The following is a 70,897-nucleotide window of genomic DNA, read 5'->3' as shown; positions in this document are numbered from 1 at the left end:
CCCAGCTCGGGGTCACAGCCAGGTCCAAGAGGAGCATGAGAGGCGCCCAGAAGAAGACTGGTGCATCCCGAGACTCCAGACCTTCTTAGCTGGGAGACCAGGTGCTCACGGGGCAGTTGCCACGGGGCCTGCAGTCCAGATATTGTGCACGGCTGGGACGCTGCAGCCACCAGGTGGCACACCAGGCAAAGTTGTCACTCTCTGCGTGTTGGAGGTGTTGGAGGACCACGGGGCCCTGGTGGACGGAGACGACGCGGGGATCACATGGGAATGCCATTGCTGGCGGGAGACTTCATAGAGGATGTGAAGGTTGTGGCAGATGAGGAGTAGGAAGTGTGGTTCTGCCAGGAGTTGGTGGAGCCGACAGTGGAGGAGCATGGCCTGAAATGACTCGGAAGCCAAAATGAGTGGCTGGTGCTAGATGAGCTACAGGCACTGGCCACCCTGCAGGTGGAACTGAGTTCCCGGCATGAGGTTAAGTGCCGTGCCTCCGTTTGGTTCATGTGCATGAACCATTTGAGCAGGAAGCGTCACTTAGCTCGGAGAAGCGCCATTATCCAGGGCATCTGTGGTTTCTGTGCCAAAGATGTATTCTACTTGCCACTCCTCAGTGTCTGCCTCTTAGGAGGCGGAGGTGGAGGAGGAGGAGCAACCAGTGGGGCAGAATCAGGAGGATGTGGAGGGGACCATGGTGGCATCACAGGAAGGGCACCGGAGGCCCCTGAGGGAAGTGTGGTCCAGGCCAGAGGCATGTTCCAAAGGCACAGCCGAGTAGAATCTAGGCAGAACCATGCCTGTAAGTGTCACAGCCATGACTCTGGGTTTGTCCTTCAGGCCTGCGTCTGTGAAGGGCCAGTAGCCGAGGCCTCTAGGTCAGAAATGACCAGAGAAAGTACACTACAGCAGCTAGTGCAGACATTTAATGTGGTAAATGTGGATGATCCCCGGAAATAGCTGAGACTTGGGAGTCTCGCACACACGCAGACAGCCACACACAGAGATTCACACACATTCAGACACACATAGAAACACACACACACCCCGGTGTCTTTCAGATACGGTGGTCACAAGGACTGCAACTCCTAAGCATGTTACCAGGGACATACCACTAGCCAGCAAACACGGGACAGTAGGCGGGCAGCAGAAGTCAGAAATAGCCCCTGGTTGTGAGATGCAGATCACCTGAGCTGCAGAACAGCCTAAGGAACCCAGAGCCACGAGCGTGTCTGATGGTATTGCAGGGCCTGAAGACGTCAGTGGCGACCGGGCAAGTGGGAGTGCCCGGCATCCTGGCAGATGCCTGTTCCACTGTCCTTCTCCAGGCCAGATGAGGGCTGTTGGTCCTGGCTCTTCTTGGCCCGGCCTGTGCCCTTAATGGCTCCATGACATAAATCAGATTATGAACCGCCCTCCCGTGTCCGTCATAATCAGCAGCCAGGATGAAGATTTTCTTAGCTACATGATGGACTACAAAGTCAGTGAGGGAGGCTGAAGATGGGGGAATGTGTTATGCATGGGCCTCTTCTGTGAGAATTTGGAGAGGCATTAAAGAGGCTGTTAATGCCTGCCTGGGAGACAAGCTGAGGCCCCTAGAAGTTTGCAACTTTTGTCTCCTCCCTGTGCTGGCAGGTTTAGGTGCAGAGCCATCCACAGTTCCGCGGCAAGCTGATCTTCTCCTTTCAGGACAACCCGTACTTCTGGAGCATGGTGATTCTTATGGAATATTACCTTGAAATCACTGTAAACGTGGCCCCAGGGTGGTCAGTGTGGTTATGCAAGGTGACCAGGTTGGGGGTCGATCCTTCAGCTGTGGCATCATGTCCTGTCTCAGATGTCTCTCTTCAGGGTATAGGGCACGTCATTCCACAACAGTCCACTGGTTCAGGGACTTTGAACGGGGATCACCCAGTCGCACCCTGGACACCAGTAGCCAGAAATTTCTCAATTGGCTGTCAGGCCACAACTGCCCAAAATCAAACAGGATTGGTGAGGTGGGTTTGTTAGGACCCACACAGAGTTGGAGATTGATGTTGGAGCTCTTGCCTTCTCATTGGAGGTTTAGGGGCCTGGTCATCCCCGTCCTGACCTTGCTCATATTGCCATCATATCATTGGCCAGGACCTGTGGAATGATGCCCTGAAGTACTATCTCAGTGAGGAAATTTGTGCCTTAAGAGGTAGCTGACAGAAACACAGGTGGTGAGGTGGTCTTCACGGGAGCCCTAAGGGAACCGCCATGAAGAGGCTTGGGTGTCTTCCTTTCCCAGATGGAGATCCTCAATTTCATCCAAGTTGGCTGCGGAGTCTGGGTTTGGGTCATGCATGTGGCAGGTGACATGCTGAGACTGGAGCCTTGGGGACTTGTTGTTGCCATGAGTGAAGAAACTCTTCCTTGAAACAGCTGTGATTTCAGTGCCAGAGTCATTGGTGATTCTGCACGAGGCAGGGTGAATGACGTCTGTTTGTCAGAATCATCTTTCTTTCAATCCTGCCATCCCCTGCCCCCTGCTGCTCAGAGAGTTTTCGATTGTCTGTGTCCTCCCCTCCCGCCCCTGCTCCCTGGATAGCCAATGACTGGAAGGCCACCCTCCCTGGGCTGTCAGTACACCTGAGTGCTGTTTGGGATCTTATTGAATTTACACATCCACCACTCGCTGCCTCACCACAACCACGCAGGCCGCCCTGGTTCCAGCTTCAGGCCGGCTTGGGAAAATACAGAAGAGCTGCAGGAAGAGGTGGACAGGGCACCCCAAAGCAGAGACATGGTGCCTTCTGATGCCATTTCCCACATTGCTGGGCACGGGCATCTTCAGCTACTGAGAGAACTATGTTCCCTGTTTGTGTTTGTGTCCCCATGCCGAGCATGTGTGTGTATATACACACATGGGCTTCGTCACCTGTGTTAATGTGTGTGTGTGTGTGTGTGTGTGTGTGTTTCTGGCCCAGGGCAGACGCACAGATGAATTTGTCAGGTGAAGAACTGCCAAGCGATGAGAAGAGGAGGCACAAGGCCTCCTCAGACTGAAGGTCGTTGGTCGACCTGTCTCAGCAGTGATCCTGTCCAGGGTGGGAAAGAGGAACGGATGGCCAGTGATAATTCAGAGCATGGCTCCCATGTGTGCAACTAGACCAAAAAAGAAAACACGTTCACATTTTCTACAGTGTTATTTTGTGTATTTGGACCAGGTGGAGGGTTGTGTGGTCGGAGGATTTGCCCAGGGCAAATCAGGTTGGGTGGGGCTTTGAAACCACTGCCTGTGGACCCCTCAGTCTGTGGAAAATTTGGCCAGCTTATGGAAATGTTGGACGTGGCTTCGGCAGGACCTGGGGTGGTGAGGAGGCTAAAGTCCTGTGGAGAAGGGCAGAGACCTGAAGGAGGAGGAGGCACAGAGAGCCTGCTGCCCTGGAGCCTGTTCCACACATGTGAGAAGGATACACGGGAAACGTCCTGGGCCCATGCTGCCCAGGATCAGCCTGTCAGGCAGCACGCTCTCTCCCGAAGGAGCACACACTGGCACGATCGAAGAGTAAATGTCAGCTGTGCTGAGGTAGGCTGTCTGTGTGAAACCCCAGGCATCCTAGCAGGCACAGGGTGTGAGTGTTGCATGCCACCAGGCACTTGCAACCTCCCTGGTAGTGCAGAAAGGCGAGGAGGGCACATGTGTGGGGTGTACGTGTGTTTTCCTCTGCCGGCGTGTGACTGTGATTCAGGGAAGTCGGAGGACACAAGGAAGGTGGGCTGGCTGCTTGTCCCAAGGGACCTTGGGACAGTGGGAGACAAGGAGGGCCCTGGGGTCCTCACAGAGCCTGCTGGTTTTCAGTGGTCCTGCCATAAGATAGCCCATGACTCATGCTGAACATCCTGATGTGAATTCCATCCCTCCTCTGTGGTCTTGCTCCTGGCTGTTCGGCCAGAGTGTAAAGGTGGTGGTCTGATCTTGAGGGTGGATTCTGGCAGTCTCACTGGAGCAGAATCTCTGGTTTTGTCTTAGGAGATCTGCACCAGGTGACACTGAGAGGAACTGTGCTTTCCAGGTGACCGTTTTACATGTTACTCGGCCAAGCCAGGGACTGCCTTCCTTGGCACATGGGCTGGGAAGGCAAGCAGGGATGCCTGTCTTTCCAGAGTCTTATTTAGGCCTAGTGAGACCAACTGAAATAGAGCCTTGGTGTTTATCAAATGAGTGAGGGCTTGGGAGGGATCAATCCCTCTCAGTGCACGTGAGATAGAAATGGTGCTTTTTGGCCAAGAGAGGCATGAGCTGTGGGCCTAAAAGGGCCAGTTTCCAGGGCATCATTCATCCAGAGACTCCATGAGTACACTAAAGGGACTAAGTCTAGGGACAACACCCTACCTTTCTGGCCTCATCCCATGCCTTGTACTGGAAGAAACTCTGTAGATGCATGTTCACCTTCTTCACAACACTGTATTAGTCCCAGACCTGCCAAGGTCTCTTGGGGCTCTTGGAGGCTCGGGTATCTCACAGGCCTTTTCCTGATACAGGGAGAGAGCACTTGGTGGCACATGTAGACAGGTGCACACAGAATGCTCCAGAGAAAGGAAGGACAGTGGGTCTCAGCCAGAATGTTGTGGGCCCTAACGGGTGATAGGCTTGCAATGGGGAACAGACTTGACAAGGCATGATGTACAGAGGTGCACACCTAGAGAGCAGTTCTCCAAGTCAGTGGAGACCAAAGGCCCTTGATTTATGGTTCTCTGAAAGAATGCACAGGTAATGGAATCATGCTAACGTGACTGGTACTGTGAAGCTGCACAAGGTTATGGGAGAATGTGGAACACAGGCGCAGGTCACTCAGCTGTCCATGGCGAGCACATCCAGGCCTGCATGATTATCTGCAGATCAGTCCGCTTCATGAACAATGCCAAGATTTTGTTGACCTTGAGGGCAAGTCACAGAGTTAGAAGTGCAAGCTGACAGGATTGACGAGCCAGTGAGAGAACGTAACTGGGACATAGATTGTTGAGTGCTTACCAAAATTCATGATCCTGGACAAGAAAGCCTGTACTTCTGCATAAGTCTAAGTCTCCTCTCAGGGATGTGAGTGTGTACACATGGACGTGTGTGCAAATGCTTGCGCAGAAGCGCCTGCCAGTACACTCATGAGTGTGAGCAGCCAGAGGGATCCAGGCTAGGGGACAGAACAATGGACAGTGGAAACATGAAGATTCTCATGAAAGAGATATAGACCCTTGCAGCAGAAGCAATGAAGCCAGGGAACCATGCCCCATGATCTCACTGAGTTAAAAGGTTCTACATGGAAATAGATGCTTGCAACCAGGACCCGTGGCAGAAAGAAAGGCAGGAGAAATGACCTGTGGGCGATCCATGAGTGCAGAAGAGCCGAGACACAGATTGGGCTGCAGTCCCAGGCACAGAAACCACAGTGGGTGAGCCGACAGCCCTTTGGACACGCAGCTAAAAGGGCTATGCATCCTTCTCAAGTGCAGGGCACTCTTTGCATGTCCTGGCCAGGAACATGAGCACCTCTTGCCTTTTCTCTAAGGTTTCAGAGATGCAGTGGCCGTGGAGCATAAGCACTTGTTACCTGCAAAATCTTCCAGTGTGAAACGTCACTCTGTACTCTTGGCAGAACACACATATCGGGTATGAGGACTATAGGAAGGATGGTTTAGGTTGATCATCTTGCTTCTCCCGGCCACACAGGTTTGGGCCACTGGGTAGGATGGGATGTGTTCTCACTAGGAGAACAGAACCTCTTTGAAAGGGGCTCAATAGGCTAAACGGACCAATGTGCAGTCCTCTGGCACTGTTGCTTCGTGGAACTCAATGAGGTGGTGTCCTGACCCTCTCACTGTCTGGCCTTCCAGCAACGTTCAGGGAGTTCCGTCAAGTCAGGAGACCGTGACCCTTTTTTCCTGCTATGCAAGGTGTGGCCGTGATAGCAGAGTCCTGTGCAGCGTTCATGTCTGCTTAGCGAGGGAGGGAGTGTTGCTGGTCCCCTTCTGTGGTTCAGCAGTGAAAACCCACCATGGTCTTTCAAATTTGACAAAGCACTCTCTGCCCCTGTGCCCAGAACAGTCTGATCTGCCATGGGTGTGACTCACGGAGGAGGAGATGAGCTTGTCTTCACTCCGAGGTTAAGCATCTGTTCTGAGCGCTGGTGTCCGGAGAATGGCAGGGCCCCACGGCACCACTTAGTAACCAGAGACACACAGACAGCAGCCCCTGGTGCACACACAGCAGGATCTCCAGAAACAAGGTTATGCGAAAAGCAGAGACAAAGAAACAAAGAGAGATATCTGTACCCTATGGCCCTGGTGCCTCTGAACAGTGGAGGTCAAGTGTTGTATACGTTGGGCTTTGTGCACACTCCCCTACCATCCAGACAGCAACAGGCTCCTGTCCCATGGAGGAAAGTATCCAGTCACCTTACCTTCCTGCTTATCCTTTGGATAGTCAGCGAAAGCTCCCAGGCATTGAAAGTCCCATGGGACACAGGAGTGTGTGGTTTGGATTGTGGAGCGAGAACACATGGTTTGAATTTCCAGGTGCCAATTCAATACCAGCACCTGGGGTACAAGCAGATGCAATAGCCGTGCCCTCCATGAAGCCGAGTGATGACACGTTGGGGCGCTGGAGCCCAGGAAGTAGGGAAGCGGCCCTCTCTTCTAGGGGCATGTCCATGACGGTGCCGCCCACTCCCCTTTCTGCCCTCAGTCTGTGTTTGGAACAGCAGCCTGACGAAGTTCTCCCGTTGGGCTGATCTCCGAGCACCTTCTTCTGGCCTCTCCGGATCCCTTTTCTTAAGCCTCAGGCCACCTGCCACACACCAGGCCCTACTTCCTGACCATTCCGCTCTCACCCTGCCCCAAAGAGCTAGCAAGCCACACCCGATTACCTCAGCCAGGCCGCCATTGGGCACCACTTGCTGTGCTATTATGTCTGGTCCCTTCCCATCTGCCCTTCCTCGGGGTCACAGCCATGTCCCAGAGGAGCATGAGAGGTGGCCAGAGGAAACCGGCGCATCCCGGGACTCCGGACATTCTTAGCTGGGAACCCGGGCGCTCAGGGGACAGTGGCCTGCTGGTCTGCCGTCGTGATGCTGTGCACGGCTGGGACTGTGCAGCTCCCAGGTGGCACAGCAGGCGAAGAGGTCACCCTCTACATGGTGGAGGCAGTGGAGGACTGCAGGGGGGCCCTGGTGGATGGAGACGAGGCTGGATTGGGCGGGAGTGCCAGCTGCTGGTGGAAGACATCATGTAGGAGGTGGAGGTTGTGGCAGATGAGCAGTGCAATCAGAGGTCCTCCCAGGAGCTGGAGGAGAACACGGTGGAGGCAAGCAGGGATGCCTGTCTTTCCAGAGTCTTACTTGGGCCTAGTGAGAGCAACTGAAATAAAGGCTTGCATTTAGCAAATAATTGAGGCCTTAGATGGGATCAACCCCTCTGGGTGCACTTGAGATAGAAAGGGTGCTTTCTGCACAAGAGGGGCATGAGCTGTGGGCCTAAAAGGGCCAGTTTCCCAATCCGTTCAGGGACTCTGTGGGTCTGGGTAGTAGTGACGTGAAGGGACTAGTTCTAGGGATGCCACCTTCCCTTTCTGGTCTCAGATCCCATGCTTTGTATTGGTAGAGACCCTGTAGATGCATGTGCACCTTCTTCACGACATTGTATCAGTCCCAGGCCTGCCACGGCCTCTTAGGGCTGTTGGAGGCTTGGGCATCTCGTTGGCCTTTTCCAGCTCCAGGGAGGGAGCACTGGGGGCATAGGTAGACAGGTGCACACAGAAAGCTCCAAGATAGGGAGGACAGGCACCCTCAGCCAGAATGCTGTGGGCCCTAAGGGATATAGGCATGCAATGGGGCACAGACTTGAGAAGGCATGATGTAGAGACGTGCACACCAAGAAAGCAGTTCTCCAAGTCAGCTGAGTCCAAAGGGCCTTGTTTTCTGTTCTCTGAAGGAAAGAACAGGAAATGGAATCATGCCAACACAACTAGTACTGTCAACCCGCCCAAGGTTATGGGAGAATGTGGAACACAGGCACAAGTCACTCAGCTGTCCACACCGAGCACTTCCAGGCGTGCCAGACGCTCTGCAGGTCCGTCCCTGTCATGAACAATACCAAGATTTTGTTAACCTTGAGCACACGTCACAGAGATAGAAGTGCAAGCTGACAGGATCAACGAGCAAGTGAAGGAAAATAACATGGACAAAGAATGTTGAGTGCTTACCAAAATCCATGTTCCTGGACAAGAAAGCCTGTACTTCCACACATGTGTAAGTCTCCTCTGAGGGGTGTGAGTGTGGACATGTGGACATGTGTGCCTATTCCTGCAGAGAAGTTCCTACAAATACACTTGTGAGGGTGAGCAGCCGGAAGTCACCTAGCTAGGTGACACAAGAAAGGACAGCCGAAACAAGAAGGGAACATAGACTCTTACCAGAGGAGCAGTGAAGCCAGGGAATCATGCCGTATGATCCTACTGAGTTAGCAAGTTCTACATCGAAGTAGGCACCTGCAGCCCGGACCTCTACCAGAAAGGAGAGGCAGGAGGAAATCACCTGGGCGTGATCGGTGAGTGCACAGAGCCAAGACACAGATTGGGCTGCAGTCCTGGGCACAGAAGCTGCAGTGGGTGAGCCAACAGCCCTTTGGACAAATAACTACGAGGGCCTTGGCATCCTTCTTAAGTGCTGGGCATTCTTTCCGCATACTGGCCAGGAGCATGAGCACCCTTTGCCTTTTGTGTAAGGTTTCAGAGATACAGCAGCACTGGAGCATAAGCACCTGCTACCTGCAGAATGATCGAGTGTGAGACATCTGTCTTTTTACCCTTTGCAGAAAACAGATACCGCGTATGAGGACTATAGGAAGGATGGCTTAGGTTGATCATCTTGCTGGTAGCAGCCCCACAGGATTGGGCCACTGGGTACGCTGTTATGTGTTCTCACCTGGAGAGCAGAACCTCTTTGAAAGGGCCTCGATAGGGTAAATGGGCCATCGTGCAGGCCTCTGGCACTGGTGTGTCCTGGAACTCAACATGCTGGTGCACTTAGCCTCTCACTGGTAGGCATTCCAGCAAGGTTCAGGGAGTTCCGTCATGCCACCAGACCGTGACCCGTTTCTACCTCTGTGCAAGATGTGGCCTTGCCGCCAGAGTCCTGTGTTCATGTCAGCCCAGCGAGGGAGGGAGGGTCGCCCGTCCCCTTGTGCACTTCAGCAGCGACCACCCACCGTGTGCTTTCCAGCTTCAGAGAGCACTCTGCGACCCTGTGGCCCAGAACAGTCTCATCTGCCATGGGTGCGACTCACTGAGTAGGAGAAGGGCTTGCCTTCACTCCAAGGTTAGGTGTCTGTCCTGAGCACTGGTGTCTGGAGAATGGAAGAGAACCACATCACCACATAGAGAGATGGAGACACACAGACAGGCTTCCCTGGTGCACACACAGCAGGATCGCCAGAAACAGTGACAGGCGAGAAGCAGTGAGAAAGAGACAAAGAGAGAGATCTCTGCCCTATGGCTCTGGTGCCCTTGAACAGTGAAAATCAAGTGTTGCAAACGTTGGGGTTTATACACTCTACCCTACCATCCAAACAGCTGCAGCCTCCTGTCCCAGGGAGGAAGGTATCCAGCCATTTTGCACCCCTGCCTAACCTTTAGATACTCAGGGAGAGCTCCCAGGGATGGGCGGCCCCATGGGACACAGCAGTGTGCTCTTTGGATTGCAGAGCGAGAACACATGGCTTGAAATTCCAGAGGCCAATTCAATGCCAGCGCCTGCAGTAAGGCCAGTTGCAATGGCCCTGCCCTCCCTGAAGCTGAGTGTGGCCACGTGTGGGCGCTGGAGCCCAGGAAGCGGGGAAGCCACCCTCTGGTCTAGGGGCATTTCCCTCAGGGTGCCGCCCACTACCCTCTCTGCCATTCGTCTCGATTTGACCCAGCAGCCTGAGCCTGTCTCACAGCCTAGGCGTCCCGCGTGTTGGGCTGATCTCCATGCATCCTTTCCTGGCCTCTCTGGAACCCTTTTCTTCAGCCTCAGGCCACCCGGCACACACCAGGTCCCACTTGCTGACCATTCCGCTCTCACCCCGCCCCAAAGAGCTAGCCAGCCACACCCGGTTACCTCAGCCGGGCCGCCATTGCGCACCACTTGCTGTGTTATTATGTCTGGTCCCTTCGCATCTGCCCCAGCTCGGGGTCACAGCCATGTCCCAGAGGAGCGTGATATGCGGCCAGAGGAAGGTGGAAGCGTCCCAGGACTCCGGACATTCTTAGCTGGGAGCCCGGGTGCTCAGAGGGCAGTGGCCAGGGGGCCTGCCATCACAATGCCATGCACAGGTGGGATTTTGCAGCTCAGAGGTGGCACAGTAGGCGAAGTGATCACCCTCCACATGGTGGACGTGATGGAGGACAATGGGGGGGCTCTGGTGTACAGAGACGAGTCTGGGATTGGGCAGGTGTGCCAGCTGCTGAGGAAGACGTCATGGAGGAGGTGGAAGTTGTGGCAGAGGAGGAGCGGGATCAGGGGCCCTCCCAGGAGCTGGAAGAGAAGAGGGTGGAGGATCAGGGCCTGGGAAGACCTGGAGGCCCAAGTGAGTGGCCGGCATCAAATGGGCTACAGGCACTGAGTGCCCTGCAGTTGGAAGTCAGTTCCCTGCATGAGGAAATCCCCCGGGCCTACGTTCGGTTCATGAGCATGAACCATCTGAGAAGGAAGCATCACTTGGCTCGGAGAAGCGCCATCCCCCAGGGCATCCCTGGCTTCTGGGCCAAAGCTGTATCCTTCCTGCTGCTAGGTTTTTGCCTGTCAGGAAGAGGAGGAGGAAGTGGAGCAGAAGCAGGAGCATGTGCAGGAGTGGGGGGGTGCGGGTATCTGGCGAGAGCACAGGGAGGGTGCTGCAGGCCGCTGACGGAAGTGTGGTCCTGGGCGTGGGCAGGTTCCAAAGGCACAGCCGAGTAGTATCTGGTCAGAGCCACACCTGTAAGTGTCACAGCCATGACTCTTGGTTTCCCTTTCAGGCCTGCGTTTGAGGAGGATCAGTACCCAGGGCCTCTAGGTCAGGGTGACCAGAGAGAGTATACTAGAGCAGCAACTGCAGACATTTATTGTTCAAATGTGGATGGTCCCTGGAAATAGCTCAGACATGGGAGTCTCGCACACACACACACACACACACACACACACACAAACCCAGAGATAAATACACATTCAGACACACATAGAAACACACACACACACCCCAATTTCTTTCAGATACGGTAGTTACAAGGACTGCAAATTATAAACATGTTACCAGTGACATGCCACTAGCCAGCAAACACAGGCCAGGAGGTGAGAAGGAGAGGTGAGAAATAGCCCCTGCTTTTGGGTTGCAGACCACCTGAGCTGCAAAACAGCAGAGGGAACCCAGAGCCACGAGCAGGTCTGATGGTATGGAAGGGCCTGAAGTTGTGAGTCATGTTCAGGCAAGCGTGAGTGCCCAGGGTCCTTGCAGATGCCTGTACCAGTGTCCTTCTCCAGGTCAGATTAGGTCTCTTGCCCCTGGCTCTTCTTAGCCTGGCATGTGACCTGAATGTCTCCTTGACCCAAAGCAGATTATGAACCACCCTCAGGTGTTAATCATATTCAGCGTTCAGAATGAAGATTTTCTTAGGGACATGATTGACTTCAAGGTCAGTGAGGGAGGCTGAGGATGGGTGGGTATGGCACTTGACAGGGAGGTGGGGGATGGTGTTATCCATGGGCCTGTACTGTGAGACTTTGCAGAGGCGTCATGGAGGCTGTTAAGGCCCGCCTGGGAGGCAAGCAGTGGCCATTCGTTGCTTGCACCTTTTCCCTCCTCCCTGTGCTGGCAGGTGCAAGTGCGTAGCCATCCCCAGTCCTGCTGCAAGCTGATCTTCTCCTTTCGGGACAACCCGTACTTCAGGAACATGGTGATTGTTAAGGAATATTACCCTGACATCACTGGTAAACGTGGCTCCCAGGGTGGTGCGTGTGGGTACGCAAGGGGGCTGGGGTGGGGGTGTGGTTGGATGCTTCAGCTGCTGCATCAGCCCCTGTCTCCCCTGTCTCTCTACAGGGTATAGGGCATGTCGTTCCACACCACTCCACTGGTTCTGGGACTTTGAATTGGGAGCACCCAGCCAAAGGCTGGACACCAGGAGCCTGAAATTTCTCAATTGGCTCTCAGGCCAAAACTGCCCAGAATTGAACAGGTTTCCTGAGGTGCATTTGTTTTGGGCCTGCACACATTTGGCAATTGATGTTGGAGCTCTTGGCTTCTCACGGGAGGGTTAGGGGCCTGGTCAGCCCGGGCTGACCTTGCTCTTATTGCTATCAGATCATTGGCCAGGACGTGTGGGACAATCCCCTGAAGTACTACCCCAGGGAGGAAATTTGTGCCACGAGAGGTAGCTGACAGAAACACAAGTGGTGACGGGGTCTGCAGCGGGGCCCTGAGGGGAAATCCGTGTAGAGGTTGGGGCGCTGTCCTTTCCCAGATAGGGATCCTCAGGCTCATGCAAGCTGGCTGCATGTCCTGCCTTTGGGTCATGCATGTAGCAGGTGATGTGCTGAGACCGGAGCCTTGGGGACTCAGTGTGGCCATGAGTGAAGGAAGTCTCCCTCCAAGCAGCTGTGGTTGCAATGCCAGAATCCTTGGTGATTCTGCTCGCGGCAGGGTGAATGACGTCAGTTTTTCAGAATCATCCTTCGGTCAATTGCTCTATCCCCGGCATTCTGATGCTCAGAAAGTTTAAGATTGTCTGGGTCCTTCCCTCACGACACTGCTCCTGGGATAGCCTATGACTAGAAGGGCGTCCTCTCTGGGCTGCCAGTGCACTTAGGTGCTGACTTTGGGGTCGTCTGTGAATTTCCACATCCACCACTCGCCATCTCACCGCCACCATGCCGGCCATGATGGGACCGGCTTCAGGCCGGCTTGGGAAAATACGGAAGAGCTGCGGGACGAGGTGGACAGGGGACCCCAAGGCAAGGACATGGTGCCTACTGATGCCATTTCCCACATTGCTGGGCACGGGCGTCTTCGGCTACTGACAGAGCTGTGTTCCCTCTTTGTGTTTGTGTCCCCATGCCGAGCATGTGTGTGTACATACACACGTGGTCTTGTGTCACCTGTGTTAATGTGGGCCTGTGTGTGTGTGTGTGTGTGTGTGTGTGTGTGTGTGTGTGTGTTTGTGTGTGTTTGGCTCAGGGCAGGTGCACAGATGAAGGTGTCTGGAGGGGAACTGCCATGCGACGAGAAGAGGAGGCATGAGGCGTCCCCAGACTGAGGGTCATTGGTTGACATATCTCTGCAGTGATCCTGACCAGGGTGGGAAAGAGGAAAGAATGGCCAGTGATAATTCAGAGCATGGCTCCCATGTGTGCAACTAGACGAAATAGGAAAACACGTTCAAATTTTCTACCGTGTTATTTTTTGTATTTGGACCAGGTGGAGTGTTGGTTGGTCAGAGGATTCGCCCACGGCAAATCAGCTGGGGTGGGGCTTTGAAAGCACTAACTGTAGACCCCACAGTCTGTAGCAGAATGGACCAGCCGATGGAAAAGTTGGACGTGGCTATGGCAGGACCCGGGGTGGTGAGGAGGCTAAGGTCCTGTAGAGAAAGACAGAGACCCGAAGGAGGAGGGGGCATAGAGAGCCTGTTGCCCTGGAGCCTTGTTCCACACACGTGAGAAGGATACACGGGAGAAGTCCTGGCCCCATGCTGCCCAGGATCAGCCCCTCAGGCAGCACGCTCTCTCCCAAAGGAGCACATACTGGCATGATCAAAGACTACATGTCAGCTATGCTGACGTAGGCTGTCCGTGCAAAACCCCAGGCATCCTAGCAGGCACAGGGCGTAAGCGTGGCATGCCACCAGGCACTTGCAACCTCCGTGGCAGTGCAGAAAGGCGAGGAGGGAACATGTGTGGGCTGTACGTGTGTGATCCTCTGCAGGCGTGTGCCTGTGAGGCAGAGAAGTGGAGGACGTAAGGATGGTGGGCTGGCTGCTTGTCCCAAGGGACCTTGGGACAGTGGGAGACAAGGAGGGCCCTGGATTCCGCTCAGAGGCTGCTGGTTTTCCATGGTCCTGTCAAAATATACCTCATGGTTCGTGCTGAACCTCCTGACATGAATCCCTTCCCTCCTCTGGGGTCTTGCCTCTGGCTGTAAGGTCATATTGGCAAAGGTGACAGTCTGATCTTGATGGTGGATTCTGGCAGTCTCACTGGAGCAGCATCTCCGATATGGTCTTAGGGGATCTGCACCAGGCGACACGCAGAGGACCCCTATTTTTGAAGAGACTATTTTCGATGTCCCTGGGCACAACTGGGGACAGCCTTCCTTGGTGTGTGGGCTAGGTAGGCAAGCAGGGATGCCTGACTTTCCAGAGTCCTACCTGGGCCTAATGAGAGCAACTGAAATAAAGGCTTTGCATTTGTCAAATGATTGAGGCATTGAGGGGGATCTAGCTCTCTGGGTGCACTTGAGATAGAAAGGGTGCTTTCTGCACAAGAGCGGCATGAGCTGTGGGCCTAAAAGGGCCAGTTTCCCAGGGCATCATGCCTTTGGGGACTCCGTGGGGCTGGGTAGTAGTGACCTGAAGGGACTAGTTCTAGGGATGCCACTTTCGCTTTCTGGCCTCAGATCCCATGCTTTGTATTGGAAAAGACCGTGGAGATGCATGTGCACCTTCTTCATGACATTGTATGTGTCCCAGGCCTGCCACCGTCTCTTGGGGCTGTTGGAGCCTTGGGCATCTCATTGGCCTTTTCCAGCTCCAGGGAGGGAGCACTGGGGGCACAGGTAGACAGGTGCACACAGAAAGCTCCAGAGATAGGGAGGACAGGGACGCTCAGCCAGAATGCTGTGGGCCCTAAGGGATATAGGCATGCAATGGGGCACAGACTTGACAAGCCATGATGTAGAGACGTGCACACTGAGAAAGCAGCTCTCGAAGTCAGCTGAGCCCAAAGGCCCTTGTTTTCTGGTTCTCTGAAGGAAAGCACAGGTAATGGAATCATGGCAACATAACTGGTACTGTGAATCCGCCCAAGGTTATGGGAGAATGTGGAACACAGGCACAAGTCACTCAGCTGTCCACACCGAGCACGTCCAGGCCTTCCAGATGCTCTGCATGTCTGTCCCTGTCATGAACAATGCCAAGATTTTGTTAACCTTGAGTATACGTCATAGAGAGAGAAGTGCAAGCTGACAGGATCAACGAGCAAGTGAAGGAAAATAACATGGACAAAGAATGTCAGGTGCTTACCAAAATCCATGTTCCTGGACAAGAAAGCCTGTACTTCCACACATGTGTAAGTCTCCTCTGAGGGATGTGAATTTGGACATGTGGACATGTGTGCATATTCATGCGCAGAAGTGCCTACCACTACACTTGTGAGGGTGAGGACTCGGAAGACACCTAGCTAGGTGATGCAAGAAAGGACAGCCGAAACATGAAGGGCACATAGACTCTGGCCAGCAGAAGCAGTGAAGTCAGGGAATCATGCCATATGATCCTACTGAGTTAGAAAGTTCTACATCGAAGTAGACGCCTGCAGCCCGGACCTCGACCAGAAAGGAGAGGCAGGAGGAAATCACCTGGGCATGATCGGTGAGTGCAGAGGATCCGAGACACAGATTGGGCTGCAGTCCCAGGCACAGAAGCTGCGGTGGGTGAGCAAACAGCCCTTTGGACAAATGGCTACGAGGGCATTGGCATCCTTCTTCAGTGCTGGGCATTCTTTCCATGACCTGGCCAGGAGCATGAGCACCCTTTGCCTTTTGTGTAAGGTTTCAGAGATACAGTGGCACTGGAGCACAAGCACCTGCTACCTGCAGAATCATCGAGTGTGAGACATCTCTCTTTTTACCCTTTTCAGAACACAGATACTGCATATGAGGACTGCAGGAAGGATGGCTTAGGTTGATCATCTTGCTTGTAGCAGCCCCACAGGTTAGGCTGTTATGTGTTCTCACCTGGAGAACAGAACCTCCTTGAAAGGGCCTCGATAGGGTAACGGGCCATCGTGCAGGCCTCTGGCACTGGTGTGTTGTGGATCTCAACGTGCTGGTCCCCTTAGCCTCTCACTGGTAGGCATTCCAGCAAGGTTCAGCGAGTTCCGTCATACCAGCAGACCGTGACCCGTTTTTCCCTCTGCACAAGGTGTGGCCATGCTGCCAGAGTCCTGTGCAGCATTCATGTCTGCCCAGCGAGGGAGGGAGGGTCGCCCGTCCCCTTCTGTGCTTCAGCAGTGACCACCCACCGTGGGCTTTCCAGTTTGAGAGAGCACTCTCCGACCCTGTGGCCCAGAACAGTCTCATCTGTCATGGGTGTGACTCACTGAGGAGGAGAAGGGCTTGACTTCACTCCAAGGTTAAGCGTCTCTTTTGAGCGTTGGTGTCCGGACAATGGCAGGGGACCACAGCACCACTTAAAGAGTTGGACACACACAGACAGCATTCCCTGGTGCACACACAGCAGGATCACCAGAAACAGTGGTAGGCGAGAAGCAGAGACAAAAAGAGAGATCTCTGCCCTATGGCTCTGGTGCCCCTGAAGAGTTTGGTCAAGTGTTGCAAACGTTGGGGTTTGTACACACTCCCCTACCATCAAGAGAGCAGCAGGTTCCTGTGCCAGGGAGGAAAGTATCCAGCCATTTTGCGCCCCTTCCTATGCTTTAGATACTCAGTGAGAGCTTCCAGGGATGGGCGTTCCCGTGGGACACAGCAGTGTGCTCTTTGGATTGCAGAGCGAGAACAATTGACTTGAAATTCCAGAGGCCAATTCAATGCCAGCGCCTGCAGGAACGCCAGATGCAATAGTTCTTCCCTCCCTGAAGCCGAGTGGTGCAATTTGTGGGCGCTGGAGCTTGGAAGCGGAGAAGCTGCCCTCTGGTCTAGGGGCGTTTCCCTCAGAGTGCCACCCACTACCCTCTATGCCATTGGTCTCGATTTGACCCAGCAGCCTGAGCCTGTCTCATAGCCTAGCGGTCCCTGTGTTGGGCTGATCTCCGTGCACACTCTCCTGGACTCTCCGGAACCCCATTCTTCAGCATCAGGTCACCTGCCACGGACCAGGCCCCACTTCCATACCATTCTGCTCTCACTGAGCCCCAGAGGGCTAGGGACCACACCAGGTTACCTCATCCTCGTCGCCATTGCCCTCCACTTGCTGTGCTATTATGTCCGGTCCCTTCACATCTGCCCCAGCTCGGGGTGACAGCCATATACCCGAGGAGCGTGAGAGGCGGCCAGAGGAAGGCAGGAGTTCCCCAGAACTCTGGATCTTCTTAGCTGGGAGCCCGGGTGCTCAGGGGGCAGTGGCCAGGGGGCCTGCCGTCGCGATGCCGTGCACGGCTGGGACTTTGCAGCCACCATGTGGCACAGCAGGTGAAGAGGTCACCCTCTATGTGGTGGAGGTGGTGGAGGACAGTGGGGGGGCCCTGGTGGACAGAGACAAGGCTCGATAGGGCGGGTGTGCCAGCTGCTGGCGGAAGATGTCATGTAAGAGGTGGAGGTTGTGACAGATGAGGAGCGGGATCAGGGGTCCTCCCAGGAGCTGGAGGAGAAGACGCTGGAGGAGCAGGGCCAGAAATGACCTGGAGACTCAAGTGAGCGGCCGGTGCCAAATGTACTACAGACATTGATTGCCCTGCAGTTGGAAGTGAGCTCCCTGCATGAGGAAAACCGCTGGGCCTCCTTTCGCTTCATGCGCATGAACCATCTGAGGAGGAAGTGTCACTTGTCTTGGAAAAGCGCCATGCTCCATGGTATACCTGGCTTCTGAGCCAAAGCTGTATCCTTCCTATTGCTCCTAGGTGTTTGCCTGTCAGGAAGAGGAGGAGGAAGTGGAGCAGAAGCAGGAGCATTTGCAGGAGTGGGGGGTGCGGGTGTGTGGCGAGGGCACAGGAAGGGTGCTGCAGACCGCTGACGGAAGTGTGGTCCTGGGCATTGGCAGGTTCCAAAGGCACAGCTGTGTTGTATCTGGACAGAGACACACCTGTAAGTGTCACAGCCATTACTCGGGGTTTCCCCTTCAGGCCTGCATCTGAGGAGGTCAGTACCCAGGACCTCTAGTTCAGGATGACCAGAGAGAGTACACTAGAGCAGCAACTGCAGACATTTATTGCTGTAAATGTGGATGATCCCCGGAAATAGCTGAGACATGGAAGTCTTGCACACACACACACACACACACACACACACACACAAAGAAATATATACACATTCAGATACACATAGAAACACACAGACATCCTGATTTCTTTCAGATATGGTAGTCACAAGGACTGCAAGTCCTAACCATGTTACCTGTGACATGCCACTAGCCAGCAAACACGGGCCAGGAGGCGGGTGGGAGAGGTGAGAAATAGCCCCTGCTTTTGGGTTGCAGACCACCTGAGCTGCAGAACAGCAGAGGGAACCCAGACGTACGAACAGGTGAGATGGTATTGTTCTGGCTGAAGTTCGAGTCCCCGTTTGGGAAAGAAGACTCCTCGAAACAATGAAACTCACAACAGGGGAATTTATTACTGACTCGAGCCAGGGCCTCCCGCCCTCACCAGGTGTGTGAGGATGAAAGGCCCTGAGCCCCAGTTCTCTCGGGTATTTATTAGGTCAAAAAAATCAGCAGGTAGTTTGCACAATCGGATTGTTTACACAGTGGGTATTTGGCGTAAGCAGATTGGTTACACAGTTGCAAGGTAATTTTTGTTGGCCCAACGTGGGGCTTTCAGCTTTCCCCTGATAGGTTCCCTTTTTTCTGGCTAGGCATATGTTGATTGGTTGGCTCCAGGAGGCCTGATAATTATGTTACCCCGGGAAACCAGGCCTACTCCTAATGTAGGCTGCCTGCCATGGCATTAGCTGTGACAGCCTGACATTTCCCCCCTGTCTTTTGTTTAAGTAGAGGAATCTTCCTTTTCTCCATGTGAAAATGACTGATATTGTCTCAATACCTTAATTTGGATGGTATTTAAGTGCTCCCTAATAAATTAGACCAGGTGGTTTAAAATGCATGGACCAAAGGTCAGTAACAATATTAATATTATGAGTGGACCCAGGAGGGTGGAAATCAAATTGGTCAACCAGGGGGAGTGATGAAACCAAGGTTCAAAGCAGCCTTGTTGGGCTTTTCATTCTCGCTTTTGCTGGGCTAATCCCTCTCTTAATTTCTGGAGAGATTTTTGTACCACCCCTGAATGGTCGATATAGAAACAGCATTTTTTTTTTTTTCCCAGTGCTGCACATAATCTTACTTGTTGCAGAATCAACAAATCTAAACCTCTCCTATTCTGTAACACTACTTCAGCCAAGGAGCTCAAGGATTCTTGGAGGTGTGAAATGGACTGTTTCCGTGGTTTTGCTAACCCAAGTGGTGCAATAAAAAGAGTCAACTCCCCCACATTTTTTAATTTGGTTCTGATCCCTTCTTTCTCCCAGGCAGACATAGACAGGCACCTGTTCATAGTACTGTGGGCATTTTCACTCACAGTTACGGGTGAACAGACGGAAAGAGCCATGGGCAAAGAACTTGGACAGTTGGTGGGGACCAAACCCATTACTGTCAGCAGCCAGCACGCACAAATCAAAGGACAGTACTGGCCACCATGTCCCTTTGGGGGCCACGTTGGAGCTCGAATTAAGCATTTCTCCAGTCTCAGGATTGTAGATCACCCAAGTCACGTTAGCTAGCTGATGGGTGTTGTGGCTGGTTGCTCCTGGGCTGATGAAAACTGTTATCAGCAGGAGAGTTAAGAGGGCTCCTGTCGTACGAGTTTTCAAAGGATTTGGTGGGTGAGGTCTTGCCTCCCATTCTGCTTGTGCCTTTTTCTGTTCTTCCAGGGTGGCTTGCCACACATGATTGCAGTGAATGAAAGGCCCGATCCTGTCAACCTTAACAGCAGTAGGAATGGTAAGGAGAACAACATAAGGGCCTTTTCATCTAGGTTCTAATGCTTTAGATTGGTGTCGTTTTACGCAAACCCAATCACCCGGGCCAATATTATGTGAAGGGATGTTCCCCTTGCTTGGACCCTTGTGTATCTCTCAAATTAACTTCCAAACATGGCTATGCATCTTACTTAATGCCATCAGTGATTGCTGGAATTGTCCTAAGGTAGGGGGTGGTAGGCATTTTCCCTCGAATATAGGACACACAGGAAGGGGTCTTCCATACAGAATCTCAAAAGGGGTAAGATTCAGCTTATAAGGGGTGTTACATGCTCGAAAGAGCACAAAGGGAAGGAGGGCCACCCAGTCCCCGCCAGTCTCTTTTGCCAATTTTGTCAAAGTTTCTTTTAGGGTCCAATTCATTAGTTCAAACTGTCCTGAGATCTGGGGATTATATTCACAATGTAACTTCTATTTTGTCCCCAGAGCTTGGGCCAGCCCTTGTACAATCTGGCTCACAAAGGCAGGTCCATTATCTGAGCTCATAGTCACTGGCAGCCCGTACCTAGGCATTATCTACTCTAAGATCTTCTTAGCAACCACTGTTGCTGTCTCTCCCTTAGTGGGGAAAGCTTCTACCTACCCCGAGAAGGTATCTACCAGAACCAACAGATAGCGATACCTGTACTTGCCTGGCCTTATCTCAGTGAAATCTAACTCCCAGTGTTCCCCTGGCTCTTCCCCTCGGTATCTCATTCCAGTGTGTTGCCTTTTGCCTGTCCTCATCAGCTGGCATGCTTTGCAAGCCTGGATTGTCTCTTGTAGAGTTGCATTTTGTCGAGGGAACCTCAGGCAGGCCGTCTGGAGAAGAGTCAAGCTCTTTTTCTCTCTCAAATGTGTAGTAGTGTGTCGGTGTTCACATAGGTGACAACTCAGGATCGCAGGCAATATCAGGTTGTTGTTTTGATCTCGGTACCATCTATCTTTGTCATCCTTTTGGAGGGTGGTATCCTCGTTGATCCAAACGAGGTCAAGGAGAGAATAGTCGGGGACTGGCGGCAGAGTCCCCGTACCAGGAGGTGGAATTCCCATGGCTAATATGGGGACAGTGTAGTCCCGGCTGAGTGCTTTTAGTAGGGCCCATCTGAGTGTCTGGAAAGCCTGTTTCATTGGCTCAGTCCAAGTCCAGTTTAGGGTCTCTTTACTTTTCTCATATAAGGGCTGAGCCTTTTCAGCAAACCCCATGATCCACAGTCTACAATATCCAACAGTCCCCAAAAGCTCTCTCACCTGGTGGGGGGTCTTGGGCTCTGGTATCTGCAGTTTTGTTTCCTTCATGGCCTGAGTTAGCCACCTTTGCCCCTGCCTGACCTTATACCCCAAATAGGTGACCTCTTGCCAGGATATTTGTGCCTTCTTTGATCGAGCACAATATCCCAAAGTGCCTAGAGTCTGTAAGAGGTCACCAGTGGCACGGCTGCATGCCTCCTCTGTGGTTCCAGCCAACATAAGGTCATCCACATAGTGCAGCAGGATGACCTCTGGGTGGCGAGTCCGATATTCATAGAGGTCCTCACTCAAAGCCTCATTAAACAAGGTAGGGGAGTTTCTGAACCCGTGTGGGAGGCGGGTCCAAGTTAGTTGTACTGCCGGTTGGCCTTCCCCCTCAGTCCACTCAAAGGCAAATATCTCCTGGCTCTGGGCCGCCAGGGGTAGGCTGAAAAAAGCATCTTGTAAGTCCAACACATTGTACCAAGTGTACTCAGGCAGCAGACTGCTCAGGAAGGTGTACAGTAGTGTGTATGTCACTCACCCGCTTCTTGACTTCTCGTAGGTCCTGGACAGGTTTGTAATCTGTACTCCCTGGCTTCTTCACCGGTAGTAAGGGGGTGTTCTAAGGGGATTGGCACCGCTTGAGAATTCCAGCATCCATGAGCCGTCGAATGTGGGGAGTGATCCCCCGCCGAGCCTCCTGGCTCATAAGGTATTGCCTCACCCTCACAGGAGTTGCCTCGGCTTTTAGTTCGATGATGACCAGATGTCTCTGTTTATCCAGTCCCATTCCTGCTGTTTCTGCCCATGCCAACGGGTATTTGTGGGCCCACGGTTGTATATCTGGTGCTATAACCTCTGAGGGCTTAGGCGCAAAAAGTCTATATTCATCTCTTAAAGCTAGGGATAAGACGTGTATCGGCTGTCCAAGTCCATCCGTGACTGGCATTCCCCCAGGGTCAAAATGGATCTGAGCATTAACTTTAGTCAACAAGTCCCGTCCAAGTAGAGGGGCTGGGCATTCTGGTATCACCAAAAATGAATGGGACACCTGATGGGTCCCCAGATTTACTTTTCGTTCTGTGGTCCAACGATATTTTTTTGTCCCCATGGCTCCCTGCACCAAGCTGGTTTTCTTAGACATTGGTCCCAGTTTTTGACTTAAAACAGAGTGTTGGGCACTAGTGTCCACCATGAAGCCAAAGCATTTCCCCTCCACATGTATGGTTACCGAGGACTTGGAGAGGGGTGCAAGTCTTGACTCCCCTAGTCACTGTCTTCTCCCGCATATAGAAATCAAGTTCCAGGGGAAATTCTCTCTCTCTGGGTTGTTCTTCTCTTCAGGTCCCTCTTAGGGCACTCCTTTCTCCAGTGCCCCCGTTCTTTGCAGTAAGCGCACTGATCTTTCTTTAGGGCCTGCCTTTTTGGTCTCTCTGTTTCTCTCGTTTGGGGGCCTCGAGGCTCCCTCAATTCTGTTCCAGCCTTCATCTCCACAAAACGAATCTTGGCTAGCTATCTCTGGTACTTCCGGTTTTCCTTCACCTTATGTTCCCTATCTTTTTTCCTGATCTTTTCAGCTAGTTCCATTTCCTCCCGACGAAGTCGTTCCTCCCTTTCTTCTGGGGTCTCCCAATATTAAATACCCTTTCAGCTGCTTTCAGTAAGTCTTGTATTGTCTGTTCTCTTAATCCCTCTATCTTTTGCTATTTCCTCTTAATATCAGGGGCTGCCTCATTCACAAACGCTAGTAGAACTGCAGCACATGATTCCTCAGCCTGGGGTTCCATGGGTGTATATTGCCTAAAGGCTTCCATTAGCCTCTCTAGGAAGGCTGACGAGCTCTCAGTGGGCTATTGCCTTGCTAAATTTACCTTTGCCAAATTTGTCGGCTTCCTAGCTGTGGCCCGCAGGCCAGCCATTAGAGTCTGGTCGTACACTTGGAGACACTCCCTACCTTCCACTCGCTCAAAATCCCAGTTAGGCTGCAACAGAGGAAACCCCTCGTCCACGAGATGAGGCTGGGCGTTTGGTCTCCCGTCAAACCCCGGGACCCGTTTCTGTGCATCTGCCAGAATTTGCTCCCGTTCCTCCGTGGTGAAGAGCAACTGCAACAGCTGTTGGCAAACATCCCAGGTGGGGTTATGAGTGAAAAAAATGGGAAAAGGGCCAGTACTGATAGGTTCACTCTCTGCCCGGGTTGGCTGGTCCCACCCAGACGGGGAGTGCCTGTACAGTAGATGAAAGTAACTCTGGGTCCCCATGATCTTACTTACCCCTATTTCTTCAATTTCTTTTCCTCTGGGATCGGGAATCCCTTGTCCCTTCTGATTTATCCGGGGGGGGGGGGGGGGGCTCCTTTCCCCAGGCGCACCTGCAACGGAGGAGGGGCATATGGCGGGGCCTAATTTCCGTCTCCAATTCAAACAGGTTCTGGTCTGAGGATTCCTGCAAGACTGGTTTTGGGCCCTTATTCTTCTTGGCTTCCTCTGAGGGAGTGGGAGTTTCCATAACCAGGGCCTGTACATTAGGAGAATCAGGGAGTTTGTCAACAAAAGTTTGTAACCATTTGAGCAGATCTTTTACTAGATCTTGTCAGACCATAACATATGGGAATTGGCTCGGGTGGCCCCAGGGATCAGGAGCCATAACTTTTTCTTTTTCACCACCCGAATAATAGAAGGTTGAAAAGTTTCTTCTGGAGGCCATCCAACCTCGAATGTGGGTCTCTCTGCAGAGCAAAAGGTTATTAATTTACTCTTTGTAACCAGTAGTGACAGATCATATGCTCTAGCCCTGACATCCGAGAAATGATCAGTCATGAGAGAGAGTGGGGTGGATTATCCTTGCCCCATAGTGAGAGTCAGAAGAAAGTCACCGAGAATTACCACCAATAATTCCTATCAGGAGCAGTGGTGGCCAGGAGATTGGGCTTGTGGTATGCTTCGTGGAACTATTTGAGTGTCTTAGTTGTTGCACGGAAGTTTTCTTGCTACGGGTGGGCACCCTAAGTGTTTCTAGCCCGTTCTATGACCCCCTTATCCTTTCACGGAAGTCTTCCAGTGGCAGGCGCCCTGTCAGCTCTTAAGTGCCTGTCCCGTGCCCACACAGCCGGGTTTTTATTTGGCCAGATTCTCGGTTTAGAATACGAGAAAAAAGAAGGGAGTTTCACCCTCTCGGGCTCCCGTTACTGGGGCTGACTTGTTGGGAGGCCTTCAGAATCTGCCAGGGAGTAGCCCTGACCGGGACACGTCAGTTGCCCCAACTGTCTGCCTGTTCACTGAAACTCCCAGAAACAGGAATGAGGCTCCAAGGCCTTATAGGAAGAAGTAGACAATGACACACCAGAGAACAAGACAGGAGACAATGCGGGCAGTTATACAGAAAAACACACAGACAGACATACATCGGCTGACAACACAGACCCTCTGGAACAAGGGTCACCTTACCGTATGGTGTCCACTGTTCCCCAGGTTCGGGCTTAAGAGTGGCGGTCTCCTTCCTGCAGAGCTGGCTGCCTCCCAGCGTGCTCACTGTCCTCGGCCTCACGCCAGCCATAACGACCAGTCTGTTCCCTCATGGAAAGCTTTCCTTAACACTAGACACCTTCCCGCTTCACAGCAGGGCCTCGGCTTTATGCTGGTCTTTTCTAAACCTGCCTGAGCACCGGTGCTATTCCCTATCTTTTTTCCCCTTTGTTCCAAAGAGCATTCTTCCCTGGTCAAGGGATCCCTGATGAGCCCCCAAATGTTCTGCCTGTAGTCCGAGTCCACAGTCGGGAAAGAAGACTACTCGAAACAATGCAACTCGCAACAGGGGAATTTATTACTGACTCGAGCCAGGGCCTCCCGCCCTCAACAGGTGTGTGAGGATGAAAGGCCCCGAGCCCCAGTTTTCTCGGGTATATATTAGGTCAAAATAAGCAGCAGGTAGTTGGTGCAATCAGATTGGTTACACAGTGGGTAGTTGGTGTAAGCGGATTGGATACACAGTTGCAAGGAAATTTTCGTTGGGCCAAAGTGGGGCTTTCAGCTTTCCCCTCATAAGTTCCCTTTTTTCTGGCTAGGCGTATGTTGACTGGCTGGCTCCAGGAGGCCTGATAATTATGTTATCCCGGGAAGCCAGGCCTACTCCTAATCTAGGCTGCCTACCATGATGTTAGACATGACAGACTCACAGGTATGGCAGGGCCTGAAGGTGTGAGTTGTGTCTGGGCAAGTGCGAGTGCCCAGGATCCTTGCAGATGCCTGTTCCAGTGTCCTTCTCCAGGCCAGACTAGGGCTGTTGACCCTGGCTCTACTTGGCCCGGCATGTGGCCTGAACGTCTGCTTGACCCAAAGCAGATTATGAACCAGCCTCAAGTGTCAATCATAATCAGCACTCAGGATGATTTTCTTAGGTACATGATCGACTTCAAAGTCAGTGAGGGAGGCTGAGGATGGGTGGGTATGGCACTTGACAGGGAGGTGGGGGATGGTGTTATCCATGGGCCTGTACTGTGAGACTTGGCAGAGGCTTCATGGAGGCTGTTAAGGCCCTCCTGGGAGGCAAGCAGAGGCCCCTCAATGCTTGCACATTTTCCCTCCTCCCTGTGCCGGCAGGTGAAAGTGGGGAGCCATCCACGGTCCGGTGCAAGCTGATCTTCCCCTTTCGGGACAACCCGTTCTTCTGGAACACGGTGATTGTTAAGGAATATTACCTTCACATCACTGGTAAACATGGCTCCAAGGGTGGTGAGTGTGGGTACGCAAGGGGGCAAGGTTGGGGGTGTGGGTGGATGCTTCAGCTGCAACATCCGCCCCTGTCTTGCCTGTCTTTCTATGCGGTATAGGGCACGTCATTCCACACCACCCCACTGGTTCTGGGACTTTGAACGGGGAGCACACAGCTGCAGGCTGGACACCAAGAGCCTGAAATTTCTCAATTCGCTGTCAGGCCACAACTGGCCAGAATCGAACAGGATTGCTGAGGTGGGTTTGGTTTGGGCCTGTGTACAGTTGGCGATTGATGTTGGAGCTCTTGGCTTCTCACGGGAGGCTTAGGGGCCTGGTCAGCCCTGGGCTGACCTTGCTCTTATTGCCATCAGATCATTGGCCAGGACGTGTGGGACGATCCCCTGAAGTACTACCCCAGGGAGAAAATTTGTGCCATGAGAGGTAGCTGACAGAAACAAAGGTGGTGAGCGGGTCTGCAGGGGGTCCCTGATGGGACATCCGTGTAGAGGTTGGGGCACTGTTCTTTCCCAGATGGGGATCCTCAGGCTCATGCAAGCTGGCTGCGGAGCCTGGGTTTGGGTCTTGCACGTAGCAGGTGACGTACTGAGACCGGAGGCGTGGGGACTTGGTGTGGCCGTGAGTGAAGGAAGTCTCCCTCCAAGCAGCTGTGGTTGCAATGCCAGAATCCTCGGTGATTCTGCTCGAGGCAGGATGAATGACGTCTGTTTGTCAGAATCATCCTTCGGTCAATCGCACTATCCCCAGCCTTCTGCTGCTCAGAAAGTTTGAGATTATCTGGGTCCTTCCCTCCTGACACTGCTCCTGCGATAGCCTGTGACTGGAAGGGCGTCCTCTCTCGGCTGCCAGTGCACGTAGGTGCTGACTTTGGGGTCGTCTGTGAATTTCCACATCCACCACTCACCGTCTCACCACCACCACGCAGGCCGAGCTGGGACTGGCTTCAGGCCGGCTTGGGAAAATACGGAAGATCTGTGGGACGAGGTGAACAGGGGGCCCCAAGGCAAGGACATGTGCCTACTGATGCCATTTCCCACATTGCTTGGCATGGGCGTCTTCATCTACTGAGAGAGCTGTGTTCCCTGTTTGGGTTTGTGTCCCCATGCCGAGCATGGGTGTGTATATACATACTTGGTCTTGTGTCACCTGTGTTAATGTGGGTCTGTGTGTGTGTGTAAGTGTGTGTTTGGCTCAGGGCAGATGCACAGATGAAGGAGTTAGGAGAGGAACTGTCAAGGGACGTTAAGAGGAGGCATGAGGTGTCCTAGACATACGGTCGTTTGTAGACGTATCTCTACATTGATCCTGTCCAGGGTGGGAAAGAGGAAAGGATGGCCTGTGATAAATCAGAGCATGGCTCCCATGTGTGCAACTAGACCAACGAGGAAAACACGTTCACATTTTCTACCATGTTGTTTTTTGTATTTGGACCAGGTGGAGGGTTGGGTGGTCAGAAGATTTGCCCAGGGCAAATCAGGTGGCGTGGGGCTTTGAAACCACTGCCTGTGGACCCCTGAGTCTGCAGCAGAGTGGGCCAACTGATGGAAATATTGGATGTGGCTATGGCAGGACCCGTGGAAGTGAGGAGGCTAAGGTCCTGTAGAGAAGGGCAGAGACCCGGAGGAGGAGGAAGCACAGAGAGCCTGGTGCCCTGGAGCCTTGTTCCACACACGTGAGAAGGATACACAGGAGAAGTCCTGTGCTCATGCTGACCAGGATCAGCCCGTCAGGCAGTACGCTCCCTCCCGAAGGAGCACACACTGGCACGATCGAACAGTAAATGTCAGCTGTGCTGAGGTAGGCTGTCCATGCAAAACCCGAGGCATCCTAGCAGGCACAGGGTGTGAGCGTGGCATGCCACCAGGCACTTGCAACCTCCCTGACAGTGCAGAAAGGTGAGGAGGGCACATGTGTGCGGTGTACCTGTGTGTTTCTCTGCCGGTGTGTGCCTGTGAGGCAGGGAAGTGGGATGACGCAATGATGGTGGGCTGTCTGCTTCTCCCAAGGGACCTAGAAAAGTGGGAGACAAGGAGGGCCCTGGGGTTTGCACAGAGCCTGCTGGTTTTCCATGGTCCTGCCAAAAGATACCTTATGGTTCGTGCTGAACGCCCTGACGTGAATCCCATCCCTCCTCTGGGGTCTTGTCGCTGGCTGTAAGGCCAGAGTGTCAAAGCTGACAGTCTGATCTTGAGAGTGGATTCTGGCAGTCTCGCTGGAGCAGAACCTCCGATTTGGTCTTAGGGGATCTGCACCAGGCGACACTCAGAGGGACCCTACTTTTCAGGTGACCGTTTTCGATGTCCCTGGACACAGCTGGGGACTGCCTTCCGTGGCACATGGGCTAGGTAGGCAAGCAGGAATGCCTGTCTTTCCAGAGTCCTACCTGGGCCTAGTGAGAGTAACTGAAATAAATGCTTGGCATTTATCAAATGATTGAGGACTTGTAGGGGATCTAGCCCTCTGTGTGCACTTGAGGTAGAAATGGTGCTTTCTGCCCAAGAGGGGCATGAGCTGTGGGCCTAAAAGGGCCAGTTTCCCAGGGCATCATCCGTTCCGGGACTCCCTGTGTCTGGGGAGTAGTAAATTGAAGGGACTAGTTCTAGGGATGCCAGCTGCCCTTTCTGGTCTCAGATCCCATGCTTTTTATTGGTAGAGACCCTGTAGATGCATGTGCACCTTCTTCACGACATTGTATCAGTCCCAGGTCTGCCATGGTCTCTTGGGGCTGTTGGAGCCTTGGGCATCTCATTGGCCTTTTCCAGCTCTAGGGAGGGAGCGCTGGGGCCACAGGTAGACAGGTGCACACAGAAAGCTCCAGAGATATGGAGGACAGGGGCCCTCAGCCATAATGCTGTGGGCCCTGAGGGTTATAGGCATGTAATAGGGCACAGACTTGACAAGGCATGATGTAGAGACATGCACACTGTGAAAGCAGTTCTCAAAGTCAGCTGAGCCCAAAGGCCCTTGTTTTCTGGTTCCCTGAAGGAAAGCACAGGTATGGAATCATGCCAACATGACTGGTACTGTGAACCTGCCCAAGGTTATGTGAGAATGAGGAGCACAGGCAAAAGTCACTCAGCTGTCCACACCGAGCACTTCCAGGCCTGCCAGATGCTCAGCAGGTCTGTCCCTGTTATGAACAATGCCAAGATCTTGTTAACCTTGAGCACAAGTCACAGAGATAGAAGTGCAAGCTGACAGGATCAACGAGCAAGTGAAGAAAAATAACATGGGCAAATACTGCGGGGTTCTTACCGAAATCCATGTTTCTGGACAAGAAAGCCTGTACGTCTGCACATGTGTAAGCCTCCTCTCAGGGATGTGAGTGTGGAAATGTGGACATGTGTGCATATTCGTGCACAGAAGCGCCTACCAGTACACTTGTGAGGGTGAGCAGTCGGAAGACACTTAGCTAGGTGACGCAAGAAAGGACAGCCAAAACTTGAAGGGAACATAGACTATGGCCAGCAGAAGCAGTGAAGCCAGGGAATCATGCCCTATGATCTCACTGAGTTAGCAAGTTCTACATGGAAATAGACGCCTGCAGCCCGGACCTCTGGCAGAAAGAAGAGGCAGGAGGAAATAACCTGGGCATGATGGGTGAGTGCAAGAAGCCAAGACACAGATTGGGCTGCAGTCCCAGGCAAAGAAGCTGCGGTGGGTGAGCCAACAGCCCTTTGGTCAAACAGCTACGAGGGCCTTGGCATCCTTCTTAAGTGCTGGGCTTTCTTTCCATGTCCTGGCCAGTAGCATGAGCACCCTTTACCTTTTGTGTAAAGTTTTAGAGATGCAGCAGCACTGGAGCATAAGCACGTACTACCTGCAGAATCATCAAGTGTGAGACATCTTTCTTTGTACACTTTGCAGAACACAGATACCACGTATGAGGACTATAGGAAGGAATGGCCTAGGTTGATCGTCTTGCTGGTACCAGCCCCAAGGTTTGGGCCACCGGGTAGGCTGGGATGTGTTCTCACCTGGAGAACAGAATCTCTTTGAAAGGGCCTCGATAGGGTAAACAGGTCATCGTGCAGGCCTCTGGCACTGGTGTGTCGTGGAACTCATTGTGCTGGTGCCCTTAGCTTCTCACTGATTGGCATTTCAGCAACGTTCAGGTAGTTCCATCATGCCAGAAGACAGTGACCCGTTTTTCCCTCTGCACAAAGTGTGGCCGTGCTGCCAGAGTCCTGTGCAGCGTTTATGTCTGCCCAGCAAGGGAGGAAGGGTCCCTCTCCCCTTAAATGCTTCAGCCGTGATCACCCACGGTGTGCTTTCCAGTTTGAGAGAGCACTCTCCGACCCTGTGGCCCAGAACAGTCTCATCTGCCATGGGTACGCCTCACTGAAGAGGAGAAGGGCTTGCCTTCAATCAAAGGTTAAGCATCTCTTCTGAGCTCTGGTGTCCAGAGAATGGCAGAGGACCACATCACCACTTTGAGAGATGGAGACACACATACAGGCATTCCTGGTGCACACTTAGCAGGATTGCCAGAAAGAGTGATATGCGAGAAGCAGAGACAAAGAGACAAAGAGAGAGATTTCTGCCCTTTGGCTCTCGTGCCTCTGTACAGAGGAGGTCAAGTGTGGCAAACGTTGGGGTTTGTACACACTCCCCTACCATCCAGACAGCAGCAGGCTTCTGTCCCAGGGAGGAAAGTATCCAGGCATTTTGTGTCCCTGCCTATCCTTTAGTTATTCACGGAGAGTTCCCTGGGATGGGCGGTCCCATGGGACACAGCAGGGTGCTCTTTCGATTTCAGAGAGAGAACAAATGGCTTTAAACTCCAGAGGCCAATTCAATGCCAGCACCTGCAATAATGCCACATGCAATAGCCCTGCCCTCCCTGAGGCCGAGTGTGGCCACGTGGGGGCGCTGGAGCCCAGGAAGCGGGGAAGCCACCCTCTGGTCTAGGGGCCTTTCCCTCAGGGTGCCGCCCACTACCCTCTCTGCCATTTCTCTCGATTTGACCAAGCAGCCTGAGCCTGTCTCACAGCCTAGGGGTCCCGCGTGTTGGGCTGATCTCCGAGCACCCTCTCCTGGCCTCTCCGCAACCCCTTTCTTCAGCCTCAGGCCACCCGCCACACAGCAGGCCCCACCTCCTGACCATTCCACTCTCACCCCGCACCAAATAGCTAGCGAGACACACCCGGTTACCTCAGTCGGGGTGCCATTGTGCACGACTTGCTGTGTTATTATGTCCGGACCCTTCGCATCTGCCTCAGCTCGGGGTCATAGCCATGTCCCAGAGGAGTGTGAGAGGCGGCCAGAGGAAGGCAGGAGTGTCCAGGGACTCCGGGCCTTCTTAGCTGGGAGCCCGGGTGCTCAGGGGGCAGTGGCCAGGGGGCCTGCCATCGCAATGCCCTGCACGGCTGGGACTTTGCAGCCACCAGGTGGCACAGCAGGTGAAGAGGTAACCCATATGTGGTAGAGGTGGTGGAGGACAGCTGGGTTGCCCTCGTGGACAGAGACGAGGCGGGGATCCGGCGGGTGTGCCAGCTGCTGGTGGAAGATGTCATGGAGGATGTGGAGGTTGTGGCAGATGAGGAGCGGGATCAGGGGTCCTCCCAGGAGCTGAAGGAGAAGACGCTGGAGGAGCAGGGCCTAGAAAGACCTGGAGGTCCGAGTGAGCGGCCAGCGCCAAATGCACTACAGCAACTGACAGCCCTGCAGTTGGAAGTGAGCTCCCTGCATGAGGAAAACGGCCGGGCCTCCGTTCCGTTCATGCGCATGAACCATCTGAGGAGGAAGCGTCACTTGTCTCGGAAAAGTGCCATCCTCCAGGGCATCCCTGTCTACTGGGCCAAAGCTGTATCCTTCCTGCTGCAACTAGCTGTTTGCCTGTCAGGAAGAGGAGGAGGAAGTGGAGCAAAGACAGGAGCATGTGCAGGAGTGGAGGGTGCGGGTGTGTGTCGAGGGCACAGGAAGGGTGCAGCAGGCCGCTGACGGAAGTGTGGTCCTAGGTGTGGGCAGGTTCCAAAGGCACAGCCGAATAGTATCTGGTCAGAGCCACACCTGTAAGTGTCACAGCCATGACTCGTGGTTTCCCCTTCAGGCCTGCGCCTGAGGAGGATCAGTACCCACGGCCTCTAGGTCAGGATGACCAGAGAGAGTACACTGGAGCAGCAACTGCAGACATTTATTGTTGTAAATGTGAGTGATCCCCAGAAATAGCTGAGAAATGGGAGGCTCGCACACACACACACACACACACACACACATCCAGAGATACACACACATTCAGACACACATAGAAACACACACACACCCCGGTTTCTTTCAGATTTGGTAGTCCCAAGGACTGCAAGTCCTAATCATGTTACTAGTGACATGCCACTACCCAGCAAACATGGGCCAGGAAGCGGGCAGCAGAGGTGAGAAATCACCCCTGCTTTTGGGTTGCAGACCACCTGAGCTGCAAAACAGCACAGGGAATGCAGAGCCACGAGCATGTCTGATGGTATGGCAGGGCCTGAAGATGTGAGTCGTGGCCGGGCATCTTCGAGTTCCCAGGATCCTTGCAGATGCCTGTTCCAGTGTCCTTCTCCAGGCCAGACTATGGCTGTTGGCCTTGGCACTTCGTGGCCCGGCATGTGGCCTGAATGTCTCCTTGACACAAAGCAGACTATGAACCACCCTCAAGTTTCAATCATAATCAGCGCTCAGGATGAAGATTTTCTTAGGTACATGATCGACTTCAAGGTCAGTGAGGGAGGCTGAGGATGGGTGGGTATGGCACTTGACAGGGAGGTGGGTGATGGTATTATCCATGGACCTGTACTGTGAGACTTTGCAGAGGCGTCATGGAGGCTGTTAAGGCCCTCCTGGGAGGCAAGCAGAGGCCCCTCGATGCTTGCACCTTTTCCCTCCTCCCTGTGCCGGCAGGTGCAAGTGTGGAGTCATCCATGGTCCCGCTGCAAGCTGATCTTCTCCTTTCGGGACAACCTGTACTTCTGGAACACGGTGATTTTTAAGGAATATTTCCTTGACTTCACTGGTAAACATGGCTCCCAGGGTGGTGAGTGTGGGTACGCAAGGGGTTTGGGGTTGGTGGTGTGGGTGGATGCTTCAGCTGACACATCCGCCCCTACCTCCCCTGTCTTTCTACAGGGTATAGATCACATCGTTCCACACCAGTCCACTGATTCTGGGACTTTGAATGGGGAGCACCCAGCCGCAGGTTGGACACCAGGACACTGAATTTTCTCAATTGGCTGTCAGGGCACATCTGCCCAGAATCGAACAGGATTCCTGAGGTGCATTTGGTTTGGGTCTGCGTACAGTTGGCGATTCGTTTTGGTGTTCTTGGCTTCTCACGGGAGGGTTAGGGGCCTGGTTAGTTCCACGCTGACCTTACTCTTATTGCAATCAGTTCATTTGCCAGGACGTGTGGGGCGATCCCTTGACGTACTACCCCAAGGAGGAAATTTGTTCCTACGAGATGTAGCTGACAGAAACACAGGTGGTGAGGGGGTCTGCAGGGGGGCCCTGAGGGGTTATACGTGTAGAGGCTCGGGCACTGTCCTTTCCCAGATGGGGATCCTCAGGCCCATGCAAGCTGTCTGTGGAGCCTGGGTTTGGGTCATGCATGTAGCAAGTGACGTGCTGAGACTGGAGGCTTGAGGACTTGGTGTGACCGTGAGTGAAGGAAGTCTCCCTCCAAGCAGCTGTGGTTGCAATGCCAGAATCCTCGGTCACCCTGCTCGAGGCAGGGTGAATGACGTCTGTTTGTCAGAATCATCCTTTGGTCAATTGCGCTGTCCCCATCCTTCTGCTACTCAGAAAGTTTGAGATTGTCTGGGTCCTTGCCTCCCGCCACTGCCTCTGGGATAGCATATGACTGGAGGGTGTCTGCCCTGGTCTGCCTATGCACGTAGGTGCTGACTTTGGGGTAGTCTGTGAATTTCCACATCTACCACTCACCGTCTCATCAACACCACGCAGGCCACACTGGAACCAGCTTCAGACCCGCTTGGGAAAATATGGAAGAGCTGCGGGACAAGGTGGACAGGGGGCCCCAACGCAAGGACATGGTGCCTACTGATGCCATTTCGCACATTGCTGGGCACAGGTGCCTTCACCTACTGAGAGAGCTGTGTTCCCTGTTTGTGTTTGTGACCCCATGCCAAGCATGTATGTGTATATACACACGTGATCTTGTGTCATGTGTGTTAATGTGGGACTGTGTGTGTTTGTCTGTGTGTGTTTCTGGCTCAGGGCAGATGCAAAGATGAAGGTGTCAGGAGAGGAACTGCTAAGCGACGAGAGAGGAAGTCACGAGGCATCCTCACACTGAGGGACGTTGGTCGATTGTATCTCTGCAGTGATCCTGTCCAGGGTGTGGAAAAGGAAAGGATGGCCCGTGACAATTCAGAGCATGGCTCCCATGTGTGCAACTAGACCAAAAAAGAAAAGACGTTCACATTTTCTACCATGTTATTTTCTGTGTTTGGACCAGGTGGAGGGTTGGGTGGTCAGAGGATTTGCCCAGGGCAAACCAGGTGGGGTTGGGCTTTGAAACCATTGCCTGTGGACCCCTGAGTCTGTGGCAGAGTGGGCCAGCTGATGGAAATGATGGACTTGGCTAGGGCAGGACCTGGGGTGGTGAGGAGGCTAAGGTCCTGTAGAGAAGGGCAGAGACCCAAAGGATGAGGAGGCACAGAGAGCCTGCTGCCCTGGAGCCTTGTTCCACACACATGACAAGGATACACCGGAGATGTACTGCGTCACTGCTCTCCAGGATTAGAACGTCAGGCAGCATGATCCCTCCCGAAGGAGCATACACTGGCACGATCGAACACTACGTGTCAGCTGTGCTGAGGTAGGCTGTCCGTGCAAAACCCCAGGCATCCTAGCAGGCACAGGGTGTGAGCGTGTCATGCCACCAGGCACTTGGAACCTTCCAGGCAGTGCAGAAAGGCTAGGAGAGCACATGTGTGGGGTGTACATATGTTTCCCTCTGCCGTCGTGTGCCTGTAAGGCTGTGAAGTGTGAGGGCGCAGGGATGGTGGGCTGGCTGCTTGTCCCAAGTGACCTTGGGACAGTGGGAGAAAAGGAGGGTCCTGGGGTCCTCTCAGAGCCTGCTGGTTTTCAGTTATCCTGCCAAAAGATACCTTATGGTTCGTGCTGAAAGCCCTGACTTGAATCCCTTGCCTCCTCTGGGGTCTTGCCCTTGGCTGTAAGGCCATAGTGGCAAAGCTGACAGTCTGATCTTGAGGGTGGATTCTGGCAGTCTCGCTGGAGCAGAATCTCCAATTTGTCTTAGGGAATCTGCACCAGGCGACACTCAGAGGGACCCTACGTTCCAGGTGACTGTTCTCGATGTCACTGGGCCCAACTGGGGACTGCCTTCCTTGGCGAGTGGGCTAGGTAGGCAAGTAGGGATGCCTGTCTTTCCAGAGTCCTACCTGGGCCTAGTGAGAGCAACTGAAATAAATGCTTGGCACTTATCAAATGATTGAGGTCTTGTAGGAGATCTAGCCCTCTGGGTGCACTTGAGGTAGAAATGGTGCTTTCTGCCCAAGAGGGGCATGAGCTGTGGGCCTAAAAGGGCCAGTTTCCCAGGGCATCATCCATTCGGGGACTCCGTGGGTCTAGGGAGTAGTAAACTGAAGGGACATGTTCTAGGGCTGCCACCTTCGCTTTCTGGCCTCAGACCCCGTGTCTTGTACTGGAAGAGACCCTGTAGATGCATGTGCACCTTCTTCACGACATTGTATGAGTCCCAGGTCTGCCACGGTCTCCTGGGGCTGTTGGAGCCTTGGACATCTCATTGGCCTTTCCAGCTCCAGGGAGGGAGCGCTGGGGACACAGTTAAACAGGTGCATATAGAAAGCTCAGGAGATAGGGAGGACAGGGACCCTCAGCCGGAATGCTCTGTGCCCTAAGGGCCCAGACTTGACAATGTATGTTGTAGAGACATGCACACCGAGAAAGCAGTTCTCCAAGTCAAAAGGCCCAAAGGCCCTTGTTTTCTGGTTCCCTGAAGGAAAGCACAGGTAATGGAATCATGCCAACATGATTGGTACTGTGAACCTGCCCAAGGTTATGGGAGAATGTGGAACACAGGCGCAAGTCACTCAGCTGTCCACACCAAGCACTTCCAGGCCTGCCAGACTCTCTGCAGGTCCGCTCCTGTCATGAACAATGCCGAGATTTTGTTAACCTTGAGCATACGTCACATAGATAGAAGTGCAAGCTGACAAGATCAGCGAGCAAGTGAAGGAAAATAATATGGACAAACAATGTCGGGTGCTTACCAAAATCCATGTTCCTCGACAAGAAAGCCTGTACGTCCACACATGTGTAAGTCTCCTCTCAGGGATGTGAGTGTGGACATGTGGACATGTGTGTATATTCGTGCACAGAAATGCCTACCAGTACACTTGTGAGGGAGAGTAGTTGGAAGACACATAGCTAGCTGATGCAAGAAAGGACAGCGGAAACATGAAGGGAACATAGACTCTGGCCAGCAGAAGCAGTGAAGTTAGGGAATCATGCCCTATGATCTCACTGAGTTAGCAAGTTCTACATCGAAGTATGCGCCTGCAGCCCGGAACTCTGGCAGAAAGGAGAGGCAGGAGGAAATCACCTGGACGTGATCGGTGAGTGCAGAGGAGCCTAGACACAGATTGGGCTGCAGTTCCAGGCACAGAAGCTGTGGTGGGTGAGCCAACAGCCCTTTGGACAAACAGTGACAGGGACCATGGCATCCTTCTTAAGTGCTGAGCATTCTTTCCATGTCCTGGCCAGGAGCATGAGCACCCCTTGCCTTCTGTGTACGGTTTCAGAGATACAGCAGCACTGACGCATAAGTACCTGCTACCTGCAGAATCATCGAGTGTGAGACATCTCTCTCGGCAGAACACAGATACCGCCTATGAGGACTATAGGAAGGACGGCTTAGGTTCATCATCTTGCTGGTACCAGTCCCAAAGTTTTGGGCCACCGTGTAGGCTGGGATGTGTTCTCACCAGGAGAACAGAACCTCTTTGAAAGTGCCTGCATAGGGTAAATGGGCCATCATGCAGGCCTCCAGCACTGGTGTGTCGTGGAACTCAGCGAGGTGATGTCCTTCGCCTCTCACTGGTAGGCATTCCAGGAAGCTTCAAGGAGTTCCGTCATGCCATAAGACCGTGACCCGTTTCTGCCTCTGCTCAAGGTGTGGCCGTACTGCCAGAATCCTGTGCAGCGTTCATGTCTGCCCAGCGAGGAAGGGAGGATCACCTGTCCCCTTCTGCGCTTCAGCAATGACCACCCACCGTGGGCTCTCCAGTTTGAGAGAGCATTCTCCGACCCTGTGGTCCAGAACAGTCTCATCTGCCATGGGTGTGACTCACTGAGGAGGAGATGGGGTTCCCTTCAATCCAAGCTTGAGCGTCTCTTCTGAGCACTGATGTCCAAAGAATGGCAGAAGACCACAGCACCACTTAGAGAGTCAGACACACACAGACAACATTCCCTGGTGTACACAGAGGAAGATTGCCAGAAAGAGTGATAAGCGAGAAGCAGAGACAAAGAGACAAAGAGAGATATATCTGCCCTATGGCTCTGGTGCCCCTGAAGAGTGGAGGTCAAGTGTTGCAAACGTTGGCATTTGTACACACTCCCCTACCATCCAGACAGCAGCAGGCTCCTGTCCCAGGGAGGAAAGTATCCAGCCACTTTGCACCCCTGCCTAACATTTAGATACTCAGGGAGAGCTCCCAGGGATGGGCGGTCCCATGGGACACAGCAGTGTTCTCCTTGGATTGCAGAGTGAGAACACATGGCTTGAAATTCCAGAGGCCAATTCAATGCCAGCGCCTGCAGGAACGCCAGAGGCAATAGCCCTGCCCTCCCTGATGCCGAGTGTGACTACGTGGGGTCGCTGGAGCCCAGGAAGTGGGGAAAACGCCCTATGGTCTAGGGGCGTTTCCCTCAGGGTGCTGCCCAGTACCCTCTCTGCCATTCGTCTCGATTTGACCCAGCAGCCTCAGCCTGTCTCAAAGCCTAGGGGTCCCGCGTGTTGCGCTCATTTCTGTGCACCCTCTCGTGGCATCTCCGGAACCCCTTTCTTCTGCCTCAGGGCAGCCACCACACACCAGGCCCCACTTCCTGACCATTCGGCTCTCACCCCGCCCCTAAGTGCTAGCGAGCCACACCAGGTTACCTCAGTCGGGGCGCCATTGTGCTCCAGTTGCTGTTTTATTATGTCCGTTCCCTTTGCATCTGCCCCAGCTGGGGGTCACAGCCATGTCCCAGAGGAGCGTGAGAGGTGGCCACTGGAAAGCGGGAGCATCCGGGGACTGCAGACATTCTTAGCTGGGAGCCCGGGTTCTCATGGGGCAATGGCCAGGGGGCCTGCCGTCACGATGCCGTCCACGGCTGGGACTTTGCAGCCATCAGGTGGCACAGCAGGCGAAGAGGTCACCCTCTACATGTTGGAGGTAGTGGAGGACAGCGGGGGGGGGGGGGGGGGGGGGAGGGGCACTGGTGGATGGAGACGAGCCGGGGATCCAGCAGGTGTGCCAGCTGCTGGTGGAAGATGTCATGGAGGATGTGGAGGTGGTGGCAGATGAGGAGTGGGATCAGGGGTCCTCCCAGGAGCTGGAGGAGAAGACGTTGGAGCAGGGCATGGAAAGACCTGGAGGCCCGAGTGAGCAGCCGGCGCCAAATGCGCTACACGCACTGACCGCCCTGCAGTTGGAAGTGAGATCCCTGCATGAGGAAAACCGCCGGGCCTCCGTTCGCTTCATGCACATGAAACATCTGAGGAGGAAGCGTCACTTGGCTCGGAGAAGCGCCATCCTCCAGGGCATCCCTGGCTTCTGGACCAAAGCTGTATCCTTCCTGCTGCTCCTAGGTGTTTGCCTATCAGGAGGAGGAGGAGCAAGTGGAGCAGAAGCAGGAGCATGTGCAGGAGTGGGGGGTGCGGTTGTGTGGTGAAGGCACAAGAAGGGTGCTGCAGGCCGCTGACGGAAGTGTCGTCCTTGGCATTGGCAGGTTCCAACGGCACAGCTGTGTTGTATCTGGACAGAGCCACACCTGTAAGAGTCACAGCCATTACTCGGGGTTTCCCCTTCAGGCCTGTATCTGAGGAGGATCAGTACCCAGGGCCTCTAGATCAGGATGACCAGTGACAGTACGCTAGAGCCGCAACTGCAGACATTTATTGTTGTAAATGTGGATGATCCCCGGAAATACCTGAGACATGGGAGTCTCACACACACACACACACACACACACACACACACACAGAAATACACGCATATTCAGACACACATAGAAATGCACACAAACTTCAGTTTCTTTCAGATTCGGTAGTCACAAGGACTGCAAGTCCTAACCATGTTACCAGTGACATGCCACTACCCAGAAAACACGGGCCAGGAGGCGGGCAGCAGAGGTGAGAAATAGCCCCTGCTTTTGGGTTGCAGACCACCTGAGCTGCAAAACAGCAGAGGGAACGCAGAGCCACGAGCAGGTCTGATGGTATGGCAGGGCCTGAAATTGTGAGTCATGGCCAGGCAAGCACGAGAGCCCAGCATCCTGCAGATGCCTGTTCCAGTGTCTTTCTCCAGGCCATACTAGGGCTATTGCCTCAGACTCTTCTTGGCCAGGCATGTGGCCTGAATGTCTCCTTGACCCAAAGCAAATTATAAACCACCCTCAAGTGTCAATCATAATCAGCACCCAGGATGAAGACTTTCTTAGGTACATGATCGACTTCAAGGTCAGTAAGGGAGGCTGAGGATGGTTGGGTATGGCGCTTGACAGGGAGGTGGGGGATGCTATCATCCATGGGCCTGTACTGTGAGACTTTGCAGAGCCTTCATGGAGGCTGTTAAGTCCTGCCTGGGAGGCAAGCAGAGGCCCCTCGATGCTTGCACCTTTTCCATCCTCCCTATGCTGGCAGGTGCAGGTGTGGAGCCATCCACGGTCCCGCTGCAAGCTGATCTTCTCCTTTCGACAAAACCCGTACTTCTGGAACACGGTGATTGTTAAGGAATATTACCTTGACATCACTGGTAAACGTGGCTCCTAGGGTGGTGAGTGTTCTTCCCGTAGTTCGAGTCCCTGGTCGGGAAAGAAGACTGCTCAAAACAATGCAACTCGCAATAGGGGAATTTATTACTGACTCGAGCCAGGGCCTCCTGCCCTCACCAGGTGTGTGAGGAAGAAAGGTCCCGAGCCCCAGTTTTCTTGGGTATTTATTAGGTCAAAATAAGCAGCAGGTAGTTGGCACAATCGGATTGGTTACACAGTGGGTAGTTGGCGTAAGCAAATTGGTTACACAGTTGCAAGGTAATTTTTGTTGGCCCAACGTGGGGCTTTCAGCTTTCCCCTTATTGGTTCCCTTTTCTCTGGCTAGGCATATGTTGATTGGTTGGCTCCAGGAGGCCTTATAATTATGTTACCCCGGGAAACCAGGCCTACTCCTAATCTAGGCTGCCTGCCATGGCGTTAGCCGTGACAGCCTCACATTCCCCCCCTGTCTGTTGTTAAAGTAGATGAATCTTCCTCTTCACCCTGTGAAATTGACTGATATTGTTGTAACAATATTAATATTATGAGTGGACCCAGGAGGGTGGAAATCAAAGTGGTCAACCAGGGGGAGCGCTGAAACCAAGATTCAAACCAGCCTTGTTGGGCTTTTCATTTTCTCTTCCTTTGGGCTAATCCCTCTCTTACTTTCTGGAGAGATTTTTGTACCACCCCTGAATGGACAATATAGAAACAGCATTTTTTTCCCAGTGCTGCACATTATCCTCCTTATTGCAGAAACAACAAATCTAAACCTCTCCTATTCTTTAACATTACTTCAGCCAAGGAGCTCAAGGATTCTTGGAGGTGTGAAATGGACTGTTCTCATGCTTTTGCAACCCCAAGCGGTGCAATAAAAAGAGTCAACTCACCCACATTTTTAAATTTGGTTCCAATCCCTTCTTCCCCCTGGGCAGACATAGACAGGCACCTGTTCGTAGTACTGTGGGCCGTTTTGCTCACAGTTACGGATGAACAGACCGAAAGAACCTTGGGCAAAGAACTTGGTCAGTTGGTGGGGACCAAACCCATTACCGTCAATTGCCAGCCCGCACAAATCAAAGGACAGTACTGGCCACCATGTCTCTTTGGGGGCCATGTTGGAGCTCGAATTAAGCACTTTTCCAGTCTCAGGATTGTAGATCACCCGTCAGGATAGCTGGCTATGGGTGTTGTGGCTGGTTGCTCCTGGGCTGATGAAAACTGTTATCAGCAGGAGAGTTAAGAGGGCTCCTGTCGTACGAGTTTTAGTTTCAAAGGATTTGATGGGTGAGGTCTTGCCTCCCATTCTGCTTGTGCCTTTTTCTGTTCTTCCAGGGTGGCTTGCCACACGTGATTGCAGTGAACCTAGGGCCTGATCCCGTCGACCTGAACAGCAGCAAGAGTTGTAAGGAGAACAACATAAGGGCCTTTTCATCTAGGTTCTAATGCTTTAGATTGGTGTCGTTTTACCCAAACCCAATCACCCCGGCCAGTATTATGTGAGGGGATGGTCCCCTTGCTTGGACCCTTGTGTATCTCTTGAATTAATTTTCAAATATGGCTATGCATCTTACTTAATGCCATCAGTGATTGCTAGAATTGTCCTAAGGTAGGGGGTGGTAGGCATTTTCTCTCGAATATAGGACACACAGGAAGGGGTCTTCTATACAGAATCTCAAAAGGGGTAAGATTCAGCTTATAAGGGGTGTTACATGCTCGAAAGAGCACAAAGGGAAGGAAGGCCACCCAGTCCCCGCCAGTCTCTTTTGCCAACTTTGTCAAAGTTTCTTTTAGGGTCCGATTCATTAGTTCAACCTGTCCTGAGCTCTGGGGATTATATTTACAATGTAACTTCCATTTTGTCCCCAGAGCTTGGGCCAGCTCTTGTACAATCTGGCTCACAAAGGCAGGTCCGTTATCTGAGCTCATAGTCACTGGCAGCCGGTACCTAGGCACTATCTACTCTAAGATCTTCTTAGCAACCACTGATGCTGTCTCTCCCTTAGTGGGGAAAGCTTCTACCTACCCCGAGAAGGTATCTACCAGAACCAACAGATAGTGATACCTGTACTTGCCTGGCCTTATCTCAGTGAAATCTAACTCCCAGTGTTCCCCTGGCTCTTCCCCTCGGTACCTCATTCCAGTGTGTTGCCTTTTGCCTGTCTTCATCAGCTGGCATGCTTTCCAAGCCTAGATTATCTCTCATAGAGTTGCATTTTGTCGAGGGAACCTCAGGCAGGCCGTCTGGAGAAGAATCAAGGTCTTTTTCTCTCCCAAGTGTGTAGTTGTGTGCAGGTGTTCACATAGGTGACAACCCAGGATGGCAGGCAATATCAGGTTGTTGTTTTGATCTCAGTACCATCCATCTTTGTCATCCTTTCTGGAGGGTGGTATCCTCGTTGATCCAAACGAGGTCAGGTAGAGAATAGTCGGGGACTGGCGGCAGAGTCCCCATACCAGGAGGTGGAAGTCCCATGGCTAATATGGGGGTGGTGTAGTCCCGGCTGGCAGCTTTTGGGAGGGCCCATCTGACAGTCTGGAAAGCCTGTTTCACTGGCTCAGCCCAAGTCCAGTTTGGGGTCTCTTTACTTTTCTCATATAAGGGCTGGGCCTTTTCAGCAAACCCCATGATCTACAGTCTACAATATCCAACAGTCCCCAAAAGCTCTCTCACCTGGCGGGGGGTCTTGGGCTCTGGTATCTGCAGTTTTGTTTCCTTCATGGCCTGAGTTAGCCACTTTTGCCCCTGCCTGATCTTATACCCCAAATAAGTGACCTCTTGCCGGGATATTTGTGCCTTCTTTGCGCTAGCACGATATCCCAAGGTACCTAGAGTCTGTAAAAGTTCAACTGTGGCATGGCTGCATGCCTCCTCTGTGGTTCCAGCTAACATAAAGTCATCCACATAGTGAAGCAGGATGACCTCTGAGTGGCGCGTCCGATATTCATAGAGGTCCTCACTCAAAGCCTCATTAAACAAGTTAGAGGAGTTTTTGAACCCTTGTGGGAGGCGGGTCCAAGTTAGTTGTACTGCCAGTTGGCCTTCCCCCTCAGTCCACTCAAAGGCAAATATCTCCTGGCTCTGGGCCGCCAGGGGTAGGCTCAAAAACGTATCCTGTAAGTCCAACACATTGTACCAAGTGTACTCAGGCAGCAGACTGCTTATGAGGGTGTATGGGTTGGGGACAGTAGGGTGTATGTCACTCACCCGCTTGTTGACTTCTCGTAGGTCCTGTACAGGTCTGTAATCCGTACTCCCTGGCTTCTTCACCGGTAGTAAGGGGTTGTTCCAAGGGGATTGGCACCGCTTGAGAATTCCAGCATCCATGAGCCATCGAATGTGGGGAGTGATCCCCCGCCGAGCCTCCTGGCTCATAGGATATTGCTTCATCCTCACAGGAGTTGCCTCGGCTTTTAGTTTGATGATGACCAGATGTCTCTGTTTAGCCTGTCCCATTTCTGTTGTTTCTGTCCATGCCAATGGGTATTTGTGGACCCATGGTTGTATATCTGGTGTTATAACCTCTGAGGGCTTAGGCACAAAAAGTCTGTATTCATCTCTTAAAGCTAGAGACAAGACATGTATTGGCTGTCCAAGTCCATCCGTGACTGACATTCTCCCAGGGTCAAAATGGATCTGAGCACTAACTTTAGTCACCAAGTCTCGTCCAAGTTGAGGGGCTGGGCATTCTGGTATCACCAAAAACGAATGGGACACCTGATGGGTCCTCAGATTTAATTTCCGTTCTGTGGTCTAACAATATTTTTGTCCCCATGGCTCCCTGCACCAAGCTGGTTTTCTTAGACATTGGTCCCAGTTTTTTATTTAAAACAGAGTGTTGGGCGCCAGTGTCCACCATGAAGCCAATGGGTTTCTCCTCTACATGTATGGTTACCCAGGACTCGGGGAGGGGTGCCGAGTCTTGACTCCCCTAGTCACTGCCTCCCCCCGCATATAGAACTCGAGTTTCAGGGGAAATTTTCTCTCTCTGGGTTGTTCTTCTCTTCGGGTCCCCCTTAGGGCACTCATTTTTCTAGTGCCCCCGTTCTTTGCAGTACGTGCACTGATCTTTCTTTAGGGCCTGCCTTTTTGGTCTCTCTGTTTCTCCCGTTTGGGGGACTTGAGGCTCCCTCAATTCTGTTCCAGTCTTCATCTCCACAAAAAGAATCTTGGCTAGCTCTCTCTGGTTCTTCCGGTTTCTTTTGCCCTATGTTCCCTACCTTCTTTCCTGATCTTCTCAGCTAGTTCCATTTCCTCCCGACGAAGTCGTTCCTCCCTTTCTTCTGGGGTCTCCCTATTACTAAATACCTTTTCAGCTGCTTTAAGGCAGTCTTGTATTTTCTGTTCTCCTAACCCCTCTATCTTTTGTAATTTCTACTTAATATCAGGGGCTGCCTAATTCACAAACTCTAGTAGAACTGCAGCGCTTGATTCCTCAGCCTGGGGTCCATAGGTGTATATTTCCTAAACGCTTCTATTAGCCTCTCTAGGAAGGCTGACGGACTCTCAGTGGGCTCTTGTCTTACTAAATTTACCTTCACCAAATTTGTCGGCTTCCTAGCTGCGGCCTGCAGGCCAGCCATTAGAGTCTGGCGGTACACTCGGAGACGCTCCCTGCCTTCCACTCGCTCAAAATCCCAGTTAGGCCGCAACAGAGGAAACCCCTCGTCCACGAGATGAGGCTGGGTGGTTGGTCTCCCGTCGACCCCCGGGACCCGTTTCCGCGCCTCTGCCAGGATTCGGTCCCGTTCCTCCGTGGTGAAGACCACCTGCAACAGCTGCTGGCAATTATCCCAGGTGGGGTTATGAGTGAACAAAATGGAATCTAAAAGGTTAATGAGGCCTTGGGGTTTCTCCAAAAAAGGAGGATTTTGGGTTTTCCAATTGTATAGATCACTCGTGGGAAAGGGCCAGTACTGATAGGTTTGCTCTCCGTCCAGGTTAGCTGGTCCCACTCAGACGGGGAGTGCCTGTACAGTAGATGAAGGTAACTCTGGGTCCCCCTGATCCTGCTTACCCGTATTTCCTCTATTTTTTCTCCGGGGTCGGGGTTCCCTTGTCCCTTGTGATTTATCGGTGGGGGGCGGGGGGAGGCTCTTTCCCCTGGGGGCACCTGCAATGGAGGAGGGGCATATGGCAGGGGCCTAATTTCCGTCTCCAAGTCAATCAGGTTCCGGTCTGAGGATTCCTACAAGGCCGGTTTTGGGCCCTTATTCTTCTTGGCTTCCTCTGGGGGAGTGGGAGTTTCCATAACCAGGGCCTGTACATTAGGAGAATCAAGGAGTTTGTCAACAAAAGGTTTTAACCATTCAGGCGGATCTTTCACTAGATCTTGCCAGACCATAACATATGGGACTTGGCTCGGGTGGCCCCAGGGATCAGGAGCCATAACTTTTTCTTTCACCGCCTGAATAATAGAAGGTTGAAAAGTTCCCTCTGGAGGCCATCGAACTTGGAAGGTGGGCCACTCTGCAGAGCAAAAGGTTATTAATTTACTCTTTGTAACCAGTAGCGACATATCATATGCTCTAGCCCTGACATCCGAGAAATGATCAGTCATGAGAGAGAGTGGGGTGGATTTTCTTTGTCCCATAGTGAGAGACAGAAGAAAGTCACCGAGAATTACCACCAATAAATCCTATCAGGAGCGGTGGCGGCCAGGAGATTGGGCTTGTGGTATGCTTCGTGGAACTATTTGAGTGCATTAGACGTTGCACGGAAGTTTTCTTGCTGGGGGCGGGCACCCTAAGGGTTTCTAGCCCTTTCCGTGACCTCCTTATCCTTTCACGGGAGTCTTCCAGTGGCAGGCACCCTGTCGGCTCTTAAGTGCCTGCCCACACAGACGGGTTTTTATTTGGCCAGATTCTTGGTTTAGAATACGAGAAAAAAGAAGGGAGTTTCACCCCCTCGGGCTCCCGTTACTGGGGCTGACTTCTTGGGAGGTCTTTAGAATCTGCCAGTGAGTAGCCCTGGCTGGGACTCGTCAGTTGCCCTGACAACTGTCTGCCCGTTCACTGAAACTCCCAGAAACAGGAATGAGGCTCCAAGGCCTTATAGGAAGAAGTAGACAATGACACACCAGAGAACAACAAGACAGGAGACAATGCCGGCAGTTACACAGAAAAACACACAGACATACATCTGCTGACGACATAGATCCTCTGGAACAAGGGTCACCTTACCGTATGGCGTCCACTGTTCCCCAGATTCGGGATTAGGAGAGGAGGTCTCCTTCCTGCAGAGCTGGCTGCCTCCCAGCACGCTTGCTGGCCTCGGCCTCACGCCAGCCAGAACGGCCAGTCTGTTCCCACATGGAAAGCTTTCCCTAACGCCAGACACCTTCCCGCTTCACAGCAGGGCCTCGGCTTTACTCTGGTCTTTTTCTTCACCAGACACCTTCCCGCTTCACAGCAGGGCTTCGGCTTTACTCTGGTCTTTTCTAACCCACCTGAGCACAGGTGCTATTACCTGTCTTTTTCCCCCTTTGTTCCAAAGAGCATTCTTCCCCAGTCAAGTCATTCGGGATGAGTCCGCAAATGTTCTGCCCATAGTCCGAGTCCCCGGTCGGGAAAGAAGACTGCTCAAAACAATGCAACTCACAATAGGGGAATTTATTACTGACTCGAGCCAGGGCCTCCCGCCCTCACCAGGTGTGTGAGGACAAAAGGCCTTGAGCCCCAGTCTCTTGGGTATTTACTAGGTCAAAATAAGCAGCAGGTAGTTGGCACAATCAGATTGGTTACACATTGGGTAGTTGGCATAAGCAGATTGGTTGCAAAGCTGCAAGGTAATTTTTGTTGGCCCAACGTGGGGCTTTCAGCTTTCCCCTGACAGGTTCCCTTTTCTCTGGCTAGGCATATGTTGATTGGTTGGCTCCAGGAGGCCTGATAATTATGTTACCCTGGAAAACCAGGCCTACTCCTAATCTAGGCTGCCTGCCAAGGCATTAGCCGTGACAGCCTCACAGTGAGTGTGGGTACAAAAGGGGGCCGGGGTTGGGGATGTGGGTGGATGTGTCACCTGCTGCATCCGCCTATGTCCCCCTGTCTTTCTACAGGGTATAGGGCACGTCATTCCACACCAGTCCACTGGTTCTGGAACTTTGAATGGGGAGCACACAGCCGCAGGCTGGACACCAGGAGCCTGAACTTTCTCAATTGGCTGTCAGGCCACAACTGCCCAGAATGGAACAGGATTCCTGAGGTGCGTTTGGTTTGGGCCTGCCCACAGTTGGCGATTGACGTTGGAGCTCTTGGCTTCTCACGGGAGGCTTAGGGGCCTGGTCATCCCCACGCTGACCTTGCTCTTATTGCCATCAGATCATTGGCCAGGACGTGTGGGATGATCCCCTGAAGTACTACCACAGGGAGGAAATTTGTGCCATGAGAGGTAGCTGACAGAAACGCAGGTGGTGAGGGGGTCTGCAGGGGGGCCCTGAGGGGACAACTGTGTTGAGGCTGGGGTACTGTCCTTTCCCAGATGGGGATTCTCAGGCTCGTGCGAACTGGCTATGGAGACTGGGTTTGGGTCATGCATGCAGCAGGTGACGTGCTGAGACTGGAGGCTTGGGGACTCAGTGTGGCCGTGAGAAAAGGAAGTCTCCCTCCAAGCAGCTGTGGTTGCAATGCCAGAATCCTCGGTGATTCTGCTCGAGGCAGGGTGAATGACATCTGTTTTTCAGAATCATCCTTCGGTCAATCGTGCTTTCCCCGGCCTTCTGCTCAGAAAGTTTGAGAATTTCTGGGTCCTTGCTTCCCGCCATTTCTCCTGGGATAGCCTATGACTGGAAGGGCGTCCTCTCTGGGATCCCAGTGCACTTAGGTGCTGACTTTGTGGTCGTCTCTAAATTTCCACATTCGCCACTCCCCATTCACCGCACCACGCAGGCCGTCCTGGGACCGGCTTCAGGCCGGCTTGGGAAAATACGGAAGAGCTGCGGGACAAGGTGGACAGGGGGCCCCAAGGCGAGGGCATGGTGTCTTCTGAAACATTTCCCACATTGTTGGCACGGGCGTCTTCAGCTACTGAGAGACCTGTGTTCCCTGTTTGTGCTTGTGTCCCCATGCCAAGCATGGGTGTGTATATACACACGTGGTCTTCTGTCACCTGTGTTAATGTGGTTCTATGTGTGTGTGTGTTTATGGCTCAGGGCAGACGCACAGATGAAGGTTTCAGGAGAGGAACTGCCAAGCGACGAGAAGAAGAGGCACGAGGTGTCCTCAGACTGAGGGTCGTTGGTCGACCTATCTCAGCAGTGATCCTGTCCAGGGTTGGAAAGAGGAAAGGAGGGCCAGTGATAATTCAGAGCATAGCTCCCAGGTGTGCAACTAGACCAAAAAGGAAAACACGTTCACATTTTCTACTGTGTTATTATTTGTCTTTGGATCCGGTGGAGGGTTGGGTTCTCAGAGGATTCACCCAGGGCAAATCAGGTGGGGTGGGACTTTGAAACCACTACCTGTGCACCCCTGAGTCTGTGGCAGAGTGGGCCAAAAGATGGAAACGTTGGAACTGGCTATGGCAGGCCCCGGGGTTGTGAGGAAGCTAAGGTCCTGTAGAGAAGGGCAGAGACGCGAAGGAGGAGGAAGCACAGAGAGACTGTTGCCCTGGAGGCTTGTTCCACACACGTGAGAAGGATACACGGCAGAAGTCCTGGGCCCGCGCTGCCCAGGATCAGCCCATCAGGCAGCACGCTCCCTCCCGATGGAGCACACACTGTCACGATCGAACAGTAAATGTCAGCTGTGCTCAGGTAGGCTGTCCGTGTGAAACCCCAGGCATCCTAGCAGGCAGAGGGTGTGAGCTTGGCATGCCACCAGGCACTTGCAACCTCCCTGGCAGGGCAGAAAGATGAGAAGGGAACATGTGTGGGGTGTACGTGTGTGTCCCTCTGCCGGTGTGTGACTGTGAGGCAGGGAAGTGGGAGCACGCAAGGATGGTGGGCTGGCTGCTTGTCCCAAGGGACCCTGGGAGAGTGGGAGACAAGGAGGGTCCTGGGGTCCTCTCAGAGCATGCTGGTTTTCAGTGGTCCTGCCAAGAGATACCTCATGGTTCGTGCTGACCCCCTGACATGAATCCCTTCCCTCCTCTGGGGTCTTGGCCCTGGCTGTAAGGCCAGAGTGGCAAATGTGACAGTCTGATCTTGAGGGTGGATTCTGACAGTCTCGCTGGAGCAGAATCTCCGATTTGGTCTTAGGGGATCTGTACCAGGCGACACTCAGAGTGACCCTACTTTCCAGGTGACCGTTTTCAATGTCCCTGGGCACAGCTGGGGACTGCCTTCCTTGGCACGTGGGCTAGGTAGGCAAGCAGGAATGCCTGTCTTTCCAGAGTCCTACCTGGGCCTAGTGAGAGCAACTGAAATAAAAGCTTGGCATTTATCAAATGATTGAGGCCTTGGGTGGGATCAAGCCCTCTGAGTGCACTTGAGATAGAATTGTTGCTTTCTGCCCAAATGGGGCATGAGCTGTGGGCCTCAAACGGTCAGTTTCCCAGGGCATCATCTGTTCACGTACGCTGTGTGTCTGGGTAGTAATAAATGGAAGGGACTACTTCTAGGGATGTCACCTTCACTCTCTGGCCTCAGTTCCCATGCCTTGCACTGGAGGAGACCCTGTAGATGCATGTGCAACTTCTTCATGATATTGTATCAGTCCCAGGCCTTCCACGGTCTCTTGGGTCTTTTGGAGCCTTGGGCATCTCATTGAACTTTTCCAGGTACCGGGAGGGAGCGCTGGGGGCACAGGTAGGCAGGTGCACACAGAAAGCTCCAAGATAGGGAGGACAGTGGACCTGAGCCAGAATGCTGTTGGCCCTAAGGGGTATAGGCATTCAATGGGGCACAGACTTGACAAGGCATGATGTAGAGAGGTGCACGCCGAGAAAGCAGTTCTCCAAGTCAGCTGAGCCCAACTGCCCTTGTTTTCCTGTTCCCTGAAGGAAAGCACAGGTAATGGAATCATGCCAACATGACTGGTACTGTGAACCTGCCCGAGGATATAGGAGAATGTGGGGCACAGGCACAGCTGACTCAGCTGTCCATACCGAGCACTTCCAGGCCTGCCAGACTCTCTGCAGGTCCGCCCCTGTCATGAACAATGCCAAGATTTTGTCAACCTTGAGCACACGTCACAGAGATAGAAGTGCAAGCTGACAGAATCAACGAGCAAGTGAAAGAAATAACATGGACAAAGAATGTCGGGTGCTTACAAAAATCCATGTTCCTGGACATGAAAGCCTGTACGTCCGCACATGTATAAGTCTCCTCTCAGGAATGTGAGTGTGGACATGTGGACATTTGTGCATATTCGTTCGCAGAAGCGCCTAACAGTACACATGTGAGGGTGAGCATTCGGAAGACACCAAGCTAGCTGACGCAAGGAAGGACAGCCGAAACATGAAGCGAACACAGACTCTGGCCAGTAGAAGCAGTGAAGCCAGGTAATCATGCCCTATGATCTCACTGAGTTAGCAAGTTCTACATGGATATAGACTCCTGCAGCCCGGACCTCTGGTAGAAAGGAGAGGCAGGAAGAAATCACCTGGGCTTGATCAGTGAGTGCAGAGGAGGCGAGACACAAGTTGGGCTGCAGTCCCAGGCACAGAAGCTGAGGTGGATGAGCCAACAGCCCTTTGGACAAACAACTACGAGGGCCTTGGTATCCTTCTTAAGTGCTGGGCATTCTTTACATGTCCTGGCCAGGAGCATGAGCACCCCTTGCCTTTTGTGTAAGGTTTCAGAGATACAGCAGCACTGGAGCATAAGGACCTGCTACCTGCAGAATCATCGAGTGTGAGACATCGCTCTTTGTACACTTTGCAGAACACAGATACCGCATATGAGGACTATAGGAAGGATGACTTAGGTTGGTCTTCTTGCTGGTACCAGCCACAGAAGTTTGGGCCACTTGGTAGGCTGGGATGTGTTCTCACCTGGAGAACAGAACCTCTTTGAAAGGGCCTGCATAGGGTCAACGGGCCATCGTGCAGGCCTCCGGCACTGGTGTGTCGTGGAACTCAAAGCGCTGGTGTCCTTAGCCTCTCACTGGTACGCATTCCAGCAAGGTTCAGGGGGTTCCATTATGCCAGCATACCGTGACCCATTTCTCCCTCTGTGCAAGGTGTGGCCGTGTCACCAGAATCCTGTGCAGCGTTCATGTCTGCCCAGAGAGGGAAGGAGGGTCGCCTGTCCCCTTCTGTGCTTCAGCAGGGACCACTCACCGTGTGCTTTCCAGTTTCAAAGAGCACTCTCCGACCCTGTGGCCCAGAACAGTCTCATGTGCCATGGGTGTGTCTCATTGAGAGGGAGAAAGGCTTGACTTCAATCCAAGGTTAAGCTTTTTTCCTGAGTGCTGGTGTCCGGAGAATGGCAGAGGACCACAGCACCACTTAGACAGTCGGAGACACACAGGCAGCATTCCCAGGTGCACACACAGCAGGATCACCAGAAACAGTGATAGCCGAGAAGCAGAGGTAAAGAGAGAGATCTCTGCCCTATGGCTCTGGTGACCCTGAAGAGTGGAGGTCAAGTGTTGCAAACGTTGGGGTTTGTACACATTTCCCTACCATCCAGACAGCAGCAGTCTCCCATCCCAGGGAGGAAAGTATCCAGCCACTTTGTGCCCCTGCATAATCTTTAGATACTCCGGAGAGCTCCCAGGGATGGGCGGTCCCATGGGACACAGCAGTGTGCTCTTTGGATTGCCGAGCGAGAACTAATGGCTTGAAATTCCAGAGGCCAATTCAATGCCAGCACCTGCAGAAACGCCAGATGCAGAAGCCCTGCCCTTCCTGAAGCCGAGTGTGGCCACGTGAGGGTTCTGGAGCCCAGGAAGCGATGAAGCTGCCCTCTGGTCTAGGGGCATATCCTTCAGTGTTCCATGCACTACCCTCTCTGTTATTGGTCTCGATTCAACCCAGCAGCCTGAGCCTGTCTCACAGCCTAGGGGTCCCGCTTGTTGGGCTGATCTCCAAGCACCTTCTCCTGGCCTCTCCGGAACCCCTTTCTTCAGCCTCAGGCCACCCGCCACACACCGGGCCCCACCTCCTGATCATTCCGCTCTCACCCCGCCCTAAAGAGCTAGCCAGCCACACCCGGTTACCTCAGCCGGGCCGCCATTGCGCACCACTTGCTGTGCTATTATGTCCGGTCTCTTTGCATCTGCCCCAGCTCGGGGTCACAGCCATGTCCCAGAGGAGCGTGAGAGGCGGCCAGAGGAAGGAGGTAGTGTCCCAGGACTCCTGATCATCTTAGCTGGGAGCCCGGGTGCTCAGGGGTCAGTGGCCAGGGGGCCTGCCCTCGTGATGCCGTGCACGGCTGGGGCTTTGCAGCCACCAGGTGGCACAGCAGGCGAAGAGGTCACCCTCTACATGGTGGAGGCGGTGGGGCACGGGGGGGGGGCCCTGGTGGACGGAGACGAGGCGGGGATCAGGTGAGTGTGCCAGCTGCTGGCGGAAGACGTTATGGAGGAGGTGGGGGTTGTGGAAGATGAGGAGCGGGATCAGGGATCCTCGCAGGAGCTGAAGGAGAAGATGCTTGAGAAGCTGGGCCTAGAAAGACCTGGAGGTCCGAGTGAGCATCCGGTGCCAAATGTGCTACAGGCACTGACCGCCCTGCAGTTGGAAGTGAGCTCCCTGCCTGAGGAAAACCACCGGGCCTTCGTTTGCTTCATTCACATGAACCATCTGAGGAGGTAGCGTCACTTGGCTCGGAGAAGCGCCATACTGCAGGGCATCCCTGACTTCTGGGCCAAAGCTGTATCCTTCCTGCTGCAACTAGCTGTTTGCCTGTAGGAAGAGGAGGAGGAAGTGGAGCCGAAGCAGGAGCATGTGCAGGAGTGGGGGGTGAGGGTGTGTGACGAGGGCACAGGAAGGGTGCTGCAGGCCGCTGACGGAAGTGTGGTTCTGGGAATTGGTAGGTTCCAAAGGCACAGCCGAGTACTATGTGGTCAGAGCCATACATGTAAGTGTCATAGCGATGACTCGTGGGTTCCCCTTCAGACCTCCGTCTGAGGAGGATCAGTATCCAGGGCCTCTATGTCCAGATGACCAGAGACAGTACACTAGAGCAACAACTGCAGACATTTATTGTTGTAAATGTGGATGATCCCTGGAAATAGCTGCGACATGGGAGAGTCACACACACACACACACACACACACACACACACACCCAGAGATACTCATACATTCAGACACACATAGAAAGAAACACACACCCCAATTTCCTTCAGATTCGGTAGTCACAAGGACTGCAAGTCCAAACCATGTTACCAGTGACATGCCACTACCCAGCAAACACGGTCCAGGAGGCGCGCAGGAGAGGTGAGAAATCGCCCCTGCTTTTGGGTTGCAGACCACCTGAGCTGCAAAACTGCACAGGGAACGCAGAGTCACGAGCATGTCTGATGGTATGACAGGGCCTGAAGATGAGAGTCGTGGCCGGGCAAGCGCGAGTTCCCAGCATCCTTGCAGATGCTTGTTCCAGTGTCCTTCTCCAGGCTAAACTAGGGCTGTTTCCTCTGGCTCTTCTTGGCCAGGTATGCGGCCTGAATGTCTCCTTGACCCAAAGCCGATTATGAACCACCCTCAAGTGTCAATCATAATCAGCGATCAGGATGAAGATTTTCTAAGGTACATGATCGACTTCAAGGTCAGTTAGGGAGGCTGAGGATGGGTGGGTATGGCACTTGACAGGGAGGTGGGTGATGGTATTATCCATGGGCCTGTATTTTGAGACTTTGCAGAGGCTTCATGGAGGCTGTTAAGGCCCGCCTGTGAGGCAAGCAGAGGCCCCTCGATGCTTGCACCTTTTCCCTCCTCCCTGTGCTGGCAGGTGCAAGTGAGGAGCCATCCACGGTCCCGCTGCAAGCTGATCTTCTCCTTTCGCGACAACCCGTTCTTCTGGAACACGGTGATTGTTAAGGAATATTACCCTGACATCACTTGTAAACATGGCTCCCAGGGTGGTTTGTGTGGGTATGCAAGGCGGCCGGGGTTGGGGGTCTGGGTGGATGTTTCAGCTGCCACATCCGCCCCTGTCTCCCCTGTTTTTCTACAGGGTATATAGTACGTTGTTCCACAACAGTCCACTGGTTCTGGGACTTTGAACAGGGAGCACCCAGCCGCAGGCTGGACACCAGGTGCCTGAAGTTTCTCAATTGGCTGTCAGGCCGCAACTGCCCAGAATCGAACAGGATTGCTCCGGTGCATTTGGTTTGGGCGTGCCCACAGTTTGCGATTGATGTTGGAGCTGTTGGCTTCTAACAGGAGGCTTAGGGGCCTGGTCAGCCCCGGGCTGACCTTGCTCTTATTGCCATCAGGTCATTGGCCAGGAGGTGTTTGACGATCCCCTGAAGTACTACCCCAGGGAGGAAATTTGTGTCATGACAGGTAGCTGACAAAGACACAGGTGGTGAGGGGGTCTGCAGGGGGACCCTGAGGGGACATCCGTGTAGAGGCTGGGATGCTGTCCTTTCCCAGATGTGGATCCTGAGGCTCATGCGAGCTGCCTGCGGAGTCTGGGTTTGGGTCATGCATGTAGCAGGTGACATGCTTTGACTGGAGGCGTGGGGACTCGGTGTGGCCGTGAGTGAAGGAAGTCTCCCTCCAAGCAGCTGTGGTTGCAATGCCAGAATCCTCGGTGATTCTGCTCGAGGCAGGGTGAATGACGTCTCTTTTTCAGAATCATAATTCAGTCAATCGCGCTATCCCCAGCCTTCTGCTTCTCAGAAAGTTCGAGATTTTCTGGGTCCTTGCCTCCCGCCACAGCTTCTGGGATAGCCTATGACTGGAGGGTGTCCTCTCTCGGATCCCAGTGAACGTAGGTGCTGACTTTGGGGTCGTCTGTGAATTTCCACATCCACCACTCGCTGTCTCACTGCCACCACGCAGGCCGCGCTGGGACCTGTTTCAGGCCGGCTTGGGAAAATACGGAAGAGCTGCGGGACGAGGTGCACAGGGGGCCCCAAGGCAAGGACATGGTGCCTACTGATGCCATTTCCCAGATTGCTGGGCATGGGCGTCTTCAGCTACTGAGAGAGCTGTGTTCCCTCTTTGTGTTTGTGTCCCCAGCCAAACATTTATGTGTATATACACACGTGGTTTTGTGTCACCTGTGTTAATGTGGGTCTGTGTGTGTGTGTGTGTGTGTGTGTTCCTGGCTCAGGGCAGAGGCACAGATGAAGGTGTAAGGAGAGAATCTGCCAAGCGACGAGAAGAGGAGGGACGAGGCGTCACCAGACTAAGGGTTGTTGTTCAAAGTATCTCTGCAGTGATCCCGTCCAGGGTGGGAACGAGGAAAGGAGGGCCAGTGATAATTCAGAGCATGGCCCCCTTTGTGCAACTGGACCAAAAAAGAAAACACGTTCACATTTTCTACCATGTTATTTTGTGTATTTGTTCCAGGTGGAGGATTGGGTGGTCAGAGGATTCGCCCAGGGCAAATCAGGTGGGGTGGGGCTTTGAAACCACTGCGTGTGGACCCCTGAGTTGTAGCAGAGTGGGCCAGATGATGGAAATGTTGGACGTGGCTATGGCAGGACCCGGGGTGGTGAGGAGGCTAAGATCCTGTAGAGAAGGGCAGAGACGTCAAGGAGGAGGAGGCACAGAGAGCCTGCTGCTCTGGAGCCTTGATCCACACTCGTGAGAAGGATACACGGGAGAAGTCCTGGGCCTGTGCTGCCAAGGATCAGCCCGTCAGGCAGCACGCTCCCTCCCAAAGGAACACACACTGGCACAATTGAACAGTAAATGTTAGCTGTGCTGAGGTAGGCTGTCCGTGTGAAACCCCAGCATCCTAGCAGGCACAGGGTGTGAGCGTGGCATGCCACTAGGCACTTGCAACCTTCCTGACAGTGATGAAAGGCGAGGGGGACTCAAGTGTGTGGTGTATGTGTGTGTCCCTCTGCCGGCGTGTGCCTGTGAGGCAGGGAAGTGGGAGCACGCAAGGATGGTGGGCTGGCTGCTTGTCCCAAAGGACCCTGGGACAGTGGGAGACAAGTACGGCCCTAGGTTCCTCTCAGAGCCTGCTGGTTTTCATTGGTCCTGCCAAAAGATACCTCATGGTTCGTGCTGAGCCCCTGACGTGAATCCCTTCCCTCCTCTGGGGTCTTGCCCCTGGCTGAAAGGCCAGAGTTGCAAATCTGACAGTCTGATCTTGAGGGTGGATTCTGACAGTCTCACTGGAGCAGAATCTCCGATTTGGTCTTAGGGGATCTGCACCAAGTGAGACTCACAGGGACTGACTCACAGGTGTCAGTGTTTGATGTCACTGGGCACAACTGGGGACTGCCTTCCTTGGTACATGGGCTAGGTAGGCAAGCTGGGATGCCTGTCTTTCCAGAGTGCTACCAGTGCCTAGTGAGAGCAACTATAATAAAGGCTTGGCATTTATCAAATTATTGAGGCCTTGGGTGGGATCAAGCCCTCTGGGTGCACTTGAGATGGAAATGGTGCTTTCTGCCCAAGAAGGGCATGAGCTGTGGGCCTCAAAGGGCCAGTTTGCCAGGGCATCATCTGTTCAGGGACTCCGTGGGTCTGGGTAATAGTAAACTGAAGGGACTAGTTCTAGGAATGCCACCTACCCTTTCTGGCCTCAAATCCCTTGCCTTGTACTGGAAGAGACCCTGTAGATGCATGTGCACCTTCTTCATGACATTGTATCATTCCCGGCTTGCCACAGTCTCTTGGGGCTGTTGGAGCATTAGGCATCTCATTGGCCTTTTCCAGCTACAGGGAGGAAGCGCTGGGGGTACAGGTAGGCAGGTGCCCACAGAAAGTTCCAAGATAGGGAGGACAGGGGCCCTGAGCCAGAATGCTGTGGGCTCTGAGGGGTATAGCCATGCAGGGGGCACAGACTTGACAAGGCATGATGTAGAGACGCGCACACCAAGAAAGCAGTTCTCCAAGTCAGCTGAGCCCAAAGGCCCTTGTTTTTTGGTTCCCTGAAGCAAAGCACAGGTAATGGAATCATGCCAAGATGATTGGTATAGTGAACCTGCCCGAGGTTATGGGAAAATGTGGAACACAGGCACAACTCACTCAGCTGTCCATACCGAGCTCTTCCAGGCCTGCCAGACTCTCTGCAGGTCCGTCCCTGTCATGAACAATGCCAAGATTTTGTCAACATTGAGCACACGTCACAGAGATAGAAGTGCAAGCTGACAGGATCAACGAGCAAGTGAAGGAAAATAACTAGGACAAAGGATGTCGGGTGCTTACCAAAATCCATGTTCCTGGACAAGAAAGCCTGTACCTCCACACATGTGTAAGTCTCCTCTCAGGGATGTGAGTGTGGACATGTGGACATGTGTGCATATTCGTATGAAGAAGCGCCTACCAGTACACTTGTGAGGGTGAGCAGTCGGAAGACACCTAGCTAGGTGATGCAGGAAAGGACAGTGGAAACATGAAGAAAACATAGACTCTGGCCAGCAGAAGCAGGGAAGCCAGAGAATCATGCCCTATGATCTCATTGAGTTGGCAAGTTCTACATGGAAATAGACGCCTGCAGTCCGGACATCTGGCACAAAGGAGAGGCAGGAAGAAATCACCTGGGCATGATCAGTGAGAGAAGAGGAGCCAAGACACAGATTCGGCTGCAGTCCCAGGCACAGAAGCTGCAGTGGGTGAGCCAACAGCCCTTTGAACAAAGAGCTAAGAGGGCCTTTTCATCCTTCTTAAGTGCTGGGCATTCTTTCCATGTCCTGGCCAGGAGCATGAGCACCCCTTGCCTTTTGTGTAAGGTTTCAGAGATACAGCGGCACTGCAGCATAAGCACCTGCTACCTGCAGAATCATCCAGTGTGAGACATCTCTCTTTGTACACCAGCAGAACACAGATACCACATATGAGGACTATAGGTAAAATAGCTTAGGTTGGTCGTCTTGCTGCTACCAGCCACACAGGTTTGGACCACTTGGTAGGCTGGGATGTGTTCTCACCTGGAGAACAGAACCTCTTTAAAAGTGCCTGCATAGGGTAAACGGGCCATCATGCAGGCTTCCAGCACTGGTGTGTCATGGAACTCAGCGTGGTGGTGTCCTTCGCCTCTCACTGGTAGGCATTCCAGCAAGCTTCAGGGAGGTCCATCATGCCAGCACACCATGACCTGTTTCTCCCTCTGCAGAACGTGTGGCCGTGCTACCAGAGACCTGTGCAGCGTTCATGTCTGCCCAGAGTAGGAAGAAGGGTCGCCTGTCCCCTTCTGTGCTTCAGCAGTGACCACCCACCGTGTGCTTTCCAGTTTGAGAGAGCACTTTCCCACCCTTTGGCCCAGAACAGTCTCATGTGCCGTGGCTGTGTCTCACTGAGGAGGAGAAGGGCTTGACTTCACTCCAAGGTTAAGCGTCTCTTCTGAGCGCTGGTGTCCGGAGAATGGCAGAGGAACACAGCACCACTTAGAGGGTCGGAAACACACAGTCAGCATTCCCTGGTGCACACACAGCAAGATAACCAGAAACAGTGATCGGCGAGAAGCAGAGACAAAAAGAGAGATCTTTGCCCTATGGCTCTGGTGCCGCTGAAGTGGGGAGGTCAAGTGTTGCAAACATTGGGGTTTGTACACACTCCCCTACCATCCAGACAGCAGCCGGCTCCTATCCCAGGGAGGAAAGTATCCAGCCACTTTGTGCCCCTGCCTAACCTTTAGATATTCATGGAGAGCTCCCAGGGATGGGCGGTCCCATGGAACGCAGCAGTGTGCTCTTTGGATTGCAGAGCGAGAACACAGGGCTTGAAATTCCAGAGGCCAATTCAATGCCAGCGCCTGCAGGAACGCCAGATGCAATAGCCATGCCCTCTCTGAAGGCAAGTGTTGCCAAGTTTGGGCGCTGGAGCCCAGGAAGCAGGGAAACCACCCTTTGTTCTAGGGGCGTTTCCCTCAGGGTGCCGCCCACTACCCTCTCTGCCATTGGTCTCGATTTGACCCAGCAGCCTGAGCCTATCTCAGAGCCTAGGGGTCCCGCTTCTTGGCTGATCTCCGAGCACCCTCTCCTGACCTTTCCAGAACCCTTTCTTCAGCCTCAGGCTACCCGCCACTACCGGGCCCCACCTCCTGACCTATCCACTCTCACCCCGCCCCAGAGAGCTAGGGAGCCACACCCAGTTACCTCAGCCTGTCCGCCATTTAGCACAACTTGCAGCGCTATTATGTCCGGTCCCTTCGCATCTGCCCCAGGTCGGGGTCACAGCCATGTCCCAGAGGATCGTGAGAGATGGCCAGAGGAAGGAGGTAGTGTCCCGGGACCCCGGGCCTTCTTAGCTGGGAGCCCGGGTGCTCAGGGGGAAGTGGCAGGGGGCCTGCCGTCGCGATGAGGTCAATTGTTGGGACTTTGCAGCCACCAGGTGGCACAGCAGGCAAAGAGGTCACCCTCTACGTGGAGGAGGTGGTGGAAGACAGCAGGGGGGCCATGATGGACGAAGATGAGGCAGGAATTGGGCGAGTGTGCCAGCTGCTTGCAGAAGCCGTTATGGAGGAGGTGGAGGTTATGGTAGATGAGGAGCAGGATCAGGGGTCCTCCCAGGAGGTTAAGGAGAAGAAGCTGGAGAAGCAGGGCCTGGAAAGTCCTGGAGGCCCGAGTGAGCGGCCGGCGCCAAATGTGCTATAGGCACTGACCGCCCTGCAGTTGGAAGTGAGATCCCTGTGTGAGGAAAACCGCCGGGCCTCGGTTCGTTTCAAGGGCATGAACCATCTGAGGAGGAAGCGTCACTTGGCTCGGAGAAGTGCCTTCCTCCAGGGCATTCCTGATTTCTGGGCCAAAGCTGTATCCTTCCTGCGGCAACTAGCTGTTTGCCTGTCAGGAAGAGTAGGAGGAGGTGGAGCAGAAGCAGGAGCATGTGCAGGAGTTGGGGGTGCGGGTGTGTGGCGAGGGAACAGGAAGGGTGCTGCAGGCCGCTGACGGAAGTGTGGTCCTGGGCAATGGCAGGTTCCAAAGACACAGCCGAGTACTATATGATCAGAGCCACACCTGTAAGTGTCACAGCCATGACTCTTGGTTTCCCCTTCAGGCCTGCATCTGAGGAGGATCAGTACCCAGGGCCTCTAGGCCAGGATGACCAGAGAGAGTACACTAGAGCAGCAACTGCAGACATTTATTGTTGTAAATGTGGATGATCCCCGGAAGTAGCTGAGACATGGGAGTCTCTCGCATGCACACACACACACACACACACACACACACACACACAGATACACACACATTCAGACACACATAGAAACACACACACACCCCAATTTCCTTCAGATTCGGTAGTCACAAGGACTGCAAGTCCTAACCATGTTACCAGTGACATGCCACTACCCAGCAAACACAGGCCAGGAGGAGGGCAGGAGAGGTGAAAAATCGCCCCTGCTTTTGGGTTGCAGACCACCTGAGCTGCAAAACAGCACAGGAAGCACAGAGCCACGAGCAGGTCTGATGGTATGGCAGGGCCTGAAAATGTGAGTCACCACTGGGCATGCGTGAGTGCCCACCATGCGTGCAGATGCTTGTCCCAGTATTCTTCTCCAGGCTAAACTAGGGCTGTTGCTCCAGGCTCTTCTTGGCCCGGTATGTGGCCTGAATGTCTCCTTGACCCAAAGCAGATTATGAACCACCCTCAAGTGTCAATCATAATCAGCGTTCAAGATAAAGATTTTCTAAGGTACATGATCGACTTCAAGGTCAGTGAGGGAGCCTGAGGATGGGTGGGTATGGCACTTGACAGGGAGGTGGGGGATGGTGTTATCCATGGGCCTGTACTGTGAGACTTTACAGAGGAGTCATGGAGGTTGTTAAGGCCCGCCTGGGAGGCAAGCAGAGGCCCCTTGATGCTTTCACCTTTTCCCTCCTCCCTGTGCTGGCAGGTGCAAGCACGGAGCCATCCACGGTCCCGCTGCAAGCTGATCTTCTCCTTTCGGGACAACCTGCACTTCTGGAACACGGTGATTGTTTGGAATATTACCTTGACATCACTGGTAAGCATGGCTCCCAGGGTGGTGTGTGTGGGTAAGCAAGGGGGCCGGAGTGGAGGAGTGGGTGGATGCTTCAGCTGACGCATCAGCCCCTGTCTCCCCTGTCTTTCTACAGGGTATAGGGGACATCGTTCCACTCCAGTCCACTGGTTCTGGGACTTTCAACGGGGAGCACCGAGCCTCAGGCTGGATACCAGGAGCCTGAAATTTCTCAATTGGCAGTCAGGCCACAACTGCCCAGAATCGAACAGGATTGCTGAGGTGCGTTTGGTTTGGGCCTGCGCACATTTGGCGACTGATGTTGGAGCTGTTGGCTTCTCACAGGAGGGTTAGGGGCCTGGTCAACCCCGGGCAGACCTTGCTCTTATTGCCACCAGATCATTGGCCAGGACGTGTGGGACGATCCCCTGAAGTACTACCTCAGGGAGGAAATTTGTGCCATGAGAGGTATCTAACAGAAACACAGGTGGTGAGGGGGTCTGCAGGGGGAGCCCTGATGGGACATCCGTGTAGAGGCTGGGGCGCTGTCCTTTCCCAGATGGGGATCCTTAGGCTCATGCGAGCTGACTGCGGAAACTAGGATTGGGTCATGCACGCAGCAGGTGATGTGCTGAGACTGGAACCGTTGGGTCTCGTTGTAGCCATGAGTGAAGGAAGTCTCCCTCCAAGCAGCTGTGGTTGCAATGCCAGAATCCTCAGTGATTCTGCTCGAGGCAGGGTGAATGACGTCTGTTTGTCAGAATCATCCTTCGGTCAATCGCGCTATCTCCAGCCTTCTGCTGCTCAGAAAGTTTGAGATTTTCTGGGTCCTTGCCTCCCGCCACTGCTCCTGGGATAGCCTATGACTGGAGGGTGTCCTCTCTCGGATCCCAGTGCACTTAGGTGCTGATTTTGGGGTCGTCTGTGAATTTCCACATCCACCACTGGCTGTCTCACCGCCAGCATGGAGGCCGCTCTGGGACCTGCTTCAGGCCGGCCTGGGAAAATAAGGAAGAGCTGTGGGACGAGGTGGACAATGGCCCAAAGGCAAGGACATGGTGCCTATTGATGCCGTTTCCCACATTGCTGGGCATGGTCGTCTTCAGCTACTGAGAAAGCTGTGTTCCCTGTTTGTGTTTGTGTCCCCATGCTGAGCATGTGTGTGTATATACACACGTGGTCTTCTGGCGCCTGTGTTAATGTAGGTCGTGTGTGTGTGTGTTTTTCTGGCTCAGGGCAGATGCACAGATGAAGGTGTCAGGAGAGGAACTGCCAAGGGACGAGAGGAGGAGGCACGAGGCGTATCCAGACTGAGGGTCACTGGTCGAAGTATCTCTGTGGTGATCTTGTCTAGGGTGGGAAAGAGGAAAGTATGGCCAGTGATAATTCAGAGCATGGCCGCCTTGTGTGCAACTAGACCAAAAGAGAAAACACGTTCACATTTTCTTCCGTGTTATTTTGCGTATTTGGACCAGGTGGAGGATTGGGTGGTCAGAGGATTCGCCCACGGCAAATCAGGTGGGGTGGGGCTTTGAAACCACAGCCTGTGGACCCCTGAGTCTGTGGCAGAGTAGGCCTGCCGATGGAAATGTTGGACGTGGCTATGGCAGGACCCAGGGTGGTGAGGAGGCTAAGATCCTGTAGCGAAGGGCAGAGACCTGAAGGAGGAGGAGGCACAGAGAGCCTGCAGCCCTGGAGCCTTGTTCCACACACGTGAGAAGGATATACTGGATCAGTCCTGGGCCCGTGCTGCCAAGGATCAGCCTGTCAGGCAGCAAGCTCCCTCCTGAAGGAGCACACACTGGCATGATCGACCACTACATGTCAGCTATGCTGAAGTAGGTTGTCCGTGTGAAACCCCAGGCATCCTAGGAGGCACAGAGTGTGAGCGTGGCATGCCACCAGGCACTTGCAACCTCCCTGGCAGTGCAGAAATGCGAGGAGGGCTCAAGTGTGGGGTGTACATGCGTGTCCCTCTGCCGGTGTGTGCCTGTGAGGCAGGAAAGTGGCAGGACGCAAGGATGGTGGGCTGGCTGCTTGTCTCAAGGGACCTTGGGACAGTGGGAGAAAAGGAGGGCCCTTGGGTCCTCTCAGAGCATGCTGGTTTTCAGTGGTCCTGCCGAAAGCTTCCTCAAGGTTCATGCTGAGCCCCCTGACGTGAATCCCATCCCTCCTCTGGGGTCTTGCCCTTGGCTGTAATGTCAGAGTGGCAAAGGTGACAGTCTGATCCTGAGGGTGGATTCTTGCAGTCTTGCTGGAGCAGAATTTCCAATTTGGTCTTAGGGGATCTGAACCATGAGAGACTCAGAGGGATCCTACTTTCCAGGTGTCCGTGTTCGATGTCAATGGGCACAGCTTGGGACTCCCTTCCTTGGCACATGGGCTAGGTCGGCAAGCAGGGTTGCCTGCCTTTCCAGAGTCCTACCAGGGCCTATTGAGAGCGACTGAAATAAAAGATTGTCATTTATCAAATGATTGAGGCCTTGGGTGAGATCAAGCCCTCTGGGTGCACTTGAGATAGAAATGGTGTTTTCTTCCCAAGAAGGGCATGAGCTCTGGGCCTGAAATTGCCAGTTTGATAGGGCATCATCTGCTCACGGACTCCGTGGGTCTAAGTAATAGTGAACTTAAGGGACTAGTTCTAGGTATGCCACCATCCCTTTCTGGCCTCAGATACCATGCCTTCTACTGGAAGAGACCCTGTAGATGCATGTGCAACTTCTTCATGACATTGTATCATTCCCGGCTTGCCACAGTCTCTTGGGGCTGTTGGAGCCTTGGGCATCTCGTTGGACTTTTCCAGCTACAGGGAGGGAGTGCTGTGGGCACAGTAGGCAGGTGCACACAGAAAGTTCCAATATAGGGAAGATAGGGGTCCTCAGTCAGAATGCTGTAGGCCCTAAGGGGAGTAGGCATTCAATGGGGCACAGACTTGACAAGGCATGATGTAGAGACATGCACACTGAGAAAGCAGTTCTCCAAGTCAGCTGAGCCCAAAGGCCCTTGTTTTCTGGTTCCCTGAAGGAAAGCACAGGTAATGGAATCATGCCCACATGACTGGTATTGTGAACGTGCCCAAGGTTATGGGAGAATGTGGAACACAGGCACAACTCACTCAGCTGTTCATACCGAGCACTTCCAGGCCTGCCAGAATCTCTGCAGGTCCATCCCTGTCATGAACAATGACAAGATTTTGTTAAACTTGAGCACACGTCACAGAGATAGAAGTGCAAGCTGACAGGATCAACGAGCAAGTGAAGGAAAATAACATGGACAAAGAATGTCGGGTGGTTACCAAAATCCATGTTCCTGGACAAGAAAGCCTGTACCTCCACAAATGTGTAAGTCTCCTCTCAGGGATGTGAGTGTGGACATGTGGACATGTGTGCATATTCGTGCACAGAAGCGCCTACCAGTACACTTGTAAGGGTGATCAGTCGGAAGACACCTAGCTAGCTGACGCAAGAAAGGACAGAGGAAACATGAAGGGAACATAGACTCTGGCCAGCAGATGCAGTGAAGCCAGGGAATCATTCCCTATGAACTCACTGAGTTAACAAGTTCTACATGGAAATAGACGCCTGCAGCCCGCACCTCTGGCAGAAAGGAAAGGCAGGAGGGAATCACCTGGGCATGATTGGTGTGTGCAGAGGAGCCGAGACACAGGTTGGGCTCCAGTCCCAGGCACAGAAGGTGTGGTGGGTGGGAAACAGCCCTTTGGACAAACAGCTACGAGGGCCTTGGCATCCTTCTTAAGTGCTGGGCATTCTTTCCATGTCCTGGCCAGGAGCATGAGTACCCCTTGCCTTTTGTGTAAGGTTTCACAGATATAGCAGCACTGGAGCATAAGCACCTGATACTTGCAGAATCATCGAGTGTGAGACATCTCTCTTTGTACACTTTGCAGAACACAGATACCGCATATGTGGACTACAGGTAAGATGGCTTAGCTTGGTCGTCTTGCTGCTACCAGCCACACAGGTTTGGGCCACTTGGTAGGCTGGAATGTGTTCTCACCTGGAGAACATAACCTCTTTGAAAGGGCTTGCATAGGGTAAACAGGCCATCGTGCAGGCCTCCGGCACTGGTGTGTCATGGAACTCAGCATGGTGGTGTCCTTAGCCTCTCACTGGTAGGCATTCCAGGAAGCTTCAGGGAGTCCGGTCATGCCAGCAGGCCGTGACACGTTTCTCCCTTTGCGCAAGGTGTGGCCGTGCCACCAGAGTCCTGTGCAGCATTCATGTCTGCCCAGAGGGGAAGGAGGGTCGCCTATCCCCTTCTGTGCTTCATCAGTGAGCAACAACCGTGTACTTTCCGGCTTGAGGGAGCACTCTCCGACCCGGTGGCCCAGAACAGTCTCATCTGCTGTGGGTGCGACTCATTGAGGAGGAGAAGGGCTTGGCTTCACTCCAAGGTTAAGCGTCTCTTCTGAGCACTGGTGTCCGGAGAAAGCAGAGGACCACAGCACCACTTAGAGAGTCAGAGACACACAGACAGCATTCCTTGGTGCACACACAGCAGGATCGCCAGAAACAATAATAGGCGAAAAGCAGACACAAAGAGAGACATCTCTGCCCTATGGCTCTGGTACCTCCAAAGAGTGGAGGTCAACTCTTGCAAACGTTGGGGTTTGTTCACTCTCCCCTACCATCCAGAGAGCAGCAGCCTCCTATCCCAGGGAGAAAAGTATCCAGCCCCTTTGTGCCCCTGCCTAACATTTAGATACTCAGGGAGAGCTCCCAGGGTTGGGCGGTCCCATGGGACACAGCAGTGTGCTATTTGGATTGCAGAGCGAGAACACAGGGCTTAAAATTCCAGAGGCCAATTCAATGCCAGCGCCTGCAGGAAGAGCCAGATGCAATAGCCCTGCCCTCCCTCAGGCCAAGTGTGGCCACGTGGGGGCGCTGAGGCACAGAAAGCGGGGAAGCCACCCTCTGGTCTAGGGGCGTTTCCCTCAAGGTGCCACCCACTAACCTCTCTGCCATTGGTCTTGATTTGACCAGCAGCCTGAGCCTGTCTCACAGCCTAGGGGTCCTGCGTGTTGGGATGATCTCCAAACATCCTCCCCTTGCCTCTCTGGAACCCCCTTCTTCAGCCTCAGGATGCCCCCGCAAACCAGGCCCCAACTCCTGCCCATTCCGCTCTCACGTCTCCCCAAATTGCTAGCGCGCCTCACCCGATTACCTCAGCCGGGCGGCCATTGCGCACCACTCGCTGTGCTATTATGTCCAGTCCCTTCACATCTGCCCCAGTTCGGGGTCACAGCCATATCCCAGAGGAGAGTGAGAGGCGGCCAGAGGAAGGTGGGAGCGTCCCGGGACTCCGAACCTTCTTAGCTGAGAGCCCGGTTCCTCAGGGTGCAGTGGCCAGGGGGCCTGCTATCGCGATGCCATGCACAGATGGGACTTTGGAGCCACCAGGTAGCACAGCAGTTGAAGAGGTCACCCTTTATGTGGTAGAGGTGGTGGAGGACAGCAGATTCAGAGGGGGACTGGTGGATGGAGACGAGACAGGAATTGGCGAGTGTGCCAGCTGCTGGCGGAAGACGTTATGGAGGAGGTGGAGGTTGTGGCAGATTAGGAGCGGGATCAGGGATCCTCCCAGGATCTGAAGGAGAAGACGCTGGAGAAGCAGGGCCTGGAAAGATCTGGAGGCCCAAGTGAGCGGCCGGTGCCAAATGTGCTATATGCACTGACCGCCCTGCAGTTGGAAGTGATATCCCTGCTTGAGGAAACCTGCCGGGCCTCCGTTTGCTTCATGCGCATGAACCATCTGAGAAGGATTCGTCACTTGGCTCGGAGAAGCGCCACACTGCAAGGCATCCCTGGCTTCTGCACCAAAGCTGTATCCTTCCTGCTGCAACTAACTGTTTGCCTGTCAGGAAGAAGAGGAGGAAGTGGAGCAGAAGCATGAGCATGTGCAGGAGTGGGGGGGGTGGGTGCAGGTGTGTGGCGAGGGAACAGGAAGGGTGCTGCAGGCCGTTGACGGAAGTGTGTTCCAAGGCATTGGCAGGTTCCAAAGGCACAGCCAAGGAGTATCTGGTCAGAGCCACACCTTTAAGTGTCAAAGCCATGACTCGTGGTTTCCCCTTCAGGCCTCCGTCTGAGTAGAATCAGTACCCAGGGCCTCTAGGTCAGGATGACCAGAGAGAGTACACTAGAGCAGCAACTGCAGACATTTATTGTTGTAAATGTGGATGATCCCCGGAAAAAGCTCAAACATGGGATTCTCTAGCACACACACACACACACACACACACAAAAACACACACATTCAGACATACATATAAACACACACACAAACGAGTTTCCTTTAGATTCGATAGTCACAAGGACTGCAAGTCCTAACCATGTTACCAGTGACATGCCACTACCCAGCAAACACAGGCCAGGAGGCCGGAAGCAGAGGTGAGAAATCGCCCCTGCGTTTGGGTTGCAAACCACCTGAGCTGCAAAACAGCACAGGAAACCCAGAGCCATGAGGACGTGTGATGGTAAGGCTTGACCTGAAGGTGTGAGTCGTGGCCGGGCAAGCGCGAGTGCCCAGCATCGTTGCACTTGCTTGTTCCAGTGTTCTACTCCAGGCCAGACTAGGGTTATTGCCCTGGCTCTTCTTGGCCCGGCATGTGGCCTGAATGTCTCCTTGACCCAAAGCAGATTGTGAACAACCCTCAAGTGTCAATCATAATCAGCGCCCAGGATGAAGATTTTCTAAGGTACATGATTGACTTCAAGGTCAGAGAGGGAGGCTGAGCATGGTTCGGTATGACACTTGACAGGGAGGTGGGGGATGGTGCTATTCATGGGCCTGTACTGTGAGACTTTACAGAGGCGTCATGGAGGCTGTTAAGGCCTGCCTGGGAGGCAAGCAGAGGCCCCTCGATGCTTGCACCTTTTCCTTCCTCCCTGTGCTGGCAGGTGCAAGTGCGGAGCCATCCAAGGTCCCGCTGCAAGCTGATCTCCTTTTGGAACAACCCGTACTTTTGGAACACGGTGATTGTTAAGGAATATTACCCTGACATCACTGGTAAACGTGGCTCCCACGGGGTGAGTGTGGGTATGCAAGGTGGCCGGGGTTGGGGGTGTGGGTGGACATTTCTGCTGCCGCATCCGCCCCTTTCTCCCTGTATTTCTACAGGGTATAGGGCACATCGTTCCACACCAGTCCACTGATTCTGGGACTTTGAACGGGGAGCACCCAGCCGCAGGCTGGACACCAGGAGCCTGAAATTTCTCAATTGGCAGTCAGGCCACAACTGCCCAGAATCGAACAGGATTGCTGAAGTGCATTTGGTTTGGGCCTGCGCACAGTTAGCGATTGATGTTGGAGCTCTTCACTTGTCACAGGAGGCTTAGGGGCCTGGTCAGCCCCGGGCTGACCTTGCTCTTCTTGCCATCAGATCATTGGCCAGGATGCGTGGGACGATCTCCTGAAGTACTACCCCAGGGAGGAAATTTGTGCCACGAGAGGTAGCTGACAGAAACTAAGGTGGTGAGGGGGTCTGCAGGGGGGCCCTAGGGGACATCCGGTTAGAGGCAGGGGCCCTGTCCTTTCCCACAATGGAATCCTAGGCTCATACGAGCTGGCTGCGGAGCCTGGGATTGGGTCATGCACGTAGCAGGTGACGTGCTGAGACTGGAGGCGTGGGGACTCGGTGTGGCCGTGAGTGAAGGAAGTCTCCCTCCAAGCAGCTGTGGTTGCAATGCCAGAATCCTCGGTGATTCTGCTCGAGGCAGGGTGAATGATGTCTGTTTGTCAGAATCATCCTTTGGTCAATCGCGCTATCCCCGGCCTTCTGCTGCTCAGAAAGTTTGAGATTTTCTGCGTCCTTGCCTCCCACCACTGCTCCTGGTATAGCCTGTTACTAGAGGGTGTCCTCTCGGGGATCCCAGTGCACTTAGGTGCTGACTTTTGGGTTGTCTGTGAATTTCCACATCAACCACTCGCCGTCTCACCGCCACCACACAGGACGTGCTGGGACCGGTTTCAGGCCGGCTTGTGAAAATACGGAAGAGCTGCGGGACGAGGTGGGCAGCGGGCCCCAAGGCAAGGACATGGTGCCTACTGATGCCATTTCCCACATTGCTGGGAACGGGCATCTTCAGCTACTGACAGAGCTGTGTTCCCTGTTTGTGTTTGTGTCCCCTTGCCGAGCATGTGTGTGTATATACGCAGGTGGTCTTGTGTCACCTGTGTTAATGTGGGTCTGTGTGTGTGTGTGTGTCTGTTCCTGGCTCAGGGCAGACACACAGATGAAGGTGTCAGGAGAGGAACTGCCAAGCGACGAGAAGAAAAGTCATGAGGCGTCCCAGAATGAGGGTTGTTGTTCGAAGTATCTCTGCAGTGATCCTGTCCATGGTGGGAAAGAGGAACGTAGGGCCATTGATAATTCAGAGCATGGACACCTTGTGTGCAACTAGACCAAAAAGGAAAATACGTTCACATTTTCTACCGTGTTATATTGTGTATTTGGACCAGGTCGAGGGTTGGGTGGTCAGAGGATTCGTCCAGGGCAAATCAGGTGGGGTCGGGGTTTGAAGCCACTGCCTGTGGACCCCTGAGGCTGTGGCAGAGTGGGCCAGCTGATGGAAATGTTGGACGTGGCTATGGCAGGACCTGTGGTGGTGAGGAGGCTAAGGTCCTGTAGAGAAGGGTAGAGACCCAGAGGAGGAGGAGGCACAGAGAGCCTGCTGCCCTGGAGCCTCGTTCCACACACGTGAGAAGGATACATGGGAGAAGTCCTGGGCCCGTACTTCCCAGGATCAGCCCGTCAGGCAGCACGCTCCCTCCCGAAGGAGCACACACTGGCATGATCGAACACTACATGTCAGCTGTGCCTAGGTAGGCTGTCCGTGTGAAACCCCAGGCAAGCTAGCAGGCACAGGGTGTGCGTGTGGCATGCCACCAGGCACTTGTAACCTCCCTGGCAGTGCAGAAGAATGAGGAGGCAACAAGTGTGGGGTGTATGAGTGTGTCCCTCTGCCGGCGTGTGCCTGTGAGGCAGAAAAGTGGGAGGACGCAATGATGTTGGGCTGGCTGCTTGTCCCAAGGGACCTTGGGACAGTGGGAGACAAGGAGGGCCCTGGGGTCCTCTCAGAGCCTGCTGGTTTTCCGTGGTCTTGCCAAAAGACACCTCAAGGTCCGTGCTGAGCCCCCTGACGTGAATCCCTTCCCTCCTCTGGGGTCTTGCCCTTTTGGCTGTAAAGCCGAGTGGCAAAGCTGACCGTCTGATCTTGAGGGTGGATTCTGGCAGTCTCGCTGGAGCAGAATCTCCCATTTGGTCTTAGGGGATCTGCACCATTCGAGACTAAGAGGGATCCTACTTTCCAGGTGTCCGTGTTCGTTGTCACTGGGCACAGCTTGGGACTGCCTTCCTTGGCACGTGTGCTAGGTTGGCAAGCATGGATGCCTGTCTTTCCAGAGTCCTACCAGTGCCTAGTGAGAGCAACTGAAATAAAGGCTTGGCATTTATCAAATTATTGAGGCCTTGGATGAGATCAAGCTCTCTGGGTGCACTTGAGATAGAAATGGTGCTTTCTGCCCAAGAAGGGCATGAGCTCCTGGCCTGAAAGGGCCAGTTTGCCAGGGCATCCTCTCTTCAGGGACTCCGTGGGTCTGGGTAATAGTAAACTGAAGGGACTAGTTCTAGGGATGCCACTTTCCCTTTCTGGCCTCAGATCCCATGCCTTCTACTGGAAGAGACCCTGTAGATGCATGTGCAACTTCTTCATGACATTTATCATTCCCGGCTTGCCACAATCTCCTGGGGCTGTTGGAGCCTTGGGCATCTCGTTGGACATTTCCAGCTACAGGGAGGGAGTGCTGGGGGCACAGTAGGCAGGTGCACACAGAAAGTTCCAAGATAGGGAGGAGAGGGTCCCACAGACAGAATGCTGTGGGCCTTAAGGGGTATAGGCATGCAATGGGGCACAGACTTGACAAGGCATGATGTAGAGACGTGCACACAGAGAATGCAGTTCTCCAAGTCAGCTGAGCCCAAAGGCCCTTGTTTTTTGGTTCCCTGAAGCAAAACACAGGTAATGGAATCATGCCAACATGACTGGTATTGTGA

General features: G+C 53.5%; 3 pseudogenes; all 3 read left to right on the top strand.

Moving 5' to 3' along the window:
• Positions 1 to 17,339: 17,339 nt before the first annotated feature.
• LOC133053643 (testis-specific Y-encoded protein 1-like) lies at positions 17,340 to 33,333 on the top strand (annotated as a pseudogene).
• A 4,744-nt stretch (positions 33,334 to 38,077) lies between these two features.
• On the top strand, positions 38,078 to 47,291 carry LOC133053653 (testis-specific Y-encoded protein 1-like; annotated as a pseudogene).
• Positions 47,292 to 52,035: 4,744 nt separating this feature from the next.
• On the top strand, positions 52,036 to 58,115 carry LOC133053642 (testis-specific Y-encoded protein 1-like; annotated as a pseudogene).
• The last annotated feature ends 12,782 nt before the right edge of the window (positions 58,116 to 70,897 follow it).

This window comes from Dama dama, chromosome Y (genome assembly GCF_033118175.1).
Source record: "Dama dama isolate Ldn47 chromosome Y, ASM3311817v1, whole genome shotgun sequence".
Taxonomy (NCBI): domain Eukaryota; kingdom Metazoa; phylum Chordata; class Mammalia; order Artiodactyla; family Cervidae; genus Dama; species Dama dama.
This window is presented reverse-complemented; position numbering and strand designations above follow the sequence as displayed.